Genomic DNA, 72,089 nt, shown 5'->3' with positions numbered 1-72,089 from the left:
AAGTCTGCTTTGGAGGCAAGAAAAAATACTGTGAGGCCTGTACCTTAACCTCACATAGCCCTCAGAATAAAGCTGCTCAGAAAGACAGAGTAAGAACCACGGAAAGCTGAGAACAGTCTGCACTGGGCACTGTGGGGGAACCTCCAAATGAGTTCCATCAGCTTCTGAGAAGGAAGCTTAGGCTGAATGCTGCTGTGTTTACATAAACTGATAGCCACAGAAGCATGAGTGAGTGTACTGACACGGGAGGGTCCAGTCAGCCAGCCATATCCAGTTTATTCTAAGAAATGGAAAGAAAGATGAACCGGGGAGACAAAGCGCCCTGACCACGAAGTCAAGGTGACATGAAGTGGACTGCTGAGGAGGGCAGTACTCTAGAAAGCTCGGCTGGTGGCGGTAGGCAGCAGGATCAGGCGGTGAAGTGACACTCTTGGGTCTGCCTTCACCTATGTCAGACGACCTCCTGCCAGTCCTCCACTGACTCCACCCTACGTAAATTCATTACTAGCTACAGAACTGGCACCCTGTCCCGTCGGCCAGTCTATCGGATGCCACTCCCTCCTGTACACAATGCTGCCCGGGTTCCTATTTCCCTGGCTCTAGAATCCTACTCCTCTCTCGAGGTTATACATCTTGGGCATTGCCACCCCTTACAAACAATTCCTCCATCAATCTGGGCTTGGGGCTCCTCATGGTGGTAGCAAGTCTCCTCCCCAACAAAAGTTTCTGCACACTGAGGGGGTACCTTTCAGTGACTGGGACCAGAGAGTGCTATTGCCTTGGGAGGGCAGGTGCCAAAGGTGATAACATCTTACAAAGCACACCATACACTAATGCAATGGAAAATAATGACGCAATGGCACATAATGACCTTATCATCACCCTCTTCCTTCAAATAGAACCTGTCAACTACTTCTAGGTGCATGCCCCCCCCCAAAAAAAATCCATGATATGTTAGAGGTTTTAAAAATGTTTTTACACCTATACGCTGACAAAGGGAAGGATCATGAAATACCAGAAAAGAATAATTTATGTGTGATGTATGGTGTGTGTGCGTGCATGTGTGCAGGCCAGACTTAGGCATCATGTGTCTACCTCTGTCATGCTCTGCATTACTGCCTAGATATAGGGTCTCTCACTGACCCAGAAGCAGGCTGCTTTGGCTAGCTGGCTGGCAGTGAGCTCTTGGGATCTGTGCCCTTCTTCCTGCTCAGTGCCAAGGCTGCAGGTATGAACAGCCATGCTCAGTTTCCTGTGGGTACTGAGGAATCCAACTAAGTCCTCATGGTTACAGAGCAAGTGTTCTTACCACTGAGCCATCTCTCCGGATCCACAAAATAAAATGTAATAGATATGATTTTATGTAAATGAAATTTTAAATTTTATTGAATCAAGGTGAGAACATTTGCCGGTACGCTGAGTTTCAGGAAATGCTATTCTAATGGTTAGAAGAGGTTCGACTGTTATCTTGTTTGGGGAGTCACTGAAACCTGAACCCAACAGTCAGTGCCTTTCATCAAGGACCACTGAGATGTGAGATATTTTTCAGCAATAATTCTCCATCAGAAGAAACTCAGACTTAAGGAGTCATGGATGCTAAACGGTGGGGCCGCACTCCTACTACTAAAAGGGTCCAATGGACCCTTTATCAAAAAATTGGACTATACATTGAATATACACCTACTTAAAGCAGTAGCTGTTCTGAATCAGCTGTCAGCCAGTGACAGACTCCACAGTTCTAAAGGGACACCAGGACTTGGATTGCAGAAGGACAAACAGCATTTAACTGATTTAGCTGCTGCCATCCTGACCAGGAATTAATCCTCCCTTTGCTGTCTTACCCATAATACCACACATACACACACACACACACACACACACACGTTTTGATTATTACTAGAAGAGAGATCATATTGTTATATACACAGTGCTCTGCCTTCATGCCAGAAGAGGGCACAAGATCTCATTTTAGATGGTTGTGAGTTACCATGTGGTTGCTGGGAATTGAACTCAGGACCTCTGGAAGAGCAGCCAGTGCACCTAACCTCTGAGCCGTTTCTCCAGCATGAGAGATCATATTGAATGTACGAATATTTTTCTTTACTTTTTGAAAGTTTTTAGAATTATGTGTAGGTACACATGTTTGGATGTGGGCATGCACATTTTGAGCACAGGTGCCCTCGGAGGCCAGAGATGTAGGATCCCCTGGAGCTGGAGGCACCGTCCTACCTGGGTCTGGGAACTGAACTCCGTCCTTGGGATGAGAGCAAGAGAACAGCACCGGCTCTTAATCATCTCTCCAGCCCTGCATGCTGCTTTTCTTATATAATTTCAGATCCATATGGGGATACTAACCAATAATATTTTAACAGTTTCATGACATTCCATACTTTATAACACAGTTCATTACTATCTCTTTGAGGTAGGCACGGTGGCTCATCCTGCAAATTTCAGAACTTAGGAGGCCGAAGGAAGAGCACTGCCATGAATTTGAGGCCAACTTGGGCTCCATCTCATCTCAAGTTCCAAGCCAGCTTTCTCTATATCATCAGACCCTACCTCAAATAAAACCAAAACAAACCCAAATAAAAAAATCTTGAAAATAATAGGCCTTAAGTTGATTTCGAGTTTTTGTTTGCTGTTAAGGCAAACAAACCGACTAAATTCCTGTGAGGCTTTTATATCTACTCAACCTATTCCCAGGAGAGCTGATGTATTGAAGGAACACTCATTTCAAATTTAAGTAGCTTAACTTCCCTCAGACTCACATCAGGTGGAAAGAACCATGCTCCTCTCATCTCTCCCAGGCCTGACACCAGCAATGAGTGTGGCAACTCTTCTAACTCGAGATGACGCCTGGCCTTGAGCACATTTTTATAGGTCCACTGGACATTTCTGAACTACCTAAATCTATTTTTTCCCTAGGTTATTTGTCTTCATTTTACCACCAATAGAGACTTGTCATATATATTTTCAGACGATAGTGTTCTTGTTTTAGAATTTTTTCTAGTCTGTTTCCAGAAGGACAGAAACTAGCTTTTGGACCTTCAAAAGCATGCCAGAACAACAATCACAAGGGAAAACAGTGTCAATCACAAGTGGATAGCACCATGCATTTTCATGATATGAACCAAACATGTAATTTTCACTAAGCTTCAGGGACAATGACCAACACTCAAGCCATCTTCACGCTCCTTCCCAAAGGTAACCACAACCCTTAGTATAGACTCCTCAAATGTAGTCCTGTTCATTATTGTCCTGGAATTTAATTCATAGACTGGGGCTTGAAGCATAGCACATAGGAAGTTTAATTTTTTTTTCACCACCACCAAAACCAACTTGCTGTTTGCACCACTTGCTGAATAGTTTTTATGACTATACGATATTATAAACATACATACACATATATATGACCACTAAAATCCCTTCCATGGCTGACAAGACTCTTGAGTTGTTTCTAGTTTTAAACTTTTGCCAATACTGCTGCTATGAACACTCTTGTATATGTGGTTTCACGCACGCACACACACACACACACACACATACTGCTGCTATGAACACTCTTGTATATGTGGTTTCACGCACGTACGCACACACACACACACACACACGCATTACCATTATGTATGTGTGCAGGGCTACTCTATTACGGGGTAAACAGGCGCCCTACTGTGACTGTTGTCACCAATTTACACTCTTAAAAGTAGTGCATGAAAACTCCCACTACGCCATTGTCATAGTGAGGGTTTCTATGGCTGTGAAGAGTCACTGTGACCATGGCAACTCTTATAAAGAAAACATCTAGTTGGGGTGGCTCCCTTACAGTTTCAGAGGTTCAGTCCATTATCATCATGGTGGGGAGCATGGCAGCGTGCAGGCAGATGTGGTGCTGGCTACATCTTGACTTGTGGGCAACAGAAAGTTGACTAAGACACTGGAAGGTACAGGAAACCTCAAAGCCCGCCCTCATAGTGACACACTTCCTTCAACAAGGTCATGCGCACTCCAAGAAAGCCACACTCCCTAATAGTATCACTCCCTGTGAGATTATGCGCCAATTGCATTCAAACTGCCACATCTATCCAGCCAACACTGGAAATATCAGTCTTTTTCTCTTTGAAGATTATTTTATTTTTAATTATGTGAGTATGGATGTGTGTGCAGTGCCTGCAAAGGCCAGACTAGGGTGTTGAATCCCTGGAGCAGGAATTGGGTATTGGGAATTGAACTCACGTCCTCTGAAAGAGCAGTGTGCATACTTAACTTCTGAGCCACCCTCCAGCTCCCTGGTCTTTTGACTGTTGGTCAGCTTGTTGTAGAGATTGATTTTTATGACATTTGATTGTGAGTGACGGTGATTAGTTTTTCCACTTTAATCCATTTTTTAGGTATCAAAATGAATGTTTCAGGTCTCTTGCTCTTTATTCTTACCATCTTAGTTTAGTTCTTCTCTTCGTGGAAGCTGTTACATCTCCCAGATTCCCGTTATGATAGGCGGAACACGAATGTGGCTATGCCATGGAACTTATCACTCCTTCAATCCTCTCTCTCTCTCTCTCTCTCTCTCTCTGACGCATGGTCTCACTATGCAGCCCTCATTGGCCTGGAACTCAGTATGTAGACCAGAATGGCTTCTAACTCACAGAGATCCACCTCCCTCTGAGTGCTGGGATGAAAGGTGTGTATGACCACACCCAACTGGCTAGCATGTCTTTGAATAAACTTTCATTTCCTTCCCAACATAAAACTGTTTCCACCAAGCATCCAGCTCTGACGAGAAGTACTCACCAGGCTGGAGGAAGTGCTCAGCAGTAGGGCACTTGCTTTGCTCATAGAAGGCAATGGATTCAATCAACAGTACTTCACTGTATCGTTAAATGACCAGAGTAGGCTTCACTAATTAACCGATGTATGTAATTTCTATCCCTTATAATCCTCTATCCCCAGCCTTTCTATTTCTTCCATGACTCTCACCACTAACTGGCACTGTATTTATTTCCCTATTGTCTATAACCTTACTACAAGGCAACTCCCAGTAGAACTTTTTGTCTGGATTCATCACTGAGGCCCTAGCATGTGGCAGAGAGTCATGCCAATAAATAGATCTACAGTGAATGAACTCAACAATCAGAGCAATAATAAAAGCATGCATGTTTCAACTATAAAATAAATTAAGAACCTACTATTCAAAAAAATATGAACAAACCATATGCCTCTGGTGACAAGATCTTTTAAATACTGTTTCAACTTGAGAGGAAAATCACAGCAAGGCATCATAAAAATGTCTTTTCCTATTGCATTCCTGAGGCATTACACCGTCATCAAACTGGTTACACTTCATACCTCTTTACTTTTACCTCAATAGCCTTGCTTTAGTTCAAGTTAAACTTCAGATATAGAATTTGGTGCATTGTTGAAAACAGATAACATGTCTATTATGAATACATTTTTCAGGAAGTGATTAAGAACCTGCCTGAAACAGCTGCTTTGAAGCTGCTCAAATGCTGGACTGTGAATTTGCAAGACACCACTGTTCGGTTTTACAATAAAAGCAAGAACATGTTACTGAGAGAGTGCAGGGAACACACTTCTGAGGCATGGCTTTTAAAGCGCTGCCTTTGGAGTCGAACATGCCCAGGCCTCAGAGGCGTAATGCATTTTGTATGTTCTTCTTCATTCTTTGTTGTCTTGTTTTTAGCTCCGACTTCACTCAACCATTTAAATCACTGATACTTGATCATCGGCCTACATAGTAAATCATTATTATAAAGATCTCACTTTGCTTAAGCAACTTTAATAGAATAGTATCTATGAATGATCAGTTTTAATGGGTCTATTCTAGCGATTTCAATGTGTAACACATGATTAAAAACCTTTAGGAGCTGGAGAGGTAGCTTAGTGGTTAAGAGTCTTTTCTGCTCTTTCAGAAGAACCAAATTCCATCCTAGCACCCATGTCAGGCAGCTCACAACCACCTGCAACTCCAACTCCTGGAGCTCCAACGCCCTCTTCTGGCCACCATAAGCACCTGCATGCATGCCATTCACATAGCACAGACGCACATACATACATAGTAAAAAACAAATCTTTGAAAACTAGCAACTAGCTTTGTCTGTCTATTTTGTTTTTGTTTTGCTTGACACAGGGTTTCTCTATGTAGAATTCATTCTGTAGACCAGGCTGGCCTTGATCTCAGAGATTCACCTGCCTCTGTCTCCCGAGTGCTGGGATTAAAGACATGCGCCACCATGCCCAGCTAAGGAGGAGGATCTTAAAACGATGATTTAGAGACAGACTTCAAGATGAATTAGAGATTGGTGAAAAATGGTCTCCTAAAGGGAAGATGCGGTGAGCAGAGAAAACAGACAATGACAGGGCGAGATGCACGGTTTAAACTTGGTTGCAAGCAACAAGGTTTGAAAGGGATAAGCATGTTAAAAATGTGGTACTATAGAGTCTGACTTAGGATGCTTGAGGCTAAGCAAGAGGGATTCAAAGGTCACAGTATGTTCAGGCCTGTGTGATTGGGAAAAAAAGGACAACAAAGACAAGGAAATTGGGAGACAGGTTTGGAAGGATGCAGTGTCGCTCCAAACGTGTTTAGTTTTAATAATAAATGTAGCAACTGCATTAGTCAGGGTTCTCTTAAGGCACAGAACTGATAGGATGACTATATATATATATATATATGGGGAATTTATTGCAAATCAAAACAACTCTGAGATTCCATCTTACACCTGTAAGAATGGCCAAGATCAAAACGCTGATGACAACTTATGCTGGAGGGGATGTGGGGGAAAGGGAACACTTCTGCATTGCTGGTGGGAGTGCAGACTGGTACAGCCACTTTGGATTTTAGTATGGCAATTTCTCAGAAAATTAGGAAACAACCTACCTCAAGACCCAGCAATACCACTTTTGGGTATATACCCAAAGGATGCTCAATCATGCCACAAGGACATGTCTTCAACTATGGTCATAGCAGCATTGTTTGTCATAGCCAGAACCTGGAAACATCCTAAATGCCCCTTGACTGAATAATGGATAAGGAAAATGTGGTATATTTCGACAATGGAGTACTACACAACAGAAAGAATAATGACATCTTGAAATTTGCGGGCAAATGGATGGATCTAGAAAATATCATATTGAGGTAACCCAGACCCAGAAAGACAAATATCATATGTACTTACTCATAAGTGCTTTAGACATAAAGCAAAAAAAGAAAAAAAAAAAGAAGCCTACAATTCACAATCCCAAAAAACCTAGACAACAAAGTTGACCCTAAGAGAGAATACATAAATCTAATGTACATGGGAAGTAGAAAAAGACAAGATCTCCTGAGTAAATTGGGAGCATGGGGACCATGGGAGAGGATAGAAGGGGAGGGGAGTGGAGAAAAATATATAGCTCAATAAAAACAATAAAAAAGTAAGAAGAAACAGGGAGGACGGATTTTAGTACTGAATTATATTTGTTATTAAATAAACATTTTAATATTTTAAAAAGAGGGAATTTATCAGAGCGGCTTGCAGGATGTGATCTGGAATGAAGTTGTTCAGTACAAGGTTGGCTGTCGCAGCAGCCTCACCAGCGACGGAGTCCTGGAGAGCTGTTGGTCTTCAGTCTACGCTGGAATCCAGAAGCAGGTTCTAATATCAGTGAAGGAATGCCAGAGCAAAGGGACAGATGGACGTGCCAGGGAAAGCGAGGCGAGCACTCGCAAAGCAAACGTCCTTTCTATGTCCTTTTAGCTAGGCTGCCTCCCGAAAGCTGCTGCCCAGATTCAGGACTGGTCTTCCTGCTTCAGATAATCTGATCAAGAAAATCCTTCACAGGTGTTTTCCAGCAGCCTGCGTTTTAGGTGATTCCAGATACAGGCAAGTAGACAACCAAGATTAGCCATCACAAGCCCACCATTTGCCAACCTGACACACAATCGTATCTCACGCCATGACTGATTTCCAGGGGGAAACAGTAACCAGGTCCTGATTCTGCCCACCATGAATGATCACTCCGTGTACAGCAGCAGTCGCACTATGCACTCTAGAACAGGTAGCCAAGTCCCTGGGGGAATGTTTAGTCTTCCACTGTCTCAGAACTTAAATATGGCAGCAAGGCATAGTGGTACGCACCTGCACTCGGGAGGCAGAGACAGGTGGGTCTCTGTGAGTTTGTGGCTAGCCTGGTCTACATAGAGAGTTCCAGGTCAGCCAGGGCTAAACAGAAAGACCCTGTCTCGAACCAAACCAAAAAAAAACCTCACTGTTGACATCTCGATTGATGTTACACTATGTGATAAACAGAGGAAAACACACACAAACCCGATTCTCCCAAAAATGAGACATATATGCTATGTCAATTACAGTCCTCATGTCTGCAACTGGTCGCATGGCATTAGCTAGTATTTATAACTACTTTACTCCACTGTCTGTTCTGTACCTCCACCCTCAGCAAGCAACTCAGCAGGTCTTAACTCTTCCTCTGGAGGAATGGCCCATACCTTCATCCCTGAAGGGTCTGGCCCTTTGTTATCCTGCATGGATTAGGCTTTGTAGCTTCCCACTGGCTTTAATCACAGGACACGGTAGCACCAAGAGACACCCTAAAGAATCTCCTGCACTCCACACATAATCTTCCTTATCTCCATTGTGGAGAAACAATCCGATTTCCCCCTGGTAATCTGGATCTAACAACCCTCCTAACACTGTTATTCCTTTCTTAGCCTCTAGGTTTAAGGCCATCAGAAGCCCAAAGTGACAAGGAGGGAGTCTGAGCTTCCAATTCAATGGAATATGTGTTTTATCTCCAGGCAGGAGTGCTCCCCTGTCTGGAACCAAAATCAGCAGAACATAGGGTCACAGCAATAGGAAACAAAATTTCCCCAGTGGTCACTAGGAATGACAGCGAGTGGAACCATCCCCATTTGCACACCTTGGTTCCCGCACCTGTGAATCCTGGCCATGGGAGAAACTGTGCCATATACTAGATACTGATTCCAAAACACGCTAACTTCTGGAGAACCCTGCTCCAGCCCTCCAGGCTGTTGCCACCTAATTGCCCCTGTAAATGTGCCTTTAAAAGGCCATTCTGTCATTCTATCAAGGCAGCTGTTCGATGGTGGTGGGGAACATGGGATGACCAGTGGATTCCTGTGAAGTGGTTTCCTTGGTCAGAAGAGATGCTATGTGGAGTACCCGACAGGGAATAAAGCATCCTGTAAGTCTACAGAAGGTAGCTTTGGCGGAAGCATTACATGCAGGAAAGGCAAATCCATAACTAGAATAAGTATCTACTCCAGTGAGGAATAAACAAAAGTTGTTCAATGTAGTAACCTGCCACTAGGTTGCTGGCTGGTCACCCTGGGGAACAGTGACATATTAGGAGCTCTGTGTTGGTCTTTGCTGCTGGCAGCATTCAATGGCAGTGACAGCCAAGTCAGCCTTGGTGAGCAGAAGTCCATTCTGTTGAGCCTCTGTATAACCTCCGTTTCTGCAATCATAGCCACGTTGTTCATGGCACTGGACAATGAGAGGGATGCTGGAGAAGGCCGACTACAGAACGGGTCATCCTCGCTGCTTCATTACTGAACTTTCCTCTGCTGGAGTCACTTTTTGATGAACGTTTACATGAGATACAAATATCTTCACATCATTTGAAAAGGACTATTTACATACTTATTCCTCCAAAAGTCTATCACACCAATCCAATGTCCCAATCATGCTCTTTCCAAGTCATCGACCATCCAACCAAACCATGGCTATAGCCCCCACGAGTCAGTAAACAATCACACATTTGTCTGCTTCTGCTTCTGCTGCTGGTGCTTCTGTTTCTGCTGCTGGTGCTTCTGTTTCTGCTGCTGGTGCTTCTGTTTCTGCTGCTGGTGCTTCTGTTTCTGCTGCTGGTGCTTCTGCTTCTTTCTGCCCAAGACATGGTTTTTCTGTGTAACAGCTCTGGCTATCATGGAACTCGCTTTGTAGACCAAGCTGGCCTTAAACTCACAGAGATCTGTTTGCTTTTGCCTCCCAAGTGCTGAGATTAAGGGCATGGGCCACAACTGCCTGGATCCATTTCTCCTTTTTAGCAAAATGTATGGCCATGTACATTTACCTGAAGTTTTGTCTACCGAGAAGATTCCCTTCACTGTGTCTAAGGGTTGTTCCAGAAAGGGGTTGCAATGCTGTAGCTGCCTCTTCTGTGTGGTGCCTGTGAATCATGCAGAATCATGCAGGCCCTAGTCTCCTCTTCTGTTTTTTCTGTTTTCTTTTGTTGTTGTTTTTGTTTGTTTTAATATTTATTTATTATGCATACAATATTCTGTCTGTGTGTATGCCTGCAGGCCAGAAGAGGGCACCAGACCTCATTACAGATGGTTGTGAGCCACCATGTGGTTGCTGGGAACTGAACTCAGGACCTTTGGAAGAGCAGGCAATGCTCTTAACCGCTGAGCCATCTCTCCAGCCCCGTTTGTTTGTTTTTTTTGAGACAGGGTTTCTCTGTGTAGCTTTGGAGCCTGTCCTGGAACTTGCTATGTAGACCAGGCCGGCCTCAAACGCACAGAGATTCGCCTGCCTCTGCCTCCAGAGCGCTGGGATTAAAGGTGTGTGCCACCAACACTTGGCTCCTCTTCCTAGTTAATCAATCACAGGGCATACTTCACGAGGCCATAGATGCATGACTGGGAGCAGAAGGCGCTGTAACAGGAGTACAATAGGCACTTGGACAACTTCTTCATGTAGCTTGCTGGTCCCCCAGGACTTGCTGTGGTCCGATCACGTATATCACTTCCATTGATAACGGAGTGCACTCTACTTTATGGCTCGGCATTCTTCTTCTCCAGACCCCACACAAAAAAGCTTTCCAAGTCACTTGGTTTGTGGGTGGAAGTAGCACAGCCAAGTGAGGGAAGTGCTGTCTCCAGAATCCAAAGAGGCCACTAAACGTTGTTCTTATTTTTTGGTGGTGGGAGGGGCCAGGTGCAATAACTTATCCTTCACCTTAGAAGGAATGTCTCTGCAGGCCCCACACCACTGGACTTCTAGAAATTTGACCGAGGTAGAGGCCCCTTGAATTTTGGTTGGATATCTTTCCCATCCTCTAATGCACGTATGCTTTACTAACAAGTCAAAGTGGTTGCTACCTCCTGCTTATTTGGGTCAATCAGCATAATGTCATCAATATAGTGGGCCAGTGTGAGACTTCTGTGGAAGAGACAATCAAGATCTCTCTGAACTAAGTCAGGACACGGAGCTGGAGAGTTAACATACCCTGGAGGTACAATGGTAAAGGTGTCCTACCGGCCTCGCCAGCTGAAAGCAAAATTGTTTCTGGTGGTCCTTACAGACAAGAACCGAGAAAAAAAATCATTTGCTTGATCAATAATAGCATAGCAGGGAATGGGAACGTGGTGGTTTGAATGAGAAATGCCCCCCACAATCTCGGGCCTTTGAACACTTGTTAAGGGATAGCGGCACTGTGTGGGGATGCTTGTGGGGTGCAGTCCTGCTGGGGGAAGCGCATCAGCAGGCGGGCTCTTAGTTGGAAAAGCCTGCCTCATTTCAGTTCACGTCCTCTGCTTCTTGCCCTGTGGTCCAAGATGGGAGCTTGCAACCTTTCACTCCTGCCGCCACGCCTGCGCTTCGCTCCGTGCCTCCAAGTGTGATGAATTTCTATCCCTATGGAACCATAACCCAAAACCTTTTTAATAAAAATGTAAGTTGTTTGTGCCTTGGTACTCTATGGCAGCAAAGAGAAGAAACAAACGCGACAGCATCCAAATGGCCAGGTAGCACGGGGATTTAGAGCAGCCCTAGCTTATCTTTAAAGATGGACTGATTTAAGAAATGAAAGCTGCATATGCAGTTTTGTTGCATTGCAGTGTTGGGATTGAACCCTGGGAATATATTAGGTGAGTCTTCTGCTAATGGTCTGCCTCCCAGTTTTTTGAGGCCTTACCATGAACTTCAGACTGCCCTTCAACTTTCTATGTAGCCCAAGGAGACCTTAAACTTATAACTGTCCTGCATCTTCCTCCCAGGTGCTGGGATTAGTCACATGTCCAGATACCTGGCTCCAAGATACACTTTAGTGAAATAAAGTTTAACCTTGAAACTAAATTATACACTCTTGCAATATGCTATCATATTCCATAATAATTGCTCAATTATCAAAATGACTTATTTAATACTGTTTCTATGATGATGACAGAAAGGACGATAGCTTTCAAGCCATCTATAATTCAGGAACTGATATTAATTTAAAAGTTGCAATACAAGGGCTGGAGAAACGGCTCAGGGGTTCAGCTCACTCAGTGTTCTTCTAGAGGATCTGGGTTTGGTTCACCGTGGCTCAAACCCATCTGTCTGTAACTCCACGTCCAGGGATCCAATGCCCTTTTCTGGCCTCTGTGGGCAGCAGGCATGCACGCAGTGCACAGACTACATGCAAACTAAATGTCCATACCCATAAAAATAAAAATAAATACTTCTCAAAAAATTGCAATACAGTACGATAAAGATACACAAAGCATCCACAGGATAAGCTAAGACAGGCGAGCTAAGATAGCTGCAGAGGTCAGTGGTGTATTTCTAGTCAACCTGGAGCTTTTAGTAGAGTGTAAGCCCTCTTAGCAGATGAAGCTAATGCATAAGTGAAAAGGTCAGTAATCCTAAGACTGCACTTATGTGCCATTAATGACATCATTTTAATGTGAATATGTAAATGCTCTCATTTGCCACTCTTTTGTATAGAGCTCTAATGCCCTGTATTCAATATTCGTCTCCTACTGAGTGTCGGTCTTCTTACTGCATAAGCCATATATGATTCATTATGTATGATTTTTACTTATGGTTTCTGTAATGGAGAGAGAACTCAAAAAGCATTTCTGAAAGAGTATGAATGCAGAATAACCTAATCACTACGGAAAAAAAAATCTCATGTTAGACTATAAATTAAATTCATTGCTTCCTTAAAGGAGACAGTCTCAGGAAAAGCCAGCTGACCCGAACAGTGCACTTAGTGACGTGGCTCATCTGTATTCTTGCCCGAGATCCTTAATGGTCCACGGTCTTTGACAGGAAAACATAGGGCTTTGATGGCTTTTCTCGTCATCATTTATAATTATCCAGCCATCATTAAACCTGACAGCATACTTTAAATAGCTCATTTATATTGAAACATCTCAAAACACTCAACTTAATTTTTATGGAATTCTCTTTCCAGTCATTAATTTAGATATTTACTGATTTTACCATTACTCTAACTTTTGTAGCTTCTAAAAAGCAGGCTTGTGAATGAGCACAATCAAGTTTCAGTACCCAACTGAACAGTTCAGGAGAGAAATAGGTATATACCAGCTAGGGAGTGACCACTGAGCCATGGGTGATTTCTGGGCCTGTGGGGTCAATGTGTACATTTCCCAGAGGGCATTGGGCTGAAGCAAAGAGTCAGGTCAGATGGCGCTGGTTGAGAGTTCTGCCGTTATTATCTGTCATTATCACATAGTGGTGGGTTAAGCTATATGGTAGACTGAGCCTGGGTCAATAGCTAAACCATTCAATCTGGGCATCTTACCCCCTTGCTCTTTGGTGTTCTCTTTGACAAAACAGGACTCTGGATTTGGGACTGCAGCTCTTTCCTAAGTGTCTCAATGTGTACAAGATATGTGGAATACTTCATAGTGAAGAGTGGATGTGTGTGGTGGGCAAGACCTTTGCTTGTTATAACCTAGAGAACAGACAGCCTGCCCCACCTTAGAGATGAAGACACTGAATGGGGTCGACCGGTGCTGTAATGAACATAGCTGGGGAGGACAGGGTTCCATAGAGTTTCAAGTGCACTATTCTGCCAAATTTGCTTTCCAAATAATGTCATCTGCTGCTCATGACTATGTCATGGGCAGGTAGTTATGAACCCTGCTATACCCATGAGGAAGCAGATTCAGAGTATAGCTGATTTGTACAAGCTTCGTGTGCAGCAGAGAACAGTAAACGGAAACCGTTTGCCAGCGTGCTCAAACTACTGGCACACAGGGCACTAAATGCATGTTTAAGAATGTGATCACTTCTTAGACAAAAGCACCCTATGAGATTCATCACAGTTGTGATATAAACAGGAAAATGGCATCAATGGCCAAAAACAAGTGCCTCAATTTCTGCCTACTGGCTTCCTCCTCATTTTTAGCACTGGTCTATAAAACAAAGCGTTGACCCATACACGAAACTAATTTCCACTACCCATCTCTACTGATGTCTGGTAAGAAAACAAGGATCATTTTACAAAACTGGCTAATATTATGTACTGCCCCCTTAAAGCACATCTAGAAAAGATCAGTTGGTATTATAATGACTAACAGTTGATTATAACAAAATGTTTGCTTTTGAAAATATTTCAAATCCGTTTAAGCCTAGTGTGGTGACTCATGTCTGTAATCCTAGCAGTTGAGAGGCTGAGGCAGAAGGATTGAAACGAGTGCCAGGTCAGTCTGTGTTATGTCACCCAGTGAATTTCAGGTCAGCCAGGGCTATAGACTGAGAGCCTATTTCAAAAACAAATAAGCCTGTCAGCCATGTGTAGTGGCCCACATCCTTAATCCTGCACTCTGGAGGCAGAGGCATGCTGTGGGACAATGGTCTTTCATCCTGCCACTTGCACTATTTTTAATAAAATGCTGATTGGCCAGTAGCCAGGCAGGAAGTATAGGCGGGGTGATGGCGACCAGGCAGGAAGTAGAGGCAAGGCAACGAGAATTATAGGAAGAGGAAAGTTTCAGTCTGCAGTCGTCACCCGGACACAAAAGAAGCAAGATGTGACTGCCTCACCGAAAAAGGTACCAAGCCACGTGGCTAACACAGACAAGAATTATGGGCTAATATAAGTTATAAGAGTTAATAAGAAGCCTGAGCTAATAGGCCAATCAACTTATGATTAATGTAGACCTCTGTGTATTTCTTTGGGACTGAAAGACTGTGGGACTGGGTGAGACAGAAACCTCAGTCAACAGTTGAGTGGTGGCTTACAGTTTCAGAGGTTCAGTCCAATATCATCATGGTGGGGAGCATGGCGGTGGAGGAATAGCTGAGAGTCCTACATCTTGCAAGCAACAGGAAGTCAACTGAGACCCTGGGCAGTATCAGCATAGGAACCTCAAAGTCTGCCCCTACAAGGCCATATGTACTCCAGCAAAGTCACACCTCCTAATAGTGCCATTCCCTATGAGATTATGGGGGTCAGTTATGTCCACACTACCACATTTTACTTCCTGGCTTCCAGGAGGTTGTAACAATATCATAATGCAAAATGCATTTATCCCAACTTCAAAAGTCTCCATAGTCTATCACGATCTCAACAAAGTTTAAATGGCAAAGTTCAAAGTCTCTTCTAAGATTCATGCAATCTCTTAACTATAATCAAAACTAAAATCAAAAAACAGATCACACACTTCCGACATACAATGGCATAGAATGTACATTACCATTTCAAAACATAGGAAAGGGAGCATAGTGAGGAAATCTTGAACCAAAGCAAGACCAAAAACCATCTGGGCAAACTCCGAACTCTGCAACTTCACGTCTGGTGTTGTAATGCAATTCAGATCTCCAACTCCTTTCAGTTTTGTTGACTGCAACACACTTCTTTCTCTAGGCCTGGTTCCATTCCCTGTTAGCAGCTCTCCTTGGCAGGTATCCCATGGCCCTCGCATCTCTAACATTTTGGGTTCTCTAAGACAATCTAGGCTTCAACTTCACAGCTTCACACAATGGCCTCTCTCCTAGGCCTCCATTGAAGTACACCCCTGACACATGCCTGGCCTCAGTAACTTTATTCCATAAATCCTTTTTTCTATCCTTAATTTTAATATAGAACCATATGGCTAAAGCTGCCAAGCTCTGCTGCTTGTAGGGACTGGAACAAGGCCCCTCATTCAATTACGTCTTTACCAGCTTTCTGTTTTTCATTGTCTAAGCTTGGCTGGGTCTCTAGACCAGGATGGCCTTAAATTCAGAGATCTACCAGCCTCTGCCTTTCCAGTGCTGGGATTAAAGGTGTGCCCACCACACCTGGCTCTAAGCTTTTCTTTCTTTCCACAAATTGGAAATTTAGCTGGGTGAGATTTTACCCTGATGTCACCACTCCCTTTATTTTACTTCTAAAGCTGTTTATCTCCTTGAACACAAGATTTAACTCCATTCTTGATGCTCTTTTTCTCCTCTTTTTTACAAAATTTATATTTTGTAATTTACACTGCTCATCTTGCTCTTTTTCATTATAAATCTTCATTAGAATCACCATTAATATCCATATGACAGAGTCTATACTAGGCTGTTTTGAGATTTCTTCTGCTCACAGAATTAATCTAAAACCCTTCACTTTAGCCTCAGGTAGACTCTTTGGATAAGAGCAAAAGGTAGCCACTTTCTTCACCAAAATATCAAAAGACCAGTCTCTAGGTTACATACTAACATTCTCCTCTGAAACCTCCTGATCCCCACAGCTCATCAAAACACCACTCTTATTCAGCACCACTGTCTTCCAGGCTCCTACTAGGATGGCCCATTAAGTAGTATTTAAAGCATTTCACTGTTTCCTAACCCAAACTCCCAAAGTTCCTATTACTCTAAACAAAAATACGGTCATCCCTGGTACCAACTTGTGTCTTAGTTAGGGTTTTTCTATTGCTGTGAAGAAAAGACACTATGATCTCAGTAACCCCTATAAAGGAAAATGTTTAATTGAGGTGGCGACTTAACAGTTTCAGAGGTTCAGTCCATTATCATCATGAAGGGGAGTATAGTGGCATGCAGGCAGACATGGTGCTGGAGGAATAGCTGAGAGTCCTATATCTTGCAGGCAGCAGGAAGTCAACTGAGACACCAGGAAGTATCCTCAGCATAGGAAACCTCAAAGTCTGCCCCCACAGTGACATACAGTGACATATTTCCTCCAACAAGGCCATACCCACTCCAACAAATCCACATCTCCTAATAGTGCCACTCCCTATGAGCTTATGGGGGTCAATTCAAACTACCATAGTCACCTATACCTTTGTAGAGGAAGAAGAGATGAATGAAACGAATAAAGATGGCTTTTGTGCATGTTTGGAGAGTAATACAAGTAGCTCTAAGTTTCCCTTCCCATCCTGCTGATTATAATAATGAATCTGTTTCAATAAAACTTGCAAGATGATGCTAACTGTGCAGATTTTTTTTAAAAATGGCATGCCAGGTTTCTTTAACCTCAGGCTTCTTAACAAGCTGCTAGAACAGCTTCCTTTTCTACAAAGTTTCCAGTTACTTTGCTACATTTTTAGGGTCAATTTCATTATTTCCAGACTGACCATGGAACCACTTAAGCCTTAAGTGGTTCTCAACCTTCCTACTGCTGCTTAATCTAATACTTCCTAAGCCTTGAACACAGTTCCTCATGTTGGGTGAACCCCAACTTTAAAGTCTTCTTGTTGCTGCTTCACAGCTATAACTTTGCTATCGTTATGAACTGGAATGCAAACGTCTGTGTTTTCTGATGGCCATAGGTGACCCCTCTGAAAAGGTTGTTCAACCTCCAAAGGGGTTGTGACATACAGGTTGAGGGGCACTGATGGGGCTGCACCTCCATGCTGCACTCAGAGAAGGCTGTGTTCGCAGAAACTGAAAACAGTATAGTTTCAAGCATGTGGACTCTTAGGTCAAAGGACCCCTCTAAGAGCAAACCAGAGGCAGGGTAGTCAACAGAGACACATGACAATGGAACATATGTGCAGAGAGAGACTGGCAAGAAATCACACACAGAGAAAAGAGCCTCGCTTCCTCATTTACTGTTAGAGATGCCAATTGCCTCAAGGCCCAACTGCATTCCTGGTATCAGACTCTCACACAAAGCTACAGTATTGCTAACAAAACACTCTGGTTGCTTAAACTAGTTTAAGTAATTTTGTATAATTGTTAGGAAATAAACCTTAAGAGCAAAACAAATGAAGGGAGAGAAATACAAAGTATAGTGTGTGTGTTGTGTTATACTGCAGTTTTATTAATGTTGCCTTAAAAAGAAAGAGAGAACTCAAATCAGAGCTATTTTCTCTTGGCATTAAAAACTCCCATTCACTGTTCTATTCTCAGACCTAACAGTGCCTTATACACAACTAACAAATGTTTATTGATGGACATACAATTCAAAATGAAACTCACTTGATCAAAATAGTACATCTAATTGTGAGGTTTTTCAATAGCGTTTCATTTCAAATTAAGATGTTCTTTATAATTCTCATTACCATAATTCTGTCTAAACACAAATACACAAAGAAATGCTGCTTATTAATAGGAGTCTAGGAACTATAATGGTACTTTTTTTTTTTTTCGGATCTTGTGTTCACTCTTAGGGTTATGAAGCCTGCTCAGTGTAGTGGTCATTAAGACGGTTCACAAACTGTGCTGCAGCTCTTCCTTCTGGCCACATGGTAAAGCTGTACTTCCCTACTCTTTGAAGTTAGGTATCGCTATAGGAGTCGTACGGCCGCTTCCAAATGGAAGCCTTGAAGAGCCAAGGTATTGCTAGTATCCAGCACATTCTTCTCCCCCCCAATCCCCCCCCCCCGGCTCCTGCTAACAGCCTGGGGGGTCCAAGTGACTGCCGGAAATGGAGCTCTGGTGCTGACCCTCATCAGACATAGAGTATGACAGAAATAAACCTTCGCTGACTTAAGTCACGAGGAAGTGAGCAGAATAAATGGCTTTGGCTCTCAGCTTTTCAGAACGTTAACATTTTGTATATCTGTTCAAAAAATTCTTTTACTTTTGTATAGAAGCATTACACTTCCATGCATGGGCTTCAGATACATTTTCAAATCAATTTCTCATCCTCCCAACTTGATTTCTGAAACCTAGGATCCAAATACATCTGGATAAGATGCTATTCTTGCACTCCAGACACTTGCCACCTGTTCTCATTTGCATCCTTAAGGCTGTTCTACTACCAGTACCCAGTAGGTTCTCAGCACTTATTCTGTGAGCGAATTGTGTGCTCTAACCACACTAGTCTTATAAATAAATGCAGATACCAAGGGCTTGTAAACTCGCTGGAAACAGTCCCATACATTAATAAGTGCAATTACAGTTTTTTTTTTTTTTTTTTTGGTTCCAGATCTCTCTCCCTTTTGTTGTTGTTTTGAGACAGGGTCTCACTATGTAACCCTGGCTGACCTGGAACTTGCTATGTAGGCCAGGCTGGCCTCTAACCCATGGAGATCTTAATACTTGTTTCCAGAGTGCTGGGGTTAAAGGCATGTGCTACCACATCCAGCCTTTTTGCTCTTTCTACTTGTGGCAAGTTTTCTAATATCTTTTATAGCTACAAAGTGTAGGAATTCACAGTAAACTAATAATAATACAAATAATGTTTATGATAAAATGGCATACAAATCATTTATAGTCAATAATAATAACTGAAAGTAATCCCTCAAGGATACTCACTTGCCTAAACCGATTCTAATGCTCAAACAGTAAACATTCTGAAGCATAAAAGAGAAGCCCCACAGGGTAGCTGGTCTAGCAGGCAACTTGCACAAGATGTCTGGAGTATGAGAATAGTGGCCTTTTCCTTTGATGTGTACTGGATTAAAATCCTGACTTCTGGATTAACTTCATTTTGGTCCTTCCCAAATTCACTAACATCAAACATTTTGTTATCCCATCTCAAGCTGTAAGAAACACTCGTGAAGGACTGCTTTACTAAATGTGAAATAGGTCACAGCATCCATCCTTCAGTCAACTGATCTATACCAGCATTGTAATAACGCTCAAGAGACTCTGGGGAAAAAAAACATTGCAATTTGTCTAATCCAGATGCCTCAAGTTCATCTGAGCTCAGAATCTTCTTTTCCTTTTCCCTTGTTCTGGAGCTCGAACACAGGATCTTGCCAGGAGAGACAAGTTAAGTCCCCTGCTACTGAGTCACACACAGCCTGAGTGCCCCATTTTAGTTAAAAACCTAGATTACTAACCTGCATTTCTTGAAAGCACGGCTTCGGAAATACTAGCCCAGATCATCACAACCAAGAATTCACAGAACATAGCCTTCTAATTTATTATTGCCCTATATTGAAATACTTTTTTTGATGTAAAATTTACAATTTTCTGCTGAGATATTTTAAAGATATCAACTGCTACTATCTCTATCTCTCTCTCCCTTTCTTAGGGCCCATGAAAATTACTAGAAAATGCCTTGCTTAGGCAGAAGAACTGGTTTTGTTTTTTTAAACCCTGGAATTTGAAACATGCTTACTTTGTTCCTTTACGGGCTCCAAGGAAGTTCAAAACCCAAACTAAGACTCATGTGTTGTACAGGACCTGACAGCACGTACTTTCTTCCCCGCCCCCTTTCTGCCCAACCTCAACATTCTCATTTAGTTTGTTTTACTATATTGTACACATAGACACAAAATTACTTCACATATCTCGATACACATATGTTATGTGTGTATATCTAATGTTTTTCTTACAATTTTGTATCCATTTATCTCCTGTCGCAAAAAATATTATGTATTCACCTTTATCTAAAAGTTTTTTTACATAAACCCCTGTACAGAACATAAACATTCATTACAGTAGTCAAACCTGTAAACGCTGAAAATAAGGAAAAAAGTTGGAGTGCCCCTAACAGCGATCTAATAATAAAAAGTCTTATTAGACTGTTTAACAGGAAGATTTATTAAACTCTTTCCTAACAGGAAGGAGAATTAACATTTATTGTGCATCAGTAAAACGGCTAGGCAATTACTAACAGCAGTTCCATTTTCAAAACAAAGTTGGAGGGCATCTGCCAGATCATAATCCCTGAACCAGGGAGAAGAAATTGACCTTTCATGGAGGTGGAAGTGGGGGTGGGGCACACTCTGTACACCCCTTTTAGTAAAAGTCTCAAATCAGATAAGATAATCATAATGGCAACAATATATACTCGCTAACAACCAAGTTCTCCCAGCAGCTTCTGATTCCGGAACACGCACTTGTGAAGCAGTTGTCTAAACGCTGAAGTTGCGACACCAGTCAACACCAAACACAGGAAACTACACTACAATCTTACTCTTCACCTTTGAGGATAAGGCCATTACTTGAAAACTTTAACAAGGTGTGTATGTTGTGGGGATCAGAAATACTTTCCAGCTTGTTTTATTCTTGGGAACATTTCTGGAGAGCAGCACTTCCTCCTCACCCGCCCGGCTATCCGCGCCGCGTGCAGAACTTTGAGCAACTCCAGGGCGGCGGGACCGCGTTCCGGAGCTAGGGAGCTGAGGGAAGAACCAGGTTCGAGTCCCGGTAACAGCTCGAGAGTCCCTAGCCTGGGCTGGCTCATCTGGAGGGCAGGTCACCCAGGCGAGCAAGTCCTCGGCACGCGCAGACCCCGAGGACCAGGGAGGGTCGCACGTTTGTGGAGAGCGGGCCTTCGTGAAGGAGGAAGTCGCACTTACCGAGCGGGAGCGGGAGGGAGGCCCGGGGTCACCGTGGCGCGGGGCGGCGGGCGGGGAGGCGGCGCGGGGCGCGGGCGGGCGAGCTCGGCGGAGGGATGCTCGGCCCCTCGCGCGCCCCCAGCCCCTTCCCCACAGCGGCGCCCCGCGCAGCAGCCCTCCCGGGCCGAGCCACTCCTCTCTGTCAGGCGACGCCAGGCCAGGAGTCAAACTTGTCCCGCAGCCCCCCGAGGGGGCGGGCGGGCACGCGCGCGGCAGCGAGAGGGGGTCGAGCACCCGCTCACCGGTCAGTCCCCGTGCGGCCGCCCCGCCCCACGACAGCAAGCCCCGCCCACCACCGAGTCCCGCCCACGCCGCTCAGGGTGTAAGCCCCGCCCGCTCCCGGCGGGGCCCAAAGATTGGCAGTTTCTTTCTCCTCCGCGACCGCGGGAGCTACTAAAGGCGCAGAGGGAGGACAAATTGGGGCACGAAGGATGCATGCAGGTCCGGGTCCGGAGAAGTGGGGCGCCGGGTACATCATACTGGGGCGGGGCTCTGGCGACGAGGGGGCGGGCAGAGTGTATTCTATGGAACTCAGGATGCGCCAGCCCCCAGAAACTGGGAGCAGGGGAATTCCTGGGAATGGAAATTGAGGGAGAGTTCCCTCTGCAGGACCGGAAGGCGACCAGAGAGAGATGGCCTGTGTGCGTCTCAGCGAACGGGAAATCAGCAAAAGTCTGTCTTGGCTAGCGCCTGCAACCTTTCTTCTTGCAGGAGTCTGATTGATACATGTACTCTAAGTAGTGGGTTTGTGCCATCTAAGTTATGATGTGCAGTTCTTGACCCTGGCTTTTTCTGTGGGATACAATTTACTCCAGTATAGAACATGTAATTTTATAGTCGATGCTGAGAAAACACTGTAATCTATCCAACACCTGTATGTCAATACTAATTTGAGACACTTAGTTACACTATCGAGAAATGTAAGAAACAGTTATGATCCCTGGGTAGAAGAAAAGAAGAAAGGAGGGAACTACAGTTCTTCTGTGAGTCAGTCATATGTGGGAGAAATGCCTAGTTGTACTTGGCTCTTAAAATAATTCATATTTCTCTCTGTGTCTCTCTGTCTGTCTCTCCTCTGTCTTTGTCTCTCTCTCTCTCTCTCTCTCTCTCTCTCTCTCTCTCTCTCTCTCTCTCTCTCTCTCTCTGTGTGTGTGTGTGTGTGTGTGGACTTGGTACTTGCCATTCTGACCTGGCCTCTTCCATGGTGGTTAACTGTGGCTATTGCTCAAAAACGATATTTACCCGCGAGTCTTCAATATATCTCCCTAACAGAAACTCATTGCAAAGCAGTGGTCCTGACGACTACTACTGGAATAATGGAACTTAATTGTCTAGGAGCTTGGGGTGGTTGGGAGTCTGTTGAAGGATGTTTCCTGAACTGGGAAAAAGGTTAGAAAAAGCAACAATGAAAAACAATTAAGCTTCGAGGAGGACTGCTAATTCAAAGCAGAAAGGATAGAATCTTTTTAATGGGGTTACAATCAGAAAAATGGATACACCAAGAAACCTGCGCTGCTTGCTCCAACGGCAAAGCACATGATAGTTTCCATCAGAGGCAGGGAAAAAGGCACTCCCTACGCAGTGACACCCACACACAACACTCCAGCAGCAGCGTCTTTAATTACAGAACGCAGTGTATAAACCCACAGTCTGCATTTGCCGAATCTGGAACTACTTTGAGGCTTAGTTTGCTTTTTCATTGTTAACACTGGTACACTTTAGCGCAGCAAGTGACACTCTTTCCATTGTTCCTTCCGGCTCATAATGACTTTGCATTCAGTTTTGCAGTGTTAACTTCTTATTTTTCTTTGGAGTTATAGTGAGGAAAACTAGAAAAGCTTGGCAACCAAACCAGATGCAATGATGAAAAGCGGCTTCTAATCTAAAGCGGACACTCTCATATGCCATTTCCTCTCCCTTCTGCTAATACATTGCTTGTTCTAAGCCAGAGTCTTTTCCATTAAATTTGCGAATTAATTCTGATTTAAAACAATTTGTTCCATCACTCCAGCAGAAGCAATCAAAATATCCTTTGCCACTTGGCCCACGAATGCTAGCCTGTATCACTTGCCCTCTTTCAGCTCTCTCCTACACTGGACTACTCTCTCTGTGTCCACACACCAAGGGTCCTGTATGTGACATGCTGCTAGCCTACACACAGCTGACTTCTTCTTCATCACCTTCCCTAACTATCCTATGGAAGCCTCCAGTCCTCTCCCAGTTCCTCACTTTCAGCACTAAGCAGCCAGCACCAGCATCTCAGATTCCTTACTCTCATTTAAATGTAAGCCCTGTGAGCTAGATAGATGTTGCCTACTGAGATGCCTGCCGGGTCTCAGTGTCTGATACTTACTGTGTCCATCACAGAGGAGTGACTCCATGTAGGAGATAATTTATATTTCCTTTCGTAACTGCCAAAGACTTTAATATGTTTAATCTTTTTGAACTGTATGATTTAGACATATTAATAAAGTCTGAAACATAGCCCAATTTTATTCTGTTTAATTCTAGAAGTAAAAAGCTGGTTTTGACCTACTGTAGCAATACTAAGCAATTGTGTTTGAAGAAACAATTACAGTTAAGCTTCTATGACTAGATCTTATAACCTGCCCAGCAAAGACATCCACAGAATCAAAAAGGTAGTGACCAATAAAAGTTTCAATATTGCCGGGCCGTGGTGGCACATGCCTTTAAACCCAGCACTCGAAAGGCAGGGGCAGGTAGATCTCTGTGAGTTCGAGGCCAGCCTGGTCTACAAGAGCTAGTTCCAGGACAGCCTCCAAAAGCTACAGAGAAACCCTGTCTTGAAAAGCCACAAAAAACGTCTCAATATTTGTCCATGAAATTAAACAATATAACAATGACTACAAGTGGAATAATTGAAAATAGAATCTTATTGCTGATAACTGACAGATGGAGTTAATACAGTGTCCTTTGTAGGAGCTCAAATAATTTTAGTTAATAATATAAAATTGAGGTTAATTGTTAGGGTTCAAAAGATACTCCAAAATGAGTGAACCCTAAAATTAATCTCAGAGATGAAGATCTGTTTTCTAATACTCTCTCTGCTATCTGTGTTTTAATATGAACAGGTCTAGTCCAAACAGTCCCAGGGAGACACAGAGACGTTAAGACCCACATTCTACTTATGTCCCAAACTGGGAGGAAGACATGTTTCAACTGGCCCAGCAAGGTGGCTGGGGGGGTGGGGGCGGATGTGCTTCCCGCACAGGCCTTATAGCGAAGTTTATCTCCAGAGCCCACAGTGAAGGGAGAGGATTGCCTTCATCAGACAGTCCACTGACTTCCACAGGTACATTTTGACTCATAAATAAATAAAAATATTAAGATTAATAATAGTAATAATGATGATGATGATGATGATGATAAAGCTGGATATGACGGCACACACCTTTGATCCCAAGGCAGAGCTAGGAGGATCTGTGGGAGTTTGAGGCCAGCATGGTCTACCTATGGAGTTCCAGGTCAGCCTAGCCAGTGGAAGTGTGTTGCTTGGGGTAAACTTTGAGAGCTCCCTCCCCCTCAGCTTTGCTCTCTGCCGTGGTTGATGGTGTTTTCTTAGATTCTTGTTCCAGTTGCTTCCCCGGCCATTATGGACTCCTCTCTGTCATGTAAGACAAAATAAACACTCCCTTCTATAACTTGCCTTGCTCATGGTAGTTACCATAGCAACAGAAAAGTGAGACAACCTGGTAAGATCATTTTCCTGCCTTTCCTGTGAAGGCCAAGGATCTTACCCCTGGCCTGGGAGAGGCTAAAGCCCCTTAGTTCTCTAGGTCAGACAGATAGGGTCCAGTCCCTATCAAATCCCAAAGCATCAGCTCAGTTTCCTGGGAAACCTCATTCTTTACATGTGGAAGAAGGGTAATTTTCTCTCCTTATAGCCTGCGGAACATTTGCCTCACAACTGCTCCACACGGTGCTGGGGACAAGGGGAGGGATATACATTCTCTTACAAGCCAATGTCCATTCACCCATCCATAAGTAGATCTCTCTACAAGACTGCACTTTGCACCTTGGCGGTGCAGCTACAGGACCCTTATTAACTTGCTTCTGTGACTATTTTCTGACAATATGGCCTTCATTCTGCTCACCATAGCAACTTGAGGCTCTCTGTGGTCTAACTAAGCCCTGTTTGTCACTCCAGTCCTGCACCCATCCTGAGTGGTTTGCCTCGTCTGTACCACATTCTTTCTCCCACACTGAGGCCTTTCCGTCTGCTGCCTCCCATACCCTTTCCCATATCTGATGGCCCTGAAGACGGCTCCTTCCCTGGTGATCTTTATCTGGATCACTCCAAACTTGCTGTGTTCTTCCTACCAGCTCCAACAGTACCCAGGGTGCTTCTCTCTGTTGTGGCATTTACTGGCTGCGAATGTGGGTTTACTTGCCCATCTCTCTGAGTAGTGAAGAGTGTCTGCTATAAGAACTTGTAAAGCCGGGCGGTGGTGGCGCACGCCTTTAATCCCAGCATTCGGGAGGCAGAGGCAGGCGGATCTCTGGGAGTTCAAGGCCAGCCTGGGCTACAAAGGGAGTTCCAGGACAGGCTCCAAAGCCACAGAGAAACCCTGTCTCGAAAAACCAAAAAAAAAAAAAAAAAAAAAAGAACTTGTAAATATTTTATAAATTGATGAATGAGAAATACCCTTGGCCTATAAACCATTGAAAACCAGCAACTTGATAGAATAGGACCATTTTCCCCCTGAGTGTTATAACACAGACAGACAGACTCTTTCTTCTAATTTATAGTAGTATATCACGAGTTCCATGAAGTTTTAGGACGTTTTAAATTTATTATTCCATCATCTTACAAGGATGAGGGGATGAGCACGGAGTGCTTGTGTTTGTTTTTATGTATTAAAATAATTATCCTAACTTCTCAACGTGCTTGTTATACATTGTAAAAAAAAATGGCTGAAAGGCTACTGATTAATGTTGCTGTCTCAAGCCTTAAAGACTGTTCTAGAATGTTGCTCTGTGTTTGATATATCATTTCCTGATGATTATCTAACTGACGGGAACAACCAGCTTTGGTTCCTGTTTTCATGTTCTCTGAGAGCAAGTCCATAGCCACTTTGTACACACGTTCCGCCTGTAACATCCCCGTCCACCGACACCTCCCAAGCACATGAAGAGGTCCGCGGCCCAGGTGACACAGTGTAGCTCATTATGGAAAAGCGAATGAACAGCGATGACTCAGAGCCACATAATCCAAGAGCCGCTTGGTCTTCACGCTTCCTCTTTCACCTCCATCTTGCTCATCCCTTCAGCACGCGCACACACCCTCTGCCTTCACACTTACGCCCTGTAGTCAGTGTCTATACTTAGCGCAGAGCTCTTGGAGGAAGATTCTGGCTGGGTAATAAGCAGCTGACCCGAGATACAAAATCATCGGGTGCCTGGAAGGTGGTACACTGCACACATCTGAAGGTAATCAGGCAAAAGTCTACACGATACCAAGGAGAGGCAAAACAATGCCTTTCATACTCGGGTCCAACCCCAAGAAAGTCAAAAAACGCTGTCAGTTAGCTTCAGAAAGCCTCTCTTGTTGCAGCCAAGTTTTTGTTTCTGTTGCTTTTAAATCTGAGTCTGCAACTATTGAACCTGATATTTTCAGACTGAGCCATTGATTTTTTTTTTATTTTATCAAACAATTGACGGTTATTACATTGTTCTAGATTGTGAAGGATGTTTTGATTATGTATTTCCACTCCTGTTATGCACACACCTAAGATAAGGCACTTGGGTTTCAAAGGAGTTAGTTATTCAAAGCTTTGTGGCTAGAAGCTGGACTGATGGAGAGTTACTTTCATTTAATAAAGAAACTGCCTTGGCCCATTTATAGGCCATCCCTTAGGTGGGTGGAGTAAACAGAACAGAATGTTGGGAGAAAGAAGCCGAGTCAGGAGTCGCCATGATTCTCCCACTCCAGACAGACGCAGGTTAAGATCTCCCTGGTAAGCCACCAGATCATGGTGCTACACAGAATATTAGAAATGGGTTAGATCAATATGTAAGAGCTAGCCAATAAGAGGCTGGAACTAATGGGCCAGGCAGTGATTAAAAGAATACAGTTTCCGTGTAATTATTTCGGGGCATAAGCTAGCCATGTGGGCGGCTGGGTGCCGGCGACGCAGCCCTGCCGCTCATATTACAACAGAGTGGCGCCCAATTCACAGAGAGTCTGGATTCTTTGTATTATTGTGTTTTCTTTAAAATTTTTGACTGTAAAGGAGCTAAGTACAGAGAGACATTTCATTATATGGGCTGCCAAGCTAAACCAGAATGGATACAAGGGTATTATGATTTCAGAATATGGGTCTAAGGATATGATGCTTTGGAGAGGGTCTTCTTTTGTTTTCACAGAGGATGAGACTCTGTGGATTGCGTCTATCCCAATATGGTATGATAGACCACGCCCTCCTAAAAGGTTGCTGTGAACACCTCCAGAAAATTACTTCACTCAACTGCCGACTGAGATGAACCTGACACACAGGTTACACCATGAAAGATCTAAATAACAGCGCCCCCATTCAGCAGAAAGCAGTTTGGAGAGAAAAAACTGCGCCCATATTCCCAAATATTGTTTATAAATTTTTTTTACATTTAAAGGGGGATATGATATAGATATGAATAATTTACATTGGTGTGGATTTGAAGGTCAATTTTGTTATATGTATATGCATATTTCTAATCTTGATTAAGGTATTGTGATTGTATAGTTCATTTAAAAATGTAATGTATATAGGTTGTTAATGGATAATCATCGATAATTGTCAAGTTTTTAGTCATGTTAGTTAAATTTTCTAGATGTGCATAGATATATTTCAACTAGATAGGCATTCTTCATATCTTTCAAAGACTGCAGAATATGGCATTTAATGTTTTAATAACTTAGGGCTTTTCATGATAATGAGACACATCTGCTCCTGGCAGCACCAATCTACTTCAAGAGGACGATGGGCACCGAAGAGGCTCCTTAAGGAGTTTGATAGCCATTTGGGCAAGAAACTGCTCTTGCATGGATTGATGCATAAACTGGACACAGAGAACCCGCAGAGAGAGGACTGCTGAACTTGCCTAAAGGTGAGACGGTCTTTCGGGGTTCCTGACTCATAAAAGAGTCTGCGAGACATTCTGCAGGACACAGCAAAAAGTGACTGAACTGTCTTTGGAATTTCCTGCTTGATGAAAATGTCTGCTGGATACTATGGGCCTGTAGGCCGAAGATGGATGCCCCAACGGTACAGAGGAACTTTGGGTGACTGTCCAGGCAGTGAGATGTCTCTGTCATTTCTAGAATTTGGGATCTCTTGTTTACTTAGGTAATATTATATCCTTCTGGAATCTTTGATGGAGTTAAAAAATGGATAGATAGTTATAGTTTTCCTTAATAATGATAAAAGATAAAATAGATATAAATATTGTAACTGTAATTCTTGCTTGATAACCATTTTGTTATATGTAATTTTACTATGTTAAAATTAAAGCCTTTCTGTTTTGTTTAAACAAAAAAAGGGGAAATGATGGAGAGTTACTTTCATTTAATAAAGAAACTGCCTTGGCCCATTTATAGGCCATCCCTTAGGTGGGTGGAGTAAACAGAACAGAATGTTGGGAGAAAGAAGCCGAGTCAGGAGTCGCCATGATTCTCCCACTCCAGACAGACGCAGGTTAAGATCTCCCTGGTAAGCCACCAGATCATGGTGCTACACAGAATATTAGAAATGGGTTAGATCAATATGTAAGAGCTAGCCAATAAGAGGCTGGAACTAATGGGCCAGGCAGTGATTAAAAGAATACAGTTTCCGTGTAATTATTTCGGGGCATAAGCTAGCCATGTGGGCGGCTGGGTGCCGGCGACGCAGCCCTGCCGCTCATATTACAACACTGGACTACCTCAGGGACAAGGAACTCATTGCAGGCAGACAGTCCCTTCGGAGGGTACTAGCTGAGCAGGCAAGAAGGTGGTTCCAACAGGTTCTTTCCTGCAGAGGCTGCTCGGACAGCAGGGTTTGTTAATAAAAACAGGCCTGTCTTTCCAGCCACAGGTGACTTGTGTGGGGATGGTGTCCACATAGCAGCCGGTGTGTGGGGTCTGGATATAAATAAGTCTATCCCTGAGGCAGCTTAAATGAGAAGGCCTGGGGTAGCTGCCTACTTCTGAGCATTATCAGCACAGTGATGGCGGGTTGAGCCAGATTTCCCCCTCTGAGGAAGAAACACTGATTCACAGCCTGAGGTCTGAGACAGGTCCAGTACCTTTCCTGGTTCTCTGAGAAGCTGGCTGTGCTTCCAAGGATGGTCTGCTGACTCTCTCCACCACTGAAGGGTGATCAGTGTGCCCTATGCTCTGGTGTGCTTTATCGTGACCTCACTGCAGTCACGGGACATGATGAAGGAGGAAGGTTTTTTGTCATCTCTTGTTTTGAGGCTCTGAATTTCTAGTCAGTGCTGTTTAAACTCCTGCTCAGGGAATATCTGCCAGCCTTGGGAACAACAATCTCAGTACTTTCTCAACAATCTCCATTTCTAAAACAGCAAAAAGGATACTAGGGAAGGGGAAGAAGAAATGGGAAGAGAGAATGTTGTTACAATTTACATATAGTAAAAACCTACTCTTTCTAGTGTACCGTTCCAGAATTTTAACTAATATACAGTTGCCACAAACACCAACATAGTCATGCAACATTTTTATGATATGACAATTCCCTTGTGTCTCTATGTTGCCTATCTCCTATGGCAACCACTGATCTGTTTTCTGTCCCTGTGGTTTAAATCTTGTCCCAAGTGGCCTGTGGATGGAATCATATAAGGCCCGTAAGCATTGCAGCTCGTTTGGAAAGGTATCCTGGCAGTCGCGAGCCAAGGGATACCACAGTCACTGTAAGCATAGGAGCTTAGAGCCCTGCTCCAGGGAAAGATTTCCCCAATGTAACAACTCTGCTCAGGCAGGGGAGGGTTTCCCTAGCAAAGCTGTTACAGCTCTGTTCTGCTAGGAGAGTGTTTCTCCAGCAAAAGAGTTACAGCTCTGCTACACTATAGCTCCAGAAATAGTTGTTACAGCTGGGCTCCCCTCCGCTCTGCTGAAAGTGTCACACAGCACAAGAAACCTCACTCAAGGGTTTTATTGGGAAGGAAGAACCCAGGAGGGTGGCTGCCTCTAAGGTGAGAAGCGGCAGCAAACTGAACAGAGTACAGAGCTTATATAGGCTTTCTTGGAGGGGGCAGAACTTTCCAGGGTGGCTAGGGATTGGTGATTTTTTGCAGGCTGATTCTGGGAAAAGCTCAGGGATTGGTGCAATTTCAAGACCTGATCCTGGGTCAGGGTGACTTTTTTCCTTGGCCCTTTTCATCCTACAAGGTGTCCTAAGCCTCCTCATGTGGCCCAGCTGTGCCTACTCCATTCTCTATTAGTCCATTCTCCCTCATATTTTGCCTGTCTTTTGTTTATTTTTTTTAATTTTATTTTCAGAGCATGGAAATAATTTATTTTCATTATCTACTTGATTTCTGTCTTTCTTTTGGGTGTTCATTAGCACTAGAAAGTAAAACAAGGATTTCGCCTGCCTACCACTGAGTCTCCAAGGTTCGCAAAGCAACCGAAGTGTGGAGTAAATATTTGTTGAATGAAGCACAGTGTGAGTGAGGAGAATGGAGATTCCTGGGACCCTCTCCATGTTCAGACAGACCTCGTTAGGAAGAGATTATTTTCCTTACAAAACGTGTTAATTGAAGCATTTGTCTGTTGCCAACGTAGTTGGTTATCTGAGAGGAATACAATTAGAAGACATAAGGATGATGAACTGTTTCTTTAAATTCACCTGGATGGCGAGATTAGCCAGGACCTGAAGTGAGGACAACGGCAATAACTCTTTCCTGGGGTTGTTATGGGCATTGGATGACTTAATGGACATGAAGTGTTTACTGCAGCGGTTTTCAACCAGGAACTGTTTTGTTCCCCCAGGGGCTACGGCAATGTTTGGAGAGATTTTTATTGTCAAAACTGGGACAGAGAGGACAGCTACTGGCTGGAATCTGCTGAAGATCACAGAACATAGAGCCTGGTTCTCCACAGTAGAGAATTATCAGTAGGGCCTGTGACTAGAAACCTTTGGTGAATGTGTGGTCAGGCTTGAAGTAAGGGTTGCATTTGTGTGTGTGTGTGTGTGCGTGTGTGTGTGTGTGCGCGCGCGCGTGCAATTGCTGAAGTTACAACAGAGGTGTTGGACTGCCCCCCCAAAGCTGGAGTTACAAGTGTTCTGTTGGAATCTCTGTAATGGTTTAGATAAAATGCTGTGGTTCCCAAGGATCAGCAGCAGGCAGTGGGTCATGAGGGGCGGCTGGTCCCAACACCTGAGGCCTCTGTGGGTCACAGGAGGGTGGAAGATGGTGGGTGAGAGACCTCAGCAGGGCATCCGGTCCCACAAGGAGCTGTGGTGGGTAAGAGACAGAGATGGATAGGCACGCCATGCAGAGTAAATTTGGATATAGTTTATTCAGTGAAAGGGAAGGGGGTGGAGAGAGAGATGGATGTAGGGGGAGGAGAGGAGGCAGGAGCCATAGCAGCAGCCACCTCTTCCAGAGAGCAGGCTGAAAGTGGAAGGAAGATCTGCTTGCCTCAGCAGAAGGGGGTGAGTGGGTGGGGCTTGTCTCTTAAAGGCACAGGACAGACCATTACAATCTCCAATTCACTCCTGCTTGATCTGGAAAACCCCATTCCTGTCTCTCTCTCTCTCTCTCTCTCTCTCTCTCTCTCTCTCTCTCTCTCTCTCTCTCTCTTTCTCTCTCTCTCTCTCTCTGAACCTCACCCACTCAGAGAGTTTCTAAACAAATGGAAGGCACCAAAATGTCCAGTTCTGCATTACTGGTGGCTACAGCAGCTTCCTCCCCTGAAGTTACTAGCAGTCCAAGTCCCCGCCTAAAATGTTCTGCTTTTGACCATATTCGGACACAAACCTAGCTTGTGGTGAACATGTCATCACCCCTTACCTACAAGCTATAAATCTCCCTTCTTTAGTTCCAGTGTGTGGCTTCTCTGGTCTTGATATCTGGGACTGGAGAACCTACCTGGGAGTTGCTTTGCTCAAATAAACCTGCTGTTACACTTTTTCAATTTGGCTTAATCTAGTTTACTGCATTGGCAGCGAAATCTATGATGGGGGACAGAAAACCTATTGACAGACAGTTGTGAGCTAGGTGGTGGGAACTGAACTCTCATCCTCTGGAGGAGGGGTGCATGCTCTCAAGGCTGAGTCATCTTTCCAGCCCTGAGCTATTGAGCTATTATTTTAGATGTGATCCTTCCTGACAAATGCTCTCTCCCCCAGGCTGAGAATGAAGCAGTGCATTGAATCTGAACTCTTATTCTTTCTGTCTGAAGCTCAGCACAACCCTTAGCAGGATGTCCTTGAGTGTGAGATTTAACTTCTTTACACCCCTCTATCTGAGTAGATTAATTACAATGACTGCCTCAGGGGTTGGATGCTGTAGTCCATACAAAGCACACAACACCATGACAGTCCATAGAGAATGTTCAACAAATGTCATTCACTATTGTTTCTGATGCTAAGAAGATCTTCCCACAGAATGTCATGAAGAAATTGGAAATGGTTTCCACTGGGGGAGAGAAATGGGAAGTACTGCTCATGTAAAGTATATACTGGCATTAATTTCACATAATAATAGATAACTATATAGAATTAAAATTCAAATAAAACACCATAAGACTGTTCATTCTTTGCATGTGTAGAAAAATCAAAACTGTTTTGATTTTTGAATATTCAACTAGCAGGACCTTCAAGTCTGGCCGATGAAGGAAAGACATTAATTTGAGAATGACAGAGTGTTTCAGGATCAGTCTGAATCCACATCCTGAAGTTAGTGCGAGGAAAGGACAAAGCATCTGTCTCCCTTGGGGCTAAGGCACCACACCTCAGGGTCATTGTTCCCCAGTGCAATCGCTACCATTGTGCTCCTGGTCTCCTGGGCTCGGCACAGTGCTGTCAAAGGTCTTTCACTTTATTTAGCACACCTGTCCCTTAAGAGTCCCACGGTGACTCTGGTCTGGGGTTCCTTTCTTCCTTTTGTTTCTGGGTTAGAATGCTCTTTCCCTATTCAAATTTTTCTGAGTTCTAGTTTTGAAAACCCACAAATATTGTAAAATATGAAATGGTAGGAATGAAAAATAACATGGGCTCCAAGAACTGGAGTTTGAGGTAGTCAGCAGTATGGCTTACACATCACTTTACCCTCAGTCACAAGCAACCACTGCAAGGCCCACCGCAAGATCACCCAGTCATTACAGCTAACTGTCAGGTTTGAAACAGCAGCCCACACCAACACCAAGCTTGGCTTTCTCCCTGAAAGAAGTCCAACTATTTCATCAGTAGAACTGCATGCAAGGCAGATTCGGAAGGGTCATAATTTCTCTAGACAGCGGAGTTATATCTGCCAAGTAACTCCTGGGTACCACCAAGAATCCACTGAAGCACTTTCTTTTCAAACTTGCCCAGAATCAGAACCTGGGATCCTTTGCAGTCCCTGGTCACAGGCTGGCCACACAGGACAACTTGAACTCAAGTATCTTTTTTCTACCAAAGCCAGTGATGGAGACTTCTCATGACTCTTAGTTGTAGAAATGTCTAAATAAGCTATGGCAGTCTGAATGTAGTTGGCCCCATAATCTCTTAGGGAGTGGCACTATTAGGAGGTGTGACTTTGTTGGAGTGGGTGTGGTCTTGTTGGAGAAAGTGTGTCTCTGGGAGGCGGGCTTTGAGGTTTCCTATGCTCAGGATCCTGCCCAGTGTCTCAGTCAACTTCCTGTAGGATAAAGGACTCTCAGCTCCTTCAGCACCATGTCTGCCTGCACTTCGCCATGCTCCTACCATGATAATGGACTGAACCTCTGAACTGTAAGCAAGCTGCCCCAATGAAATGTTTAATTAAAGGTTTACAAGCATTTCCATGGTCACGGTAAACCTTACCTAAGACACAGGCTGTGTTTTCATGAGAACCTTCCAGAGTTCTGGTCCATCCTCTGCACTCACTTTACTAAGCAAGTGAAGCCACTGAAATTGACCACTCTGTAGGTAGGGGAAAAACTCATTGGAGAACAAATTGCTGGGTTTCCTCAGAGAGTAGAGACAGCATCCAATGGAAAAAGCTTTGCCAGTTTTCATTGAGAAAGCAGCAAGCAGGAGGCAGCATGTTGGTCATTAGAGCCTGGAAGTTAGCATAGGGATTCCAGGCTTTTCTGGCTAATCAGGAATTGCTAGCAAATGTAAGAAATATTCAAGCCAGGTTGTGGTGGCATACATCTTTAATCCCAGTGCTCAGGAAACAGAGACTGGTAGGTTTCTGTGAGTTTCCAGAACAGCCAAGAATACACAGAGAAACCTGTCTCAAAATAAATAAATAAATAAATATTAAAATAAGGAAAAGAAAAAAGAGAAAAAAAGAAATATTCAGAATTATTAGCAAATACATGTAAATTAAAACATTTCTTTTTCAAATAGGCAAAATCTAGAAGAATAAATTGGCCATTGTTGGAGCTTGGTGCTGTGTAATACTTTCATACACAGTTAGTAGAGTATATGTTACAGAAAAGTCTGGACAATCATTGGCTGTATGAATTAAGAACTTCAAAAACCTTTATATTTTTTCTTAGATATTTTACTCTATAATTAAAATGCTAAGATTTATGTTTGTGAATTTTTACATTATGGTGCTATTTATAAAAATTGTAATAATATAATTAGACTATGGTGAAATGAATTATGACCTATCAATGGGCATTCATAAATAGATGCTGGCTTTAAAAATAAATCTGTGTAAGGGCTGGAAATAGAGAGCCACACCTTTAATCTCAGCACTCAGGAGGTGGAGGCAGCTGGATCTCTGTAAATTCAAAGGCCAGCCTGGTCTACATACTGAGTTCTAGGACAGCCAGGGGTCTATCTCATAACAACAACAACAACAACAACAACAACAAGAGCAGCAAAATCCGCTTCTGTAGTGTTTTCACTTTTAGGTGCCTAAGAAGAAAGCATAGGTAAGGGGTGTTTCACACAGGTGTACCTCTGGGCAGAACCAGGCAGAACCCTATGGTTCCAGGAGCAAATGTGTAACAAAGCACTTTATGGATTTAGGAATTTCAGCTGTGAAAAATTTAATGGATGAATTATGGCATTGAAAAATGGCAAGGCATTTGGCCCATTGTTTTTAACCCTTACCATTGAACCTCTGAAAGATAATTGTGAGGAAAAAATTTTTTTTCTGTTAAAAGTAGCTAGTCTGCCAAGGGTCAATATTCCATAAATCTCTCCAACCTTGTAAAACTTCAATGCAGATCTTTACTCTCCACCACCTGGTAAAACATTGTTTGCACAAAGAATGGATGGAACATATTCCCAGAACTTGATGGACTGAGGTGGCCAGCTTCTTCCCCTCTTTTCTTTATTCCATTGTGCCAATTTTTCCTTTTTTTAAAATTATTCTTTTATTATTTTATAATGCGTGGGGGTGCTTTGCCCGCATGTATGTCTGCATGCCGCATGAGTGCCTGGTGCCCGAGGAGGCCAGGAGAGGGTGTTGTATCACCTGGAACATAAGTTACAGATGTTTGCGGTCGCCATGTGGATGCTGGGAACTGAACCCAGGTCCTTTCCAAGAAAAGTCAGCCTTCTTAACTGCTGAACCATCTCTCCAGCTCCCTGCACTGATTCTTTTAAAGTCAGCCAGTTATGAAAGATTGAGAGGTTGGACCTCAGTCAGTTCTGGGGTGGGGGTGGGACAACTGCATTAGAATAAAAATTGAGTGAACTTGTTCTGGTGTGATAATTAGTTCTAGCTATGTCTTTAATAAATTGCCTTGCTGTGGTGTTTTCAGTGAGAATGGTCCCCATAGGCTCACATACTTGAATGCTTGACCATCAGGGAGTGGAACTGTTTGAAAGGACTGAGGGTGTGGCCTTGTTGAAGTAGGCATGACCTTACTGGAAGAAGTGTGTCACTGGGGGTGGGCTTTGAGGTTTCAAAAGCCCATTCTAGGCCCAGTCTTTCTCTCTCTCTGTTTGTTGATCAGGACAAAGCTCTCATCTACAGCTCTAGTACCATACATACCTGCCACCATGCTCCCCACCGTGATGATAATAGACGAAGCCTTTGAAACTGTAAGCACGTCCCCAGTTAAATGCTTTATTCTATAAGAATTGCCGTGGTCATGGTGTCTCTTCACAACAGTAGAACAGTGACCGAGGTGGCTCCTTTTGCTTTGCTGTGCGTTCCTTGTGTCTCACTGAGATTTTCTTTGTGTCTAACATACCAAACACCCACTGCATGTGTGGAATTTGCTTTTGACTATTGTTCTGCAAACATTCAAGCAGTTAGCAGCTATAGACGGAGTGATTTAAAACTTAACAACTGAGTTTGGTGAAACAGCTCAGTGGGTAAAGGCACTCCCTTTGCTTGCCGAGAAGAGACCGCCACTCCAGCTGAAGCGTCTGCACAGGGCAGCCCTGACTGTTGGTCAACAGGGCATGTTCAGAAGGGAAGATTAGTCACGCATTGACAGAAAGTACACTAGGTTTTTAGTCTAACTCAGGCGGTGACTCTGCCTTTTTCCATTGGCAGGGGTCTGACCTTGCAATCCTATGAGACCAACTAACTGGTCTGAAAAGTTGGTCCACAGGAAACGAAAGAGGAAGGGGAAAGGGGGCCAGTGCTTCAAGGAGAAAAGGGTCAGTGTTCCAGGCCATCAAATTACTGGAATGCAGCAGAGGCCTTTGTGCAAACAAAGGTTTTACTGCTGGAGGAGATAAAAATTTTGGTCTAGAAGCTTTACAATGTGGGAGAGACAAGAAGATTTGAATTCCTTGTCCTAAACACAGGTTTTACAGTACTTGTTAGGGAAGACTCATATTTAATATTTCTTACACTTCCAAACATGATGACCTGAGTTTGACCCCCAAGACCCACAATCTGTAAGGAGAGAACGGACTCCCCAAAAGTTGTCCTGTCTATCTCCATAGGCATGCCAAGGTAATGGCATACATGCTCATTCTCTCTCTCTCTCTCTGTCTCTCTGTCTCTCTGTCTCTCTCTCTCTCTCTCTCTCTCTCTGTCTGTCTCTCTCTCTCTCTCTCACACACACACACACACATAAACACAATCAGTAAATGTAAAAAAAAAACCTTACAATTGGATTAGCAATCTAAGAGAATGACCATAGACAATAGCATTATGTTTTTTTTTTTTTTTTTTAAGATTTGCTAAGTCAGAGATAGCACAACTGTCTTAGAGTCTGGCTGAAAGATTCTGATCCCATGATACACTCAGAGCAGCCAGCCTGTGCTCTGGGATTTATGGTCCTTCTGTTGCTCTCCTGATATCCACCATCTGGACACCACCAGAGAAGCCAGGTGCAGAGCACATGATCGCAACCAGGACAAAGGGCCTTTCAAGAAAATTGACTTTAAAGTGTCTAAACCTATGATGACCAGGTTGAGTGATAGGGAGCAGGGTGGTGGCGGTGTTCTGTCTCTCCTCCCATCTGTATGTGTGTGTATGTGTGCATGCACATGTCTACTCCCATGCATGGGAATGTCATTATGCACTGTGTCAGAATGGTTTGATTCTGATTCTAAAAATGCTTCAGGAAGGTTCATATGTTTAAGGCTTGGCTGCCTGCTGAAAGTTTTTTTTTTTTTTTGACAAATCAATGAACCATACAAGCTCTGATTTAATCAATAGATTAATCCATGAAATTCTTACTGAATGAATTATTAAGTGGGCTCTAGTAGGAAATAGATTGCCAGCGGAATGCTCTTAATGGATGTATTTTTGTCCCGACCCTTGTTTCTGTGCATCCTGTCTGCCATGAGGGAAGCCACTCTGTTCTTCCATTTTGCCTCACCATGCATAGGCTCAACAGCAATGAGTCACATGACCACACACTGAAACATTCCAATACATAAGCCCAAATAAGCTTTCTTCCCTTAAGGCATTTTACTCAAATATTTTGACACAGTGACAGAAAATGACTAATACAGACCTGGCAAAAATTTTACAACAAAGAAAATTATTAAATTAATAATTTTATATGGATATAAAAATTACTGAGTGAACCAAGGTATCACTACAAAATTTATAAGGGAAAGGATAGACATTAAGATATCCAAGGGAGGGGAAATAGAATACAGTGTTCTAAAGGGATGAAGAGGAAACCAGAATAGGAGGGGCAGGGTTGGGCGTGCAGGAGAAGGAAGGATGGGGCAAGGACAGCTAACTGTAAAGACCTTTGAAAAAGTCACATGTAAACCTAGTGCTGTAGAAACGTCCTAAGATATATATGCATATACAAGGAGTCTAAATGGAGTTAGCATATCACCGCAGGAGGACCAATACCTCAACTGGGCATCATTTGCTACCTCATAAAACCCCTAGCACCAGGAACGAGTTACATCTTTTCAAATTAGTGGCCAAAGGGATCCCATAGACCCCACAAACATGACAAGCTATTGTTAATGCTATTGGTTATCCTCCACAACTGGACAGTAAGACCCTATTGCTGAAGAAGACACACTTACAAAGTACTGAGGAATCGAGCTGGTATTTAACTGGAAACTTCCTACCAGCTAGTGCTGGCGTATCAACCCTTGATGCTGTTCTTAAAGTTTGCACTTGAGAAGTCTGCTCTTATTTCTACTGCTTAGGTCTTAAAATCCCCTAAGCAAGGATTCCCATGCACACGCCAATCATGGTTACGGGGCTATAGGAACTAAGCAGGAAGAAAATGATTGGAAATATTTGATACATTTTTATTTTAATGAGCTGGACGGATAACAATGGAAATGCTAGCTATACGCATTGTCTAAGTAAAATCATTCTCTTGCACGTATTTATTTATCACGATTTTCCCTATCCTGCATTTGCATGCTAAAACAAACTATTTTCTTTCTTTGGGTTTATCCCAATGAAAGAGTTTATTCAGCAAAAAGAATAGAAATGTTGACTGTGTGGTAGTAAACACAGTGTTTATAGACACAACAAGTTACATTCTAACCCCTTGCAGAGACGACAGTAAAGCAGAACCCCACATTTTCATAAGACTTTGGTTTATGCTCATATCTTGTGCTGTTTACTGTCTTCCAAACACCAGCCTCCAGCACGGCACCAGCATTTCTGAGAGATCATTGAATAAGTCAGCCAGTGAATGGGGTTCAGAAACCTGGACCCCACTGACCTTTCTCCTTTTATTTGTGGTTATTATGTTGCGGGCTTCCATTTATCCTTACACTCTGGTAAACATGGAAAACAGCTTCAAATTTGGATGAAGCCAGACCCCCTTCGCTTCTTAAGATCGGTTACTTGTTTTCCTTGTTTAGCAGATAGTTCAAAAGTGCTTGTTAGAGAGAGGGTGGCTTTATTAGGCAAAGTGACTCAAAATGAAGAAGTCTCTCACTCAGTTCCGGGTACCTTTTTTTTTTTCTAAGTCTGACCCAAACGGAAGTGAGTGTGAGGTGAATCTCAATCTCAGGAACTTGAAGTAGAACAGAGATGAAACTGGAAGCAGGAAGCAAAATAGTATCAAGCTATTGGATGGAGACACGATTGTGTCATGTGAGTAGACATGACAGAAACAGCTTTTCTTAAATTATTTGTGGCAATCGTGGTCACATTCATTTTAGTCTTGCCAGAATTTTTCAAGACACCGAAAGGTAAGTAAATCGTCACAATCGAGCTCTCCTTTCTTACGTTAGAGCAATGGTGACAGACAAGATCTTTTTGGGTGTACGCTGCGTGAGCTGAAGTTCAATGTCTGAAATACCTTTAAGTAAAGTTAGACCCCAGTTTTAGTTGCCTGTTGTCTAGCACAGTGACCTTAGGACTTAGTTATGGTTACAATAGAAAATGAAGAGAAATTTAAAATCTGCATTTAGATTCCAGATATAGGATTTAAGATAATACTGTTACATGAATTTATTCTTTGCAACTGTTTCCTTCTTTGGAATAGTTGTACATCTGTTTTTACATTCTGGATGTATTTACTAAGGAAAATAACACTTATTCATTTTAAGAGGATCGAATTCATTTGATCACAAGTTGATGCAATTAATTTACTGGTAATTTTGAAAAATGGTAGTAATTTTACTATTTTTAATATACAAGTAAAAGCAGATCAGTACAAATCCAAGCAGTTCCGTGTGTGTTTGTGAGCAGTGGGAACGGGGCAACTCTGAGAGCGCTTTAAAGAATTCTTGCATGACTGCTGAAACAGAAGCAAAGACAAGGGGATTTAAACTATTTCTGTGTCGTTAAAAGATTGGAAAGCATGCTATTGTGGATGTTCAAGTGATAATTGTGCTCTTTAGCGTTTAATAAGAATAAAAAGAAAAAAGAAAATGTTCTATTACTAAATAAAAATCTATAACTTTATTAAAACTAGAGAAACACTTATATTTGATAGCTTGCTGCAATGAATATTTATTATTGCATATATGCAAAGCTAAGTATTCAGATAAAAATACTTTTGCTAATTATATTTGATGACATACTGCAATGGTTATTTAATGTTGCATATTAAATGATGCTAAGTAGCCAGATAAAAATATTTTTGCTAAATAAACACCGTGACTGCAATTTTAAGAATGATTGAATTTATAATTTTTTCTTTTGGTTTGACTTTTATATTTCCCAGATTAAGCAAGCATAGTGTATATTTTTGATGCTTATTTTCATTGGCTGAAAATGTATCCTAAAGAAAACATAATAAAGAAAACCTGTTTTTAAGATATTTTGGGCGGAGAGTAAAATCACGTTTAGTAGTTATCTAAGCCAGGCCTTCTCTGTGTTTATATACCTATTGCTTTGAAAAATGAGTTTGCCTCTTGTGAAAATCAGGAAACTGGCACACACTGTCTGTTTTGTTGGAGTGTTCTGTGAGAGGTGGTAACTCTAGGAGCTTACCACCGGCTGTGATGAGGACAGAGGAGGTGTGCTTTTGACTTTCAGTTTGTGTTGGAGTATGGCAGCAAAATCCAGCACAGTGCAAAGAAAGTCAGAGCGACATGTGGGGGGGTGGGGGCGAAGGGAGCCTTGGAGTGGAGCACTAGGGTGCCTTTGAATTTGTAAACAGAAGGAAGAGTTTTTGCAGAATCCACGTCAGCTGAACTTCCTGGGCCTGACAGTGTCTGTTCTCCATGTTGACCTGTGTCACTTAAGATGTCTGTTTTCTCCCTGCCACTGTTGCTTTTGCTGCCTTCCCAAACTGGAAAGAACTACTTCTGTTTCCTGGTCTTAGGATGATGAAATTGTTTAGATATTTTGTTTCCTTATTTGTATCCTTATTGCGGAAATGTCTGCAAACCATTGTCTTCTGATGTCCTTCAGTGCTGGAAGGAGTCTTGCTTAAACCCACCACAAACAAAATGCTGGTTATTCGGGAAACTGTTTCACATGCGCCAAAGTGTAATACCTGTGCTTTATACTGGTCTATGGGTCATTGGGATTATTACTATAACTTTAACAGATGTATCCTTATATTGAGGAGATATGAACATAATTATTTTGTTCCTTAATTTTGTTTTGTGTTGTTTTGTTTGGGACAGGGTCTTTCTATGTAGTCTTGGCTGTCCTGGAACTTGCTATGTAGATGAGACTGTCCTCAAATTCACAGAGATCTGGCTGTGTCTGACTCCCAAGTGCTGGGATTAAAGGTGTACACCACTACTCCTGACCATTGATATTAGTTTTTAATACCAATATGAGTTATCTTATGAAATGAATGGAATGGTCAATTAGTGCATATCATAAAGAATTTGGTACAATTATTTAGATGATTTAGAAGTGAGATTATTCTTAAAGAAGAAAAATGAATTTTGGGATTTTCAAGGCTAATCTTAGCCTGTTAGGTACTTGTGTACTTTCTTCATATTGTATTACTCTGTTCACTTTAATTTCTAGGATAAATATAACAAAAGGATGTAATTTATGAATTGCTCACTGGTACCCTGTCTTTACCATGAACTCAGAAGGAATCTCAATGTGGAACAGTGCATATGAGGTTTAATATATTTGATCAAAACAGTAATTGTCTAATGCTTCTAGTTGAAAATACAGCACCATATCTGATCATATGTTGTCAAAAATATATCCAAGTATTGGAATAATTGTTAGTAGGAATCTTCAGTTATTACAATTACATAGTGTGGGTTATTTGGCTTAATTTTAAGAATGAGAACTTCTTAAATATTGCTTGCCACTTAACAGGTTGCGTTGCCAAGATAACCTATTCTCCAGCAATGTTCTGAAACCCCCGGTTAGTTTAAAAGGCAGTCAGCACACAGCAGTTGATGACCAACTTGACCCTCTTAAGCCATGTGTAGAGAATGGAAATGCAGTTTGGGAAGAGAATATTTAGATTCCATTTCTTACAACTGAGGAAACAAGTTTGTCCCCAACTCCATCATCACCGATTTGCTTTGGTTGGATGTAACATTTAAGAGAGAGCCTGGGGGAGAGGACTGGAGAGCTGGCTCAATGCTTAAAAGCGTAAGTCTTCCAGAGGACCTGGGTTCAATTCTCAGTACCCACATAGCAGCTCACAACCATCTGTAACTCCAGTCCCAGCGGATTCAACACCATCTTCTTCTGGATTCTATAGCCACCAGGCATACACATGGTACACAAACACATATACATATAAAATTTGAAAGGGACACTTGATTAAACCTTAGGTTGACCCCAAAGATCTTTAATTGATTCTTGCACTTAGCCACAGTGTCTCCTGTGCTGGGAAGGTGAGGCTACATAAAGGAAAGGCAGACTCCTAAGGAGTCTTCATTCATGAAGAGAACCAGTTGTCAAGCAATTAAGTACAACCCCATAGAGAGTAAAACGGGTTGTAAAAGGGTGTTATGGGAACTTTTACATTGTTTCCAGGCCTGTGCTGAGAAGAGGTCTCTTCTGTTTCCAGTTGCCAAGAAAAATAATAACTTGGCAGAGTTCAAATAATCCCCCACTATTCTTCGTGCTTGCAGAAGCGCTTTCAAAGAGAAGTCATGATTCTTATTGATTTTCAAATAAAATGCTCTCATATCAGTATCTCAAAGCTTTATAAGAGCTGATGCAGCAGGGCCTAGCAGAGATTTGCAGAAAACAGGACAAGAGCAGTGCAGATGAAGACTCTGCCAGCCTAACTTCATCCAGCTGTTCGGATGTCACTTTGACGAGTCAAACCTGCATAAAAAGTTCACCCGCTTGCATTTTCTCTTCCGTGTTACACTTTCTGGTGGAAATGGTAATATAACGAACAGTAAAACTGAGTAAAACTGAGGATAAAGGACCTTTACTTGTGAATTACAGGATAAACCCTCAAGTCCATAGCATGTCTTCACTATATTTATGTTTCTATGACTAAAGGCAGTGTGTTGAGGGAACTGCAATGAATGACATGTCACCCTTGCTCTCAAACTGGGAACTTTATTTTCTTCTTATTGACTTCTTCATAAAAATTGAATCAGTTATCCCCAGTAAGGATCTATGCCCATTTAAATTTTGAGCCGGCAGAGGTCTCACTGTGTTGCCCAGGATACTCTCAAATTCTTAGGCGCAATTAATTCTCCCACTTAAGCCTCCCAAGTGTTGAGATGACAGGTGTTCACTATTGCATCTGGCTCACAATTTAAAGTGTGTGTGTGTGTGTGTGTGTGTGTGTAGTGTCTGTGAATGCCAGACATCTCCTCTTCTGCTCTCTACCGTAACTATTTCAGACAGGGCCTGTCACTGAACCTGAGCTTATGAATTGACTTGGCTGATTTTCTAGTAACCTCCAGAGATACTGTTTCCAGCCTCCAACCCTAGGGTTGCAGATGGGTACCACCATGCCTGGTTTTTATGAGTGTGCTGGGTACCCAAGGTCAGGTCCTCATGCTTATGTGGAAAGCACTTTAATGACCAAGTCATCTCCCTAGACCTTTGGCTCAAAATTTGTAAACATTTTAACAGATGTGTGCATTTACATACATCAAGTACTGGGCTAAATATTTTTACATGTAATTCATTTCTAACTTATTCAATATTTCAGCTCAATGACTGGAAATGTAGTTCAGTGGTAGAACATGTGTTTGGCATCTATGAGGCTCTAGGTTTGATCTTCATTATGCGTGAGTACACACACACACACATGCATACACACCCCTCAGTCATGGTGAAGTATTACCCTCAAGATACTCTAGTCTGAGACTCTCCATAAAGAAGGACAGACTGCATGGAGAAGTTGGTTTTGTCCTGGCATTACTGGGCTTTCTGCATCCCTGTTGTTTAAGGTGCTACAAGAGGGTATGCTACTGTTCTACATTTTCGGCAACATGTGGTAACAAATGTGCCGAAGTCAAATGTGTCCATCGTTTCTGAAAACTTGGCTTTATTGGCTGAGCTGTGTAGTTGTAACACCAGCAGCCTTTGCCTGGGATGGTTCTGTCTGTCTTCTTGGGCAGTTGGATGGCAAATGCCTATTTCTGTTATTTTTGTAGAAAATCATGACATTTTCTTTAAAAACTTTTTATTTATACATGTAACCACTATACTGTGCTTATACCTCTTTTCACTCCCTGCCCACTGTTCTTGTCCTTCCCTCTTAATGTCACCTGTTCCTCCCATTTCCCCTTTAGACTTCTGTGTGCCGCATCATGTAGTCTCCTTGTAGCTTCATGTCCCCTACATATACATATAAGAATCTAGAGTCTCTATGATAGAAATGCGGTATTCTGAGCATATGTTATTTTTCTCAGCATGATTTCTTTTCTTTTCTTTTTTCTTTTTCTTTTTTTTTGGTTTTTCGAGACAGGGTTTCTCTGTGGTTTTGGAGCCTATCCTAGAACTAGCTCTTGTAGACCAGGCTGGTCTCAAACTCACAGAGATCCACCTGCCTCTGCCTCCCAAGTGCTGGGATTAAAGGCGTGCGCCACCACCTCCCGGCTATGATTTCTTTTTTTAATTAATAAAATGTTTTTATTCTATGTGTTTTTCACATCATGTGTCTTGATCCCATTCATTCCCTGACCCTTCCACATCTGCCTTCTACCCCTGTACCACCTCCCCCCAATTAAAAAAAAATCAAGAGAAAAAAAAATGAAGAAAATAAAGGAGAAAAATTTAAAAAGTTTGGGGGAACGAATTAAAAATCTCATCATGGATGCTGTAGTGAGACTCAAGAAATCATGCTGTATACTCCTTGGTACATACAACTGTCCTTCCAAGTATTCACTGCAAAGAGCCATTGGTCTGGTCCGAGGCCCCTGGATTCCACTACATGTTCAATGCTGGCCACCCCCAGGACTCTTCCTGGACGTCCTGCTGGTACCCTGTGTTGTGGACATCCAGCAGCTTTGGGTCTGTGGGTCAGGTTCCTTCACATGGTCCAGCAGATTGTAGATGGGATGGATATTGGGTTAGGCCAAGTCATAACTCTGGGTCTGGGCCTGGGCGGCTGCAGAGATGGCCCATCAGGTGGAAAATGGGAGCTGTCCCATGCTCACCATTTCTGGAGTGGCTCACCACACCTCCACTAACAGGACTGGATCTGTTGTGTTGCCCTGGCAGGATGCAGGATCGGCTCTTCAGAGTATTGCAAGTGGCGATCAGGCCTAGCTCTCATACTCTTATTACCACAGGGCCAGCTCTCCCACCTACCCTAGGCATTGGTGGACAGGCAGGGAGGGCTCACAACCATCTATAATGAGATCTGGTACCCTCTCCTGGTATGCAGGCATATATGCAGGGAGAACACTATATACATAATAAACAAATAAATCTTAGAAAAGAAGAAGAGGAAGAAGAAGAAGAAGAATACATTTGGACCTTTATCCCACACTGTAGGCAGAGGCTGCTCTTTTGTTTCCTGGTCACCCAAACCCGAAAAAAAAAATCACACAGAAACTGTATTAATTAAAACACTGCTTGGCCTATTAGCTTATGCATATTTATAGCTAGCTCTTACATCTTAAATTAACCCATCTCCATTATTCTGTGTATTGCCACAAGGTAGTGGCATGCTGGTAAAGTTCCAGTGTCTGTCTCCTTCAGCAGCTATATGGCATCTCGTTGACTTTGCCTTCTTTCCTCTATCTTCTTGGAATTCCCACCTTACTCTCTTCTGCCTCGTTGTTAGGCCAAAGCAGCTTTACGCATTAACCAATGGTTCACAGCATACAGAGGGGAATCCCACATCATCACACCACATAGTAACCAACTCAAACCAGATTGTAAAACCAACAACAACAAAAAACATTGTAAGATCCAAGACTGTCAAACTGTTAGAAGAAATGATTCTTGATTTGTTCCGTCCCTGTTATGACTTTTAGAATGTCCTCAAAAGCGCAGAGAACAAAGATTTTAAGATAGGCAAGTGGAGTTACATCAAAGTAAAAAAAAAATCTAACCAGTTAATCAACACAGCTGGGGGGGGGGGGGGACAAGAGAACACGTTAGATTAGATACAGTGCAATATAACTATCACATTGTAACCACAATTGCTGGAGAGATGGCTCAGAGGTTAAGAGCATTGCCTGCTCTTCCAAAGGTCCTGAGTTCAATTCCCAGCAACCACATGGTGGCTCACAACCATCTGTAATGGGGTATGGTGCCCTCTTCTGGCCTGCAGGCATACACACAGGCAGAATATTGTATACATAATAAATAAATGAAAAAAAAAGAACCTACACATTGTAACCACAATTAAGACATAACTTCCCTGTGTTGCTCTATTCCATAAGAGCCCCTCTACCAACAACCATTATGGTGCATCTTTCTAAATCTCATAGGAACAGAATCACTTGTGTGCCTCATTCGATTTGGTGAGACACCATTGTGATTCACCCATGTTGTTGCTTATGGTTTCTTCTCTTTGCCACTGAGTGACATTCCATCATACGTCAGGAGTTGTTTTTAGATTCACCATTGTCTGGAAATGTGGATTGTTTTCAGTTCTCGGCTCTTAGAACATTCAAAAGCTACCATAAAACTCACGTGCAGGTGAAACAGAGGCATCCGACCGTGTAGATATGTTTTTATTTGTGTGTGTAGCTTCCTAGGAGTGGAATTTGGGGTCCATATGGTAAGTATATATTTAACTTAAGAGAAAATGAAAGTCAGTCCCCCAGTGCCGTTGTGCTGTTTAGCATTCCTGTCGGTAATGTAACGTGTGAAAGTCAGACTTCATGGCAGCATTATTTTGAACAGCCGAAAATGGAAACAACCCAAATGTTCCCTGTCAAAAAGATGGATGAATTATGTAATATATTCATTCATAAGACCAACAAATTAGCTACAGATGTGTAAAACTAACATGGCTAAAACATAGTAAGGAAAGAATCAAGTCACAGAACAGTGCATGGTGTAATGCTATACAATTGTATGTTTCCAAAATAAGCTACGGTACAGGGGCAGGGAGAATGCTCTGGAGGCGTTGGCAGCAGCCTGTTTCTTGATTGGGGGATAGAGATACTAATATTTACTTATTTTCTTTCATTGAACAAGGTTTCCTGTGTATCCCTGACTGTCCTGGAACTCTCTCTGTAAACCAGGCTGGCCTTGAACTCAGAGAGCTCTGCTGCCTCTGCCCCTCCTGAGTGCTGGGATTTAAGGAATGTGTCACCACTGATTGCACCACCACCACTTGGTGTTATTTTCTTTCTTTAATGAGAGCATCTTTTGTGAAGGATCTTATACAAATATGTGTGGTTTGTTCTTACAGTAGAAGTTAAGGGAGGAAAATACAATCCTTTAGTGTTCCGGTTCGCTTGTCTTTGAAAAGGAGAAAATAATTGGCGTGGATTTACCCTTTTATATCATGTGTCTTCCTGACTCAGCTTAATGTTCTGCATACGTCCTCAGAGAAGGTGCCGACTTGGTACTGAAGTAATTCTGGGATGCACTGGCATCTCTCAGAGTGGACGAGCAGACATCTGACTCCAGGAATATTAATGGAATATTAATATTATAGTTAAGTTCACAAACCCTTGTTTATAGAGATGGGGATATAGCCCACAAGATGACATAGTGGTTAGGGAGAAACATTTATTTCTTAAAATTATACCAAAAAAAAGGCCATGTCCTCTATTCCTTTTTCAATAGAAGTATTTAAAATTGAAGTTTAAAAACCTCATTAAAAAAAAACCCTGCTATCCAAATCTTCGATTCTAGAAAGCCTGGCTGGTTGCTTATTGACTAAGAAGACGGCAATATTGATAGCAAAAGATTTCTCTCTCTCCTTTCCAGGTCGTGTCATAGCAATATAAATTCAAGAAACTGAAAATTTCACAAGATCAAAGTGCCAGGGAGCAAGATGGAAAGGTGGCAGGAAATGTGTTTTTGTGTGTTTTAGTGATATTGAGAAAGCTGTAAATGAGAGCGTTCCATCAGTGGGTGCACTTCCATCTTCCTCTGCTGACATTGCTGTTGAAGGCAATATTAGATTATAGTTACAAACTCGTTATAATTTTTATTAAGTGTATTACACATAATAAAATTTGTTCAAATACAATTTAGTTCCTCCAAGTAAAAGGTTATTAACAACTCTGTTTTGAAATTTCTTCACAGTTGGACATAAGATGTAAATTTTTAGAGAAATAGTTTTAACTATAGAGGGCTAGGACGTGAGCATTTAATTTATTAAATCATGTTACAAATCACTAGCAATCAAATGCTTAAGGAATTACTATTAAAATATAAGCTTTACTAATTAAAAATGTCTTTAATATCAGTCACTAGTTTGGCTTGCTTGTTAGTCTGGCTAAGGTGCTGAACTGAAAGAAATCACTTTAAAAAGTGCAGCGGTTGTTTCCTGGTGCTCTGTGTCACCTAGAAATCCTAACCTACATTTCAGAGAGAAGGTGAAGCCGCCACAGGAAGGTGGGGTTGGCCGTGTCACTTACTTCACGTCTAAAATCAGCTGATGGTGTGTGAACCACTGGAAGATGGGCTACCTGTTCCTTAACTGATCATCACTGTCACATGATAATTCTCAGTTACACCATGAACTAGGATGTGCTTATATTGATTAAATCGCAGATAAGCCCAACCCTAGGCAAAGGGTGCATTTAAGCTTCTTTCTTTATTTATTGTGTGTGCACTGATGCTTCCCCTGCACATGCGTCCCTGGTGTCAGGATGTTGGATCCCCTGGAACTGGAACTACAGACAGCAGGGAGCTCACATCAGGGTGCTGATTAGCTTGGCCCCTCCACATTTCAAAATTTTTAATCTGGAACACAGGATTACATTCAAAATTTTGAAAATTTTACTTTATTTTATGTATATGGATGTTTTGACTTCATGTATGTATGTGTACCATGTGCTTGCCTGGTACCCAGCAAGGCCAGGGTGTCAGGTCCCCTAGGCCTGGATTTCCAAATGGTTGTGAGTCACCACGTGGATGCCAAGAACTGAATCCAGGTTTTCTGGAAGAGCAGCTGGTTGAGTTAGCTTTTTCATTGAGCTCTTAACTGCGGAACCACCCCTCAAGCCCCAAAGACCTGCATTTAAACAGTTCACTGTGGTGAGAAAGTGTGTCCTGACAGACGAACTGCTCACCCATGGCTGGGAACAAAGCACTCTAAACAGCAGTTCTCGGTCTGTGGGTCTCGACCCTTTCTTTCACAAGGGTCACCCAAGGGTCACCCAAGACCTTCAGAAAACACAGGTGCTTGCATTATGATTCATTTACAAAGCAAAAGTAATGAAGTAGCAATGAAAATAATTTTATGGCGGGGGCCACTACAACATGAGGAACTCTATAAAAGGGTCACGGCATTAGGAAGGTTGAGAACTAGCTGTTCTAAAGACTTTCCAGTAGGACACATAATAGACAACAAGTGCTAATTGTTAGATCCTGCAAATGCTACCTTATAAGGATACAGGGTGCTTACAAATGTGATTAGCAACTTTGAAATGAGATATCGTGAATCATGCACGTGGGCATGATATTTAATCACAGATGTCGGGCTGGAGAGATGGCTCAGTGGTTAAGAGCATTGCCTGCTCTTCCAAAGGTCCTGAGTTCAATTCCCAGCAACCACATGGTGGCTCACAACCATCTGTAAAGAGGTCTGGCGCCCTCTTCTGGCCTTCAGGCATACACACAGAATATTGTATATATAATAAATAAATATTTAAAAAAATAATCACAAATGTCCAGATAAGACAAAGGCTGTGATGGCTATTCTTAATTGTCGAGTTGGCTACATCTGAAATGAACCAAAAACCTAAGCCACTGGGTATACTTTTGAGGGATTTTTCCTGATTGAAAAAAATTAAGGGAAAATCATGCTAAAGCTGGACCTTCTGGGGTGGGAAGATCCATCTTAAATCTGGACATACCCTTTGGTGGCAGCCAATATAAAGGACATGAAAGAGGGAAGCTTGCTCTCTTTGCCTGTTGCTCCTACTCTTACTGACAAGTATATTCCTTCACTGGCATTAGAGCCTACTTTTCTGGGATTCTGACATATGCTGAAGAGCATCTGAGACATTCAGCTTGTGGACTGAACAACTGCTGGATTCTTGGACCCAATAGTAAACATTGTTGGACTAGCTGGGCCACAGTTTGTGAGCTCCTCCTACATCTTATATGTATGTGTATGTGATGTACATACATATATAGAGCCATTCTGTTAGTTCTGACTATATGTGTATATACATACATACATTCTATCAGTTCATATGTATGTATATATATATATATATATATATATGTGTAGGTATGTGTAGCCATTTTATCAATAACATTCTATCAGTTCTGTTTTTTTTTTTTTTCTGGAAAATCCTGACTGACACAAAGAGTCAAAGGGAACTTTGACAGAGCTAGGAGAGAAGAAGGCAGGGATACAGAGAAGAAAGCACTGTGACTACAGAGACAGTGATGGGCCATAAGCCAAGGAATGCTGGCAACTACCGGAAGTTAGAAGAGAATCAAGAAGAAAACTTCTAGATTCTTCAAAGCCTGTAGACTTCAGGATTTCTGACTATTGACATTAACACTGAACTTCTGGCCTCCCAAACCAGGAGAAAGTTTTTCTTGTTTTTTGTTGGGGACCAGCCTCAACAAAAATACCATATGATAGGGTAGGGACATGGGGATTAGGAATATAAGTAAAAAGTACGAAGATGCAAAAATAATAAGACAGGAAATAAGACATAGAATAGTACCTGGAGGGAGTTCCAGTGAATACTGAAATCACTCGCATTTAATTTCCAATTGCTTAAAATACCCTGACCCTAAGAGGTAGGAGTAAGATTTAAAAAAAACTGCATTAACATGATAACATGATACAAAGAAATGAACAGACCGGTTGAAGGTCGCAAGCTACATCCATACATAGTTAAACACTCTGTTGCTAGGACAGAACAAGTCATGCTCACACCCTAGACTAGAACATTCTGTAGGCAAATCACTCCCTGGGTCGAATCCAATGTTATCTCCTTGGATAACTGGAACCTTGGTTGGATCCTTAGACTTTTGTTTAAGGTAGAAACATATCTACTTTTCTATTTCTGAAATAAAAAGTGTGGATATTAGCCACATCTGTTGATAATAACCTTGAGAGAGCAAAACTCTCTGCCCTGAACCTAGGTGAGACCTTTATTTGAGGTAGAAACACAATAACCTTGAAGGAATACAGGTAAGTTCGAATTCTCTGACCTTTGGTCAAGGTGGAAATAGGCTCACATTTTTGGGCCTCTACAATTTTCAATGGCCAAGATTGTGGTACTTTGCTTTCTAGCAGACTTTGAAAACACAGAATCACTGTCTAGATTTTGCTCTCTTTCAGATCCATGCAATTGACTATTATAAAAAGATAGATTCAGAAAGACTTAAGATTTATCTGTTAAGTTTTTTTTTCAGTGGCTAAGAGTGCTTACTGTTCTTGCAGTGGACCCAAGTTCAGTTCCTAGTGCCCATGTCAGGGTTCTCTAACTGTTCCAGGGGTTCCTATGCATTCTTCTGGCCTCCATGGGAATACACTGCACACACACACACATACACACACACGCACGCACACACATCCTTAAAATTCTTCCAGAACAGAGGATGTCTAAAATGCTAGTGTTTCTAGTCACTTCTGCACATGAATGTTTGCTCTCTGAAAATTAACAAGTTTTAAAACAAAATGCTTCAACGGAGTAGATATTAATTCATGTGAGAATAAAACATTGTCAGAGACAGGCCATCATCTACCTGAACAATGATGAGCTTACTTTGTGTTTATTTAAATGTCAAAACCTTGAAATCCACAGCTAACGAGAGCTTTTTTCTTTCTTTGCAGAAAGAACACGAGAGCTCGCCTGCTGGGAAGTGTGTTTATTACCCAATCTCACCTATCCGCTTCCCTCCTTCAATTTTTCTTCTGTGACTTTTCTGCACCCGGCAGAGGAAACACAGACTGTCATGGGACTCTTTCCAAATCACTCCAGTGTCCAAAGCTTCACTGAGAGTTGCCAAGGCATCACGAATGGATTTCCGATGTGCTCCTTGTGTTTGGTCTGTGAATCCAAAGGAGACGTGGATTTCATTTCTCAGGAACAAATATCAAAAGGTAAACACAAAGGAATAGAGTAACATTTGCTAAGTCTAAATTAAGTCATTCTGGAAAGAAAAAAAAAAAGCACCCTAGGGCTGGAGAGCTAGCTCAGTAGCTAAAGTACTTTTTACTCTACAATGTAAAGAACTGAGTTGGAACACCAGAACCCACAAAAAAAGTGGGCACGAGGCTAGGTCATGGAGGTGCATGCCTTTAATCCCAGCACTCTGGAGGCAGAGGCAGACACATGTGAATCCCCATGAGTTCAAGGTCCCCCTGGTCTACCAAGTGAGTTCCAGGACAGAGAAATCCTGTCAAACAAAACAAACAAACAAACAAACAAACAAACAAACCAAAAAGTAGACACAGAGCCTGGAGAGATAACTTAGCAGTTGAGACCTTTCAGAGGACCACTTTCCACGGTGACTATCACACAACTACCTGGAACTCTAGCTCAGGGGATCCGACACACTCTTCTGACACACACTGCACCTATGTCTATCTATGCGCACAGAGATGCACAATAAATATTAAAGAAAACACTGGCGTGCTGGTGAGCCTGCTTGTCACCCCAGAGACATTGAGGAATGAGGCAAAGACAAGCAGATCTCTGGAAACTCACTGGCCAGACAGCCAAGGCTACTTGGTGAAGGTCTAGATCAATGAAAGACCCTGCCTCGGACAGAAGGCAAAAGGTTCCCTGAGGAATGACACCCAAGCGTGTCTTCCGACCTTCATCTGCCTGTGCATGTCCAAATATTCTGTACACACCCATCGCCTCCCCTCACGCACACACACAAGCATTCCGTTTTTAACATCTAATAGCATTGAAACTCTCAGTGGTGTGGCTTTTGATGAAAGATTTCACAGGACTTTGTAATGTCGATCAATTTGAGTTTAGTTTAGTGAAGACAAAATACTCGTTCGTGAAATCCATCAGAATGCCAGTGTAATTCACATGTGCCTGCTAGCTGAAAGGTTAGCCGGATGGTCTTTCAAAGATAATGATTGTTTAAAAAGCAGTTCTAAGTAAATACCTAAGCGTTCACCCGCTAAGTATGTGTTGGCATTTTATCTGGCTCTTCAGTGGGCCTCTTGAGGGCAATGTCTTTGTCTTTGTTTATTAGCATATCCCTTCCTTCAGCATCATGTCCAATATAAATCATAACAGATATTTAATAAATATTTGTTGATTGAAGGAAGGAACATACAAAAGAATATATATATCTATATCTATCTATCTATCTATATATATATATATATACACTAATGGGGCACTACATGTCATCATAACTTCAGCTATCAACTTGATATAAACCTAGTCACACGGGGAGAGGGAACCTCAAATGAATAATTGCCCAGATCCGGTTGACCTGTGGCCATGTCAGTGAGACATTTTCTTAGTTACTAATTCATGTTGCAAGCCCAGCCCACAGTGGGTGGTATAGTCACTCTATCTGCAGAACAAATCACCCCATGGACAGTGGCTTGAAATGCAGCAACCTCCTCTTCCTTTCTCTTCTCTTTTCCCTCCCCCTTCTCTGCTCTTCTTCATTGTTGTTCTCCCCCACCCCCACCTCCTGCTCCCCCTTGCCCTCCCTTCCTCAACCTCCTCTGGATGGAATGGGTGCAGGTGAACTTTTCTGGCTTGGGGTGTGTCATACTATTGCACTTAGTGAGTGGGTGCAGCAACCAGAAGAACCAGGGCAGCTGGGGGCAGCTGAGGTCCTCTCTCTTCACATGGTCACCTAGGAAGAGTGAAGATCTTTTGAAAAAGAAGAAGAAGAGAAGGAGGAGGAGGAGAAAAGGAAAAAAAGATTTATTTATTTTTATTTTTTGTGTAAATGTTTTGCTTTTATCTGTGCACCCCAGGCATGCAGTACCCACAGAGGCTGGAAGAGGGCACTGGATCTCCTGGGACTGGAGTTACAGACAGTTGTGAGCTGCCATGTGGGTGCTGGGAACTGAACCTGGGTCCTCTGGAAGAGCAGCCACTGCTCTTGACTGCTGAGCCATCTCTCCAGCCCCCACCTTTTCTTTATGCATTTGTCTCAGTGGGCATTCAGGTGGCTTCCCTTTCAGTCATTGTGACTGAGGGAACACAAATATGTCTTCGAGGTCCCTTTTTTGGATATGTGTCAGAAAGTGCGCTTGGTAGAGTCAATGGTGTTTAGATTGTTCATTTTTGGAGGAACTTATTATTTCCCAAACTGTATGGGTCGTTTTACCCACTATCAGTACAAGGACTCCAAATTCCCCACACTTTTCAACACACTTACAGGGGTCAGATGGTATCTGACTGCGGTGCTGACTTGCATTTCCATGGTGATGAGTGATGTTGAGTGTGTTACCAGATGACCATTGGTCCTCTGTAGCTCTTTTATGGATGTAGATCTTTTAATGGATATAAATATATGTTCCAGTTCTTAGCGCAGGTTTGTTTTGAGACACAGTTTTCTTATTCTACCCAAGATGGGTTTGAACTCCAGTGGTCCTCCTGCCTCAGGCTCCCACGTAGCTGAGACAGCAGGCGCTACCCCTAACCTGGCATCTGCCCGGTTGACTCAACATTGCAAACGAGACTTTGGGTGATTGCCCAGGTAGTCAGTTGTCTCTGTCAATTGTTGCACATTTTGGATATCTCTCGTTTGTTAAGTAATATTTATTCCCTTCTCAGATCTTTGACGGAGTTGAAGATTATATAATTGTAGTTACTCTCTATGTTATTTAGACTCCTTGAGATAGAATGTTTAGCAAAACTTTTGTTCTCAATATTGTTTGTTATATTTATTATTTGTTATTATTGTATATAGTTGTATTTGGTTTAGTTCTATCTTATTTAGACAAAAGGGGGAGATGTAGGGATATAGCCCCACCCATTGGGGGCGTGTTCGCCTTGGGCTAATGTTTACTGATAAATCTGCCGGGCGTGATCCCAGCAGCCCTTTTTTTTTTTCTCTGCTTTTCCTGTTCTCCGCAGGAACCTGTGGTCCTGTAAGTCTATTTCCTTATTAAAGCTGTATATATTTTTATAATCTGTCTGCATTCATTTATGTCGCCACATTTTGTGTTGTCTGTTCCTCTCTCTGTTCCTCCTTCCTTGACAGGAATTCCTTACATATCCTGGACATTAACTTTTCTCAGTTATAGTCTGAACATTTTCTCCTATTCTGGGGCTGCCTTCTCACTCTGCTGATGGGTTCTCTTATATTGTCTTTCCATTCATATTCACCGAGGACTTCCTTGCAGCAAGCCATACATTGGACCTTTTCTTGGCGACTCCAGACTTAGTGTCCCAAAGGACAAAGTGGAATTGCACCACCTTTTCCTGTCTGATCATGTAATGTCATTTTTCCACATTTGACTATGTTAGGATTGGGTCTGGGGTCTTGAGAAAATGAGCACACAGTCCAAAGTATTGCAGAAAGACAGAAAGGCTTGCTTCAGCAGAAGGGGGCGTAGCCAACCTTAACCATGCAAGCAAGTCCTGCAGGGGTCCCACTGGATTTTTATTTCTAGCTCCAAGGAATCCTGCACCTCACTCTGAGTGGCCAGAGCTCAGTCTCACATTCTTATGCTTCTGGCTAACGTAAGTACTACTTTTGAAAGACTGAGAACAGGATGGAACTCTGAGTACTTACTTTGATCTTAGAAGACTGCTGACTAGGGAGGAATTTCTGCCCGGTGGTGTCTTTATGAAGTTCTTTAAAGACAGGGCTCGGTTAAACCTTTGATATAGAAGACAATGTGTTTCATTTACATCCCCACGGCTCAGCTGCCTATCTAACTCTCTAAGACTCTATGGGGAGGGAGTTATCTCCCCCTATTTGGGGGAGGTTGGTAAAGTTTTGGGGTAACTGAATTGTGTCCTCTCAAATTTTAATGCGGGGAAGTCTTAATCATCAACACATAAGACTGTGACGTTATGTGGAATAATGTCATCCTAGATATGGTTTTAAGATGAGATCATCATCCTGGGACCTAGTCCAGGATGACTGACATCCTTATACCAAGGAGAAGTGTGATTCTTTAAGTACTTGCCAGGCAAGCATGAAGACCCGAGGGTTAGATACTCAGAACCACATCTCTGTAATCCCTGCAATGGGGAGGTGGAGACAGAAGGATCCCTGGGGTTTAATGACCATCCGGGTTAGCCAATCAGCAAGCCCCAGGTTCCAATGAGAGACCACATCGCAACAACACACGGTTTCTGCAGAATCACATGGTTCGCTTCTCCCTCCATATGGACATGCACACATGCACTCAGGGACACACACCAGTTTACCTGTGCACACACCATGCAGATATGTGGACACAGAGAAACAGACTCATTGGAAAAAATGCCGTGTGTGGATGAAGAAAGAGACCAAGGTTGTGCTTCCACGAATCAATGAAAGCCAGCGATTACTGCCAACCTCCAGAAGAGAGGAACAAGGGCAGTCTTCTCCACAGTCCTTCCTGTCTTAGGTCTACGGGTTAGAGATGGGCTGGAAAGCTGGCTCAGCAGTTGAGAGCACCGACTGCTCTTCCAGAAAACCTGGGTTCAATTCCCAGTACGCACATGGCTGCTCACAACCAATTGTAACTCCAGGCCCAGGGGATCCAATGCCTTCATCTGGCTCCCATGGGTACCAGGTGTGCACATGGTACACACACATGCACACACAAAGGTGAAAACGTCCATGCACATTAAAATTTTAAAAAGAAAAAGAAGTATGAGAAAAAATTCTGTTCATTAGGCCACCCTGTTTATAGTACTTTGTTACATCTGTAGAAAGCATGGGCTATGTGGAGTGGAAAACACTGTGAACCTTTTGAACAATTTGATCTGCCCCAGATCAGGAACAGATATTCATGGAAATATCTGTGTGTTCTCTGAGAGGTTTCAATCCTATTTTAATCTTACTTCTATCATTTTCATAACTTTTTTTTTAAAAATCACCTTGATAATTAATTGTAGTGTACAAAACTTTGTTTTCTATTTTGTTTTAAAGAAAAGAGATTTAAGACTTTGTTTGTTTGGTTATATTTTCTTTTTTTGAGACAGGGTCCTGCTGTGTACCTCTTGTGAGTCTTGGTACTGACTACATGACATTTATGCTCCTCCCACCTGTAAGTCTTGCCTCAGCATCCTGCGGGTTACCGGGGTGCACCGTCAGGCCCAGTGAAACTCAGCTCTGAATTGCGTCTTCTTACTAAATACTAGCACTCTGAAAATACCTTTCCTTAATCTCTTTCTAGGTCTCATCACGACAGGATCAATGGAAGTGAAGGCAAATGACTTTTACTCACCCTGCCAGCACTATAATGTCACCGTCGCTCTTCTAGTTGACCCTATGAAGGAATACAATGCTACTTGTGCCCCTGAAGCCCACCCTGGGAAACCCACAGGTGTAGAAGATCCACCCAGGGGAGATTCTCTAAACCACACTTGTGGAATTATGGAAAACACGAGTAATTGTACTCATGTTTCCTTGCACCTAGCAATAGATGTGAAATGTAAGTTTGAAAGGAAATGAGAGAGAAATAGAGAAGTTGGGTATCCATACATAGGAAGGGGCTATGAAATTCACCAGAAGTAAATAGCTGAAAATTTCATTATGGAAATAATACTGCCCAAAAATATTAATCTTTTTATCTGTTTACTTGACTTTAAGATGTGTTTTTATGGGACTCAGCCATAACCTGAGACAGAGGTGGTATGTCTGGGTTTGGGATTTGAGGGCTACCCAAGGTCCTCTGCCCTAGGGTGACTGAGCCTGTTTGGTATCTGCCCTAGGGTGACTGAGCCTGTTTGGTATCTATCTGCGCTTGATGGAAAGTCACCAGTTCTCAGTATTGAGAGCGGGGAGTTCTCTTAAAGATGAGGCTCTGGCACGCGTGTGTGTGACTGGCTGATTCTGAGGAGAAAGAATCTCAGACATTTAAATTCTTTTCAAGGCTGATTAAGTTCCTTGCACCCTGTTCTGAACCCCACAGTTAATATTTTCTGCTAAGCGGTGTGCCCCCACCTCAGCCATAAAATGTATTCTTAGAGAGCATTTTATAATATATTCATTAAGTGAGTACTTTCTGTATGTCAACCACCATGCCTGGCACCATGCCCGGCACCATGCCCGGATGGGGGCCAGGAGTCAGACGAACATAAAACCAGAGAAGAGAATCACACAGCCCCCAGAGCTGCAGGTGCTATGACAGAACTGTTTGCTAGACATTTGGGTACTCTAAAAAGATGGAAGCTTTCTCCATCACTTTAGAATTCTTTACTAAAGCTTAATCATTTTAAAGGTAATTAATAGTTTTAAATTATGTCTGTCATATACGGTGTAGCCACCTCAAATGATATAGTCAACTGGGCACCAAATGTTCAGTCACAGGAGTCTCTGGGGACATTTTCCATCCAAGCTGTAACACTGGCAGAAACAGGGTCTAATCACTCAGTCCTCTGCCTCTGCCTTCCGTTGGTGCCCCATGCCCCTTGCTCTTGTTGAACCTTTGTTAATTTGAGGGCATATTTGGGGCTGCATGACCCACGACCAAGATGATTAATCGCACACAACCCTGATATAAGGCTGCTTTGTGGCACTCTTGATGTACAATGAGGAAATTGATATTGGCATCACCTGGAAGTGAAATTAAATGCCAGGATTTTGAATTAAATGGATCCCTGGGAGCCACTTGGCCAATTTCCTCATTTAGTAGCTTCATTTAATATATTGGAAAAGTGTTCAGGAGAGCAAGGGTCCCTGTTAAGTTAAGGCAGCAAATAGCTTTTCTGCCAAAGGCATACACCTCCACTTTGCCTCTTATCTCATGCTCTGTCTCATTGTGTTGAGTCTTTTTATTTTATATATATTTATTTGTGTGTGCATGTCTGCCATGACACACGAGTCCAGGCCAAAGGACAACTCGCAGGAGTTGGTTCTGTCCTTCCTCTGGGTGAGTTTTCGGGGCAGACCTCAGAGGGTTGGCGAGTGCCTATGCCTGCCACCTTTACTGATTTTTAGAGCGCTTAATTTTTTTTTTTTTTTTAAATTTTACAGCTGTCAGTTGTTCCGTGAAGATCACTTGGTACATTTTAGTGCTATTAGTTTTTATGGTCGGCATCATCCTCATTATCCACAAAATCCTTGAGGACCACAGGAGAGTGCAGAGGTGGAAGAGTAAGTATCGGGAAATAGCCCCTGGCCATATGGCTTTCCCCAGGGAAACACATACACACGTACCTGTCCACCCCAGATTTTCTTTTTCGCTCAGTTGGCCACTTTCTGTGTTCCTCCTATGTGTAAATGCTGGTTCTAGAGAATCTAAATGGAAAGACAGCAGCACCAGCATTCAGGGTCCATTCTCCTCCATGGACAGGCAAATGGTCAGGAAGAAAGGCAGGGTGAACAGGAGGAGCTGTCCAGATGGTGGCCAGGAAGGCTTAGTGGAAGTGAGGGCAGAAGACATGGTAACACTTGCAGAGCAGAGGGGTCTCTAGGTAACAATATGAGAGTAAAAATCTTTAGTAAGTGTAGGGGTGTCGATGGAGTTTGGGTGGGTCGGAGCTAGGAGGGCTTCTTAAGTCAGAACAGTGCGAGTACTGTTAAACAGCTTTGGTAATTAGCATGGCCTGGGCACTCACCTAGCAGGGTGGATTGTAAGACTGCACGTGCATATACTGGCTGCGTATCAGACTCGATTGACAGTTCTTCGGTAATTAGTTGATCTCCTAAAGACCGCATAAAAAGCATCTCCATGATAGCAGGCTCTGAAGACATCAGATCCTCGTATTACCTCCTATAGCTTTGAGTAAGTTACCATTGCTAAACGTGGTTTTCCTCAGCTGTCCTACAGGGTACTTGCCTCTGCCACATGGAGCTGGGGTAGAGGCTGAAATAAAGAGATCACCCAAGGAGTTGAACACTGTCAAGGCACAGCTGGTTCTCTCTCTGTCTCTCTCTGTCTCTCTGTCTCTCTCTGTCTCTCTCTGGTTTCTCTTTGTTTGTTTGTTTGTTTTGCAATGGATTTATCTGTGTAATAGCCTTGACTGTCTTGGAACTCGCTCTGTAGGCCAGGCTGTTGTCGAACTCACAGAGATCCACCTGCCTCTGCCTCCCAAGTGCTGGGATTAAAAATGTGCACCACCACCTGGTTCCCAATGAAGGCTTGTAGTATGGCTGGGTGCGTTCACTTCTTATGTTCTTTGACAGGCAAGGTTGTTTAATAAATAATGTTCACCTGCAGCAAGGGTGCCGTTGATTCTTTGAATTAATTCTTTGTTGCAGGGATTTTTTTTGAGAGTCATTGCAGAACAAGTCTCATCTCTGATCCCTTAGTAATAAAGGTCTGCCGCGTCATGGCTAATGACATGACCATGTTGTGTCTTTGTAGAACGACAGTTTCCACTGGGTGATCAAAGCATGTGTCCTGGATGGCCTTAACTGTCAACTTGACACAGCCTAGAATAACCTCAGCAGGGAGTCTCAAGGGATGCATTGCCCAGATCAGCTTGGCCTTTGGTCGTGTCTGTGTGGTGGTGGGGTTGTCATGATTCCTAACCGATGTGGGTACCATCCCTAAGCAGTTGGTCCTGAACTGGACAAGAAAGCTAGCTGAGTACATGCCAGACTGAAAGCCAGCTAACAGGCGGCAGCCTCCCTGGTTCCTGCTCTACTTCCTGGCCATGAGCTGAGTTCCCTGGTGGGAGGTGGCACCATGCAGAGCAGTTAGGACTGCCTTGACTCCCATCAGTGCTAGACGGTGACCCGGAAGTGGAAGACAAATAAGGCCTTCCCCGTTTTTGTCCTTTTGTCCTGGTATTTGTCATGGCCACCGGGTAAAACCACAGCAGTATGGAAACAGGTACTATTATTTGTTTTTTTTTTTGCAAAAAAAAGTGGGAAAATCCCCAAACTCAGGTGAGTTAGCAGTTTTGTAAAAATCTACACAATTAATAAAATGCCAGAGTAAAACTTGGCATCTTCTAGTCATTGAAATGTGTGGTAGTTAAAAATAATTCAAAGTTCTGCATTTCTTGAACCATTTTTCATGTATGAATGCAGACTAAGAAAGAAAGATACGAGGTAGGGAAATGCCTAGAAAGATACAGGCCATAGTGGGAAGTACGTTAAATTCTTTCAAACGTCTATCCAGAATGCAAATTCAATGGCTTTCAAAGTGTTTTCCTTGCAAGTCTAAATATATAAAGCAATGAAAAATACCACAATACTCATGCTACTTACTAGATATAACTAATCTGCAATACTTCTTAAATATTCTGCGTATCATATCCATATAGATAAAAATAGAATTTTGTAAATACTGGCTGGTGCCTTTTCAAGAATATATATACATAACAGTACTTATGATAGTGGAGAAACCATTACTTTTAGAAACAGATTGGTTTTGTTGTTATTGGTGTGGGTTTTTTTGTTTGTTTGTTTGTTTGTAGATAGGGATTGACTATGTGGCTCTGGCTGTCCTAGAACTCACTGTGTAGACAAGGCTGGCCTTGAACTCACATAGATATATCTGCTCTGCCTTTGGGGTGCTGGGGTTAAAGGCTTGTGCCCACACGCGCCTGTGTTGGTTAGTGAAAGAAGACTTAACGATAAAAACTCCTGCTGCTTTGTTGCTCCAGATCCCCTTGTGGACAATCCTGTCTCCTTGACAATCTAAGCTATCACAGGGAGCACAGTGGGAATGTGACTCTGGAAGGGAGTGACAAAGGGGCCACTATGTAGTACAGACTGCCTGCAAACTCAGGACCCTCCTACCTCATTCGCCAAGCGCTGCAATCAGAGGCCTAAACCACCACCACATGTGGCAGAATGTGCTCGTTTGGTATCTAAATCTTTAATTTCTTTTCTTGGAATAGGTCGTAAACCCAAATCTGCATCCGTTCTCTTAAGAGGAAGTGGCTCTGCGAAGCTGAGTGTCTTGAATATGACGGCTATTCCAGGTGAGTCCTGCAGTATCAAACAGCGCAGGACGGGAAATGCCAAGGCGGTGCCCTCTCCGTACACCGCAAACTCCAGACCCGAGTTCATTTTAAGTAGCCTCGAGTTTAGAATAAAGGAACTGTGGGCGACTGAAATCCAGCTCCGTACCTCTCATTATTAGGGGACAGTTATGATCAAAGCCACCTCCTTAAATAATGGAAAGTTTGCCTAATTGGCAAGAAGAAGCTCGCGTGAGTAGGCAAGGGAGAGGACGCCATGGGGAACGAGCCGGGGATTTATTTTTAAATGAGACAAGATGCCATTATTTCTCAGACTTGAGAGAGGTAATTGTTGAGTGGGCAGAGCTTCTGCTGGAGCCTTCACTTCACGGGCGTCGTTGTGTAAAGAGAACTTCTAATAGCCTCAATTAAAAAGGGGGAGGGAGGAAGGGGATCCTAATTAGAGCAGCTAAGAGGGCCATGAACACAGATGCCGGTTCCAACTTCATCTTTCTAATTGCGAGGCCTGCTTCAGAATTCCTGCTGTCAAACCACATTAAAAAGAAAGCCGATGATGTGAACGGGGTAAAGGTCCTCCTTTTCCTTCACCAAAGAGAAAGGATTTTTAAAAAACTGGAAATTCCACCTAGGCAGGGCCTTGGGCATGCTAGGCAAACACTCTATATCACTGAGCTATGCTCCCCAGCCTCCCCCCCCCATTTTAATTTTGAGGTAGGAGCCCACTAAATTGCTCAGGCTGGCCTTGAATTGACTCATATTTGTGACCCCTCCCACTTCTGTATCATAGGCCTGTATCACGAGGCCTGGCTTGCGTTTAGATTTCATTTTAATCTCTTGCAGTCTGTGTAACAGTTCCTGGCTATTCTCTCTCTTTCTCTGTCAGACAAGGGCTTACTATGTAGCCCAGGCTGGCCTCAAGTTTATAGTTTTGTCTCAGTCCCTCCTCCCCTTTTTGATGTCTTTTTGATATTGTTTATATTCTTTGTTTCCAGCCGGTGAGCAGCTCCTGGCACTAGTTGAGAAGCTTGCAAGAAAGGAAGCTTCAGATCTGGTGTGCAAACTCTTTCCAAACATGAGAGGAAGCTGGATAACTTCCTGCTTCCACTGCAGGACAATGGCAGCCACCAAGAGACCTGCCCAATATTTCACCAGGGACATGTGCCCAAGGCTTTTGTTAACTACTGAAACAGGCAGTCAGATAGGCCCTTAGCCTGGGAACAAATTAGCCTGGATGCATCTCAAGATCTCAGTCTACATAATCTGGCAACGAAAAATTATTAAGCCAGGTTTAGTAGTAAGCAATGCTAGACAATTCTTAACATCAGCTGTCTAGGAGTCAAGTGAATGGACGTTTTGTGCGGTTCACAAAAATTTTGTTTAATTAATGATACAAAAGCCCCTAGAGTTGTTTTAGGGTGAGAAATCATTTTTTAAAGGAAGAAAATGGCGATTCTGCTGTTCGTCTCTCTTGTCTGATGTACCTGCTCGTACCCCAGGAATGGTTCAGCCCACCTCTGCTGGGTTTTGTGATTGCCCGAGGAAGCCTGGCTGTTTCCTAGTCATAATTCTGAGCACAGCCGTCTTGTCTGAGAACAAGTCAATTGTTCCCCTGTCACCTCAGATAATTGCGGGAGTCACAAATTTTAAGTCCTGGCTAGCCACAAGATGAATCTCACAAGTTTTATTTATGAGCCTGAGGTTTTCCTGCCCCCGAAGAAGCTGTCTTGGGGCTGCCTTCTCTGTAACGGCTCTCACTAAAAAACCCTCTGGTTTTAGTACCAGACATATTGTAGGAATGTTCATTTTTTTTTTTGGCCAAGTATCCTTTTGAGGCTTAGTATCTTCTAAAGGAAAAGGGGGGGGGGGTCATTTATCGTCCTTTACCCTGAAAGCACCCCCTTCTTCATTCTAAGTTGCTCTTTCCGAGTGAGAAGTGGAGAGGAAATCATGTCTCCCCTGAGCTGTCTTTAAGGCTGCTCTTTGTCATGATGGATTACAGGCAGCAGCGAGAGGTAAGGGAAAATGTGCCCATGTGAGTCTCCGGAAATGCGGTACCGTGAAGAAAAGAAGCGGAATTCAAAAAAGCGATGCCTGTGTGTCGCATTCGGCTGAGCCTGGTGTCGGTGCTAGCCGTTCGCTCCAGAATGGCCCTGTGGTTCATGACCTACAGACGTAGTGTTGCCACACAGGTACACACACTGGAATGGAGAGAGGCTCGGCCATCCCCAAATCATCATCCTCTAAAAAACAAGCAAGGAGGACTCAGCAGGACCCTATCCTGCACAGAGCCTGTTACTATTAGAGCCACATGGAACAAGTGTGCCTCTGATGCTCTTCTCCTTCCCCGAGAAACGTGATGGTCCATGCTGTCTGTCTTGGTGTTAATTTCCTTACTATTTATCCATTCAGTGATTATCGTCACATGGGTGACGACTTCGCTTTACCTGTCCTGTATCCTTCACTGTAGCATAGCCTTTGGGATCCCATTCATTCATGATAAGAGTTTATGAAACAGCACAACCGTAGGGAGAAGTGGGTACAGAAAAGGGGAGGTGATGTCACGGCACACACCTTTAATCTCAGCACGCGGCGGGGGGGAGGCAGAGACAGGCTGATGTCTGTGAGTTCGAGGCCAGCCTGGTCTATGCAATGAGTTCCTGGACAACGAGAGCTGCACACTAAGACCCTGTCTCAAAAAAATATCAGAAATAAATTTAAAAGTTAGAAAAGGAATGAGTCTTAAGAATGGGAAAGGTGAACACGCACATGAACATACAGAGCAGGAATAATCAGAAAGAACATAATTCTCCTTCATTGGAAACATGGACAGTAGAATTGCTAGGGATATCAAAGAGCAATGAGAAACAATGACTATTTTAAGAAAGGCATTTTAAAAGGAATTTTATTTCTTATGTGTACGCACACACATATGCATGCACGTTTGCCCACAGAGTCCAGACGAGGGTGTTGGATCACCAAGAGCTAGAGAGAGAGGTTGTAGGGGGATAGCCTGATTCATAGCACCCCCAAATAAAGCTAATGGCAATGGAAAGTTATAATTCCCATCATGTTCATGGCCGGGATAATAAAGATTGTGCAGGTTTCAATTTCCCGCAGAACAGAAGATGAACGGCTGGTGCCAGATGTTTTACAAATAAGCAGGACAACATGAAAGTTTAATTTTTACTTGCTTTACCCATAATATTGATGACTCTTAAAATGCCAGTTGGGTTCATAACACAGAGAAGGTTATAGCTATCTGCTTGGTTACAGACTGGATCAAAATGCAAAGGATGGCTTTCTTTGCCGGAAGAGTCCACAGCTGGAATAGAATGATTTATTATAGGCATTCATTGAATGCCTTTATGTGACAGTCATTTATACCAGCTCTGGAAGAACAGATTGCAGAACATATGCTTTGAACAAGTCCTCCATCTTTGCCCAGATGGTCCTTGCCTGGACCCTCTGTCCTCCCTTGACGCCCACCATGTACAATCCCATTCCAACCCTGACCTTGCCTTATGATCTGGGCTTAACTGACACGTTCCAAGACAAATAAATAATCATAAAAATAAGTAAGTCAGTTATCAAAACAGTTGCAAGAAGGAGGACCTGAAATCAAGAACAACTGGGACCTATAGAATAAGCTGATTGTAGGGACAGAGACAGGCTGATCCCTCGGGCTCACTGGTTAGGCTACTTGGGTGAGCCCCAGGCCAGTGAGAGACCCCATTTCAAAATAAAACATCAACATGAGGCGCACAGGACCTGAGGAGGAATGACGTGTCTGACCTCAAAATGCACACACACGTTTACTTGTGCACACACATCAGCACCCGCCCCCACACTCCTTTCACATACGTAAAAAGTAAAATGTAACTGAACAAGTAGTGTGGAGGCAAGCACATGGAAAACCTGATGGGAAAAACAGGCTTCCCAACCAAGAGAAGAAGGCTTAGATACGTTCTCCACTGGGAGACAGACCAGAAACCCACCAGGAACAAAGCATTGTGAGAATACCCTGCAGGTTACACAGAGGGAATACAAGATTACATGGGAAGGATGAAATGAGGTTAGATCCCCGATGTCCCAGATGTAAAAGGCCTCTGAAAAGTGATAGAAACCTGTTGTTGTTGTTTTTTGTTTTTTGAGGGGAGAGAGCAAGCATTGCATTGCAGGGCAGCCTGGACGTTGCCACGTCACATCGTCACAGGAGGTGTGATAAGGCCTTTCTGCTACTGTGGAAATCCATCGTTTCTGAGACTCAGTCAGGCTGAAAACCACACTGGGGTTCTTTGAAAAACGTTAAAGTCCTTTGGAGGTTCCCAAAAAGCATCAAGTATTTGAGTGAGAGAATTGACAAATTCTTGAAAAGACATTTATGACATTTAAATATATTTCTGACAGCTTGTGCTGCCTTAACTAGAGTTGGTGAATTGGTAGGGTTTGAAGGAAACTATTTTCCAGGGCAGACTGAGAGGAAAAGTTTCACTTGTCTTAGCTATTCTGAAGAAGGAATTAAAATGACACACATCTATCTGACTTTGGATGTTTTTCAAAATCAGTTTTTAGAAGTTTTGCTATTAGCATATGAGTTGCATGACTTTGGATACGAGGGGACGCCGAAGACAACACACCACTAGAGGGAGAATATTCCCGACTAGCCATCATTTTGACAGGTAATAGCTTTCCTTCTGACAGTGTGGTCATATCGTGCTATAAAACACCCACACTCTGAATCCACAAGCAGACAATGTGCAGCTGGCTCTCCAGCCAGAAGAACCTTATTAATTCTGCATGATAATTATTTCATTTTATGAATAGGCTCCTTTGATATGACCTTTAAGAAGAGCAGACTCCAAATCTCAGATTACAGAAGGCCAAAGACATCTTGTCGGGGCACATCTAAGCAATTGTTTGAGCAGAAAATTTATTCCAAAAGCTTTCATGAGCACCCAAGTCACTTTGGAAGTCTAGAGCATTCAGACTCCCAGGTTTCTAGGAAGGGACATTCAAATCCAAGAGTTCTGGGGACAGAGCCCAAGAACCTGCATTTTTAATCATCGCCTCTGGTGACATTTAGGCCGAGACTCTGTCGATCACTATATTTGTTTCCACTGTGTAATCAATTACCGCAAACTTTGTTGCTTAACGCGACATAATGCGTCGTGCTATTTCTGCTTCTATGAGTTGGAAGTTGTCACTCCTTATCTGAGCATAACTCAGCTTAGAGACTTCCAAAACTGCAATCAAGAGGTCAGCCATGCTGTAGTCTCACCCAGAGCTCTGCTTCTTCCAGGTTCATGTCTGGCAGTAGGCACTTCCTTGCTGCAGAGTTCTGAGGACTCTTGCTTCTTACTGTCTGTGTACCACTGCCCCTTCATGTCACCTACAGTTCTCCACGACTGTTGTTTGCTTCTAGAATCTTTCTGATCTTTGGATCTTGATCTGAGAAGACCGGGTCTCTCTTTGGAGAGCTTTCTTATGAATCAGGCTTGGACTCAGTCACGATAATCTCCCTTTCTATCAGCTCAAATCCAAGCAGTTTGGGATGCTGATTACATCTGTAAAACAACGTCTTCTTCACTCAATACTAGACACTAATCATGGTTTCTAGGAACTTTGAGGCGAGGGTGGGCTGATGGGAGTGGTATCCTGGAAGTAGTTGGTATTCACTGTCCTTGAAATAAAATCAAAGGATGCTCAGGCCTCAAGTGCGAGGGTTCAGCCAGGAGGAGACAACAGGGAGCGGGGAGTTCTGGGCCCAGGTGGAGACTGTTTCCCTTCTCATCTGACTCTCTTGGTTGGGGATGTTTGGTCATTTTACCTGTTAGAAGACTAACTGTGGAATAACGCTAATTTTAATAGTTATTTTAGCCTGCCTCAGATTGCATTCTCAGGAAATGGGGCGAGGAGCTGAAGGAGGAAATGAGGGCACATACCTGAACTTGAGTGATGTGGGTTTAAAGTATTAGAACCATCTGAAAGGAATTGAATAAGCTACAGAAACTTCCCAGCTCCTTTTTAAAAGGAGGACAGGGTTCCCTTCCAATCCATCCATATTACAAGTTCTTTTTGTCTTGCTATTGACGGACACCGCTCTTTGTCTTGAACTGTAGAGTCCACTGGAAGGCTGCCCTCGGTGCGGATCATGGAGGTGCTCCCCCCAATACCAGAACTCGAAGTCGCTTCTGCAGTGCTCCAGCAAGACCAACATACACAGTGAGTGATGCCCAGCCTTATTGATGGTTTGACCGATGCATTATAAACATGAACGGCCTCAGGGAACTCTGCTTGCCCTTCATCAGCATTTCTGTCTGGGCGGAGGACATAGAAGTGATAAACTTGTGAAGCCAGCCCACTGGAATTCGGTGACATGAGCTAAACTCCATTTTCTCCAAGGTTTAGGAAGGATCAGCAAACTAATCTCTCGGTCTATTAGACTAATCTCTCAGTCTGTGCAACTGTCCCTGAAATGTCAGCTCATCCCTTGGCACTGCTTTGTCCTGGAGTCAAGCGGTAAATCAGTCAGAGCATGAGAAAAGGGGTCGTGAGATTTGTTCAATCCAACCCATCGATCCAGTCATTGAAACAAAACTTTACCTTTGGCATCTGATACCCTAGAGGAATGTGCCTTGATTTAATATATTCTAATTTAAAACCGTGCTCAGAAGTGTCTTCGAGATGCTTTTCATTCATTCAGCAAATGTGTATTAAGTGACTGCAATGACATAAGGTCACATACGGTACATAAAGACGGTAACAGAAAGGGGAGGGAAAGCGGCATCTCTGGGTTCCCTCCCATTGTGCTTCATTGTGGCCGGTCTTGTCCCTAAGACTTCATAGTACTTGAGAGGCTATTGGTCCAGGCTCTAGCAGAAAACTAGTGTTTCATTCAAATTGAGTAAGTCAAAGTTTAATAGTCTATTAAGACAAGATGTGAAAACTCTGGGGAGAGAGAGAGAGAGAGAGAGACTGACTGAGACTCTGTTTTGTTTAGGAAGAGTTGTCTGATAAGGGGCTTGACCTCAAACAAAGGATATCATAGCTTCGGTTGCCCTGAAGAGAGAGAGGAAAAACCTAGCAGAACAAAACAACAACCAACCAACCAAACAAACAAACCAACCCTGCCCTTCCTTTGCTCAGCTGTGCTAGCGTTCTCCACTGGCCAAGGCTAAGCAAGGATAGACAGACTAAGCCAAGCTGAGGTGGCTTGTGCAGCCTTTTGGCAGGGCGCCAAGTAGGTAGAAGGAAGGGGAGAGCTGATCTGGAGAGGTAATTAAAGATCCAGTCCAAACGGCCAATGTGCAAAGTGGAAACCTAGTGGTGTGGGTACATGTGCGTTCAAGAAGGAAGTCTGGCAGGACTTCGTGTGGTCAGGGTCTGCCGTTGGCTAGAAATTCCTAGGTTTGATTAATGAGAATGCCAAGAAAGTCTTCCTGAGCCCCATGTCTGTTTCCTCCCACGCCGGTCTTTATGCCAGGACTGTTCAAGCTCACAGATAAAAATTCTCCACTTTGGTTATTTGCCTCAAATTTGAACTTTGTGTCAAGAACTCTACTCCTTGGCAAAAGTAACGTGGCAGTTAGTAGGGATATCAGAGTAGAGAAACTGCCATCCCAGTGACGAATGTAAGGTAAGACAGGGTCTAGAAGAGCTGACGATAGAGCCGCCAGTCAGAGGGCAGGATGCCTAGCTTTTGCTAGACCCTAAATAAACATATGGAATAGAAAAATCACTCCACTGCAGTCCTACCATAACCGTGGGCTGTTTTAACAGAAAGACCTGCACCAACTCCCATGTTTCCATTGAGAGGATGCCAAAGTCCTGTGGTAGCAGAGGCAAGAGGCATCTCTAGGGTTCCTCAGTCCTATGCTTGCAACGTTCTCATCACTCCAATGCTGTCCTTGTAAGGATACAGTAGGAGCATCATTGTATAACACAGGAGCGGATAGAGCCCCTAGTCAGTGACGGAATGAAGGTATTTCGTAGTATAGGATACGATGTTTGAAATGAATGATTTAAAATTGTTTTCTACCAATTCTAATTTTAGACAGTACTTAAGAAACTCTTGAGGTGAATACTATTTGTTTGCATTTAAAAATCTTTCAGGCTGTCCTTGGATAATCTGGACCAAAGACTTTGAAGAGTTTGGGTCCAGCTGAGGGAGTACTGATAGGTGAATGGCAGCGAGGAGACCCTGGCTGCCGAGAACTGGAGAGCGTCTATCTGACCCACGAGACCAAGGAGACGAGAGTGCGTCAGAGCTGCCATGAGGCAAGGAGGAACAAGCTGATGGAGCTCATGGGAGAGCAAGCGGGCGCTGACCTCTTCCAGCCATCATTACCTGCTCAGTGTGGGTTTGAGGACTCAGTGTGGGCCTGAGGAACCAAGAACGACCAAGGATGAAAGTCCCCTCACTGGGTCATGTTGCAGACACAGGATGGTTTTCTCCTACACTAGATGGACAGTTTCTAGTTGGTAAATTACTTAACAGGGTCTGTGTATTTGTTCATACATTTATTTGCATTTATAAATGTTGCCTCCTTTTGGCATAAGACCATTTTTTTAAAAAAAAAATCAAGGATACTGAAATAAAAAGTACTTAAATGAAATGCCTTGAGTATTTAAATTTGATAGCAAATGTTTCCTCTGATTCTTTTGGTTCTCATACCTGCTGCAGCCACCATGGATATCATGACTAAGTGTAGGTATCAGTTTTGATAAGAAGTATGCATAGACGAGAGGTCATTTCTTCATTGTGAAAAGTAAGCAGCATTTCCCAGAGTTATGTGGAATACGTTCTTCCAATATGATTTATATGACTAAAGTTGTGTTTCTGAACAGAGGAAGCGAGGAGGCCCCCCTGAGACCCCTGACCCATATCCTGAGAAGCAGGCCAAATGAATCCTTTTCTGAGCCTCCTCAGAGACAGCATCTAAGACCCAATGGGAGAGGTGGTTCTCTCATTCCCAAGCCTAACCAGGTAGCATCCTCATCTCCAGAGACTCAGGGCAGTTGTAGAACTGGAGCAAACAGGCCTT

At 43.0% G+C, this 72,089-nt stretch overlaps 2 protein-coding genes across 2 annotated transcripts in view; one reads left to right on the top strand and one right to left on the bottom strand.

Annotated features, from left to right (window-relative positions):
• Positions 1 to 21,763, bottom strand: part of Klhl5 (kelch like family member 5) — a 67,482-nt gene extending 45,719 nt beyond the window's left edge. The window contains exon 1 of the mRNA XM_057771512.1: positions 21,461 to 21,763. The gene's annotated coding sequence lies outside the window, so the exon portion shown is untranslated. The remainder of the gene's footprint in view (positions 1 to 21,460) is intronic.
• Positions 21,764 to 40,110: 18,347 nt separating this feature from the next.
• Tmem156 (transmembrane protein 156) lies at positions 40,111 to 71,536 on the top strand. The gene is made up of 7 exons (XM_057771513.1): positions 40,111 to 40,239; positions 52,845 to 53,114; positions 58,341 to 58,598; positions 60,143 to 60,262; positions 62,962 to 63,045; positions 69,165 to 69,267; positions 71,158 to 71,536. Exons 1-7 carry the CDS (start codon positions 40,152 to 40,154, stop codon positions 71,189 to 71,191), a joined length of 957 nt encoding a protein of 318 aa, XP_057627496.1. The 5' UTR covers positions 40,111 to 40,151; the 3' UTR covers positions 71,192 to 71,536.
• Positions 71,537 to 72,089: the final 553 nt, after the last annotated feature.

The sequence above is a fragment of the Chionomys nivalis genome, chromosome 6, assembly GCF_950005125.1.
Source record: "Chionomys nivalis chromosome 6, mChiNiv1.1, whole genome shotgun sequence".
Classification (NCBI taxonomy): domain Eukaryota; kingdom Metazoa; phylum Chordata; class Mammalia; order Rodentia; family Cricetidae; genus Chionomys; species Chionomys nivalis.
The sequence above is the reverse complement of the archived record's forward strand: the minus strand, read 5'-3'. Positions and strand labels throughout refer to the sequence as shown.

What these genes read in the sequence shown, in the direction of transcription:
- Tmem156 (XM_057771513.1), top strand. Translation starts at nt 40,152, where the DNA reads ATGACAGAAACAGCTTTTCTTAAATTATTTGTGGCAATCGTGGTCACA. An exon ending in TCAGGAACAAATATCAAAAG is followed by an intron (nt 53,115 to 58,340) that starts GTAAACACAAAG and finishes ATCTCTTTCTAG; the next exon opens with GTCTCATCACGACAGGATCA. An exon ending in GAGAGTGCAGAGGTGGAAGA is followed by an intron (nt 60,263 to 62,961) that starts GTAAGTATCGGG and finishes TTCTTGGAATAG; the next exon opens with GTCGTAAACCCAAATCTGCA.